Source organism: Neophocaena asiaeorientalis, unplaced genomic scaffold, assembly GCF_003031525.2.
Source record: "Neophocaena asiaeorientalis asiaeorientalis breed wild unplaced genomic scaffold, Neophocaena_asiaeorientalis_V1.1 scaffold65, whole genome shotgun sequence".
Taxonomy (NCBI): domain Eukaryota; kingdom Metazoa; phylum Chordata; class Mammalia; order Artiodactyla; family Phocoenidae; genus Neophocaena; species Neophocaena asiaeorientalis.
In genome coordinates this window covers 864,269-936,357 of record NW_020173215.1, presented here as the reverse complement: position 1 = coordinate 936,357, position 72,089 = coordinate 864,269, and the positions used below count along the sequence as shown (strand labels likewise).

The following is a 72,089-nucleotide window of genomic DNA, read 5'->3' as shown; positions in this document are numbered from 1 at the left end:
TTATGCTTTCCTTCTAGATTGTTCTCCTCTACTCTAGCCTCCTTTTGCCCTAAATAAGGCTCCCAAACAATGCAAGTCTTACAACTAAACTCCTCCCACTTGAACCCCAGCACTGGGCCTGGAGTACGCCAAGTTCCCTGAAACATCATGTCTTTGCTTATAGGATAACACTTTGCTTGTCTGAAATCATTGAGGAATGTAAGCGGTTCATCTATTATAAGGGTATCTAAATGTGAATTTTCATGGAATAGAAGCTGATATAAATATATTTTTTCTCTGCAAGCTCTTTAAGGATAAGAGCCTTCTGAGAAAATAGCAGCAACCTGACAGGTAGAGGTCCTCAGTAACCGCTCATTGAACTTTGCTGGTCTGATGACTGCGTTTTCTCTCCTGCCCCGTCCTGTGAAAACTGATACCCACATGTTGTTTCTTGGGTGGTATAACTGCCCTCTTTGTGGAATGTCTTCAGTATTTTCTCTCATAACAAGGATAAATCTCTAGCAGGAGAAAATGTACACTCTGGAAATAATAGTGCACTGGGGAAAGGTTCAGTTAGAGAGTTCACATAAAACAGTTGGCACAGTGCTGGGTACCCGGTAAGCGCTCAGTAATGTGGACTGTTGCCATTATTAAGTAAACAGAGTAAAGACAGAACAACACAGAAAAAAAAGATTGTTGGCTGTTGTGTCACTTCATAGGAAGAGCCAGGGCCTTTAGCACTTAGCTTGGTGGTTCTGTTTATTAAGTAACCATTAGTGAATTGATTTTTAAGTGATACCATGGATTCTCAGGACCCCTGACCCACCCACTTTTGTCCCTGACCCGCCTGCTTTTGTATGTCTTCTCTGTGCCCTTTTACCCAGATAATGCAGAGCAGGCTTTCCACCAGGTTGTAAAGCAAGAGGGGGCTCATGAGCTCTGGTGCTGATTCCTCTGAAATTGCAATCTCTGTGGTTTGGTTAAGGGGGGCTCTTGCCCTGGACTTGGCTGGTAGTCTGAGATAGAATCATGGCTTCCCAAGCAGTTAAGCAGGGATTCTCAACCTCAGCACAACTGACACTTGGGGCAGGATAATTCTTTGCTGTAGGGGTTAGCCTGTGCATTGCAGGATGTTCAGCAACATCTTTGGCCTCTGTTCACTAGATTCCAGTCGCATCTTCCTCCTCCACCAAGCTGTAACATCCAAAACTGTTTTCAGACATTACCAAATGGCCCCTGGGTTCAAAATGGCCCCAACCAAGAATCACTGAGCTAAATTAAGGACAAAAGGCAAGATAATAGTCTTAAAATACACCAGTCTTAAGTGACTTTAATTAGTTACATATATTTTAGGACTTACGGAGTAGACATGTTTAAAGGACACTTTTGCAAGGTGTATTAGTATTGTGTCATGAATAACATAATTTAAAATGTCTCACCTTTTAAAATGCAGCGTGAATCAAGAAATCACTCAACCTGATTCCCTCACACTCCACGCACAAGCCTTGCCTTCTGCTTACAACGTACTTCCCTTTCTGGGCAAACTCCTACTCACCCTCCAACACCCAGCTCAAATGTCACATCCTTTTAAAGAATTCCATGTGTTCCAGTGGTATTTTATGTATATCTTCTACCACCATATTTACATATTATTATAATTATTCATAGGTCTGTCTCCCCAACAAGGGTAGGAACTATGTCTTACTCACTTTTCCACCTCTAGCCCTTGGTACAGTGCCTGTCACAAAGCTTTTCCACAGTAACTGGCTAAGAGCTGGTTGTCAGAGTCAGTGTGGAAGCTGCAAATATGAGTTTCAATCCTACTCCACTCCTTATTAACTATAGGACTTTAGACAAGGCATTTAACTCTCAAAAATGCCGTTTTTCCACCCCTAAGATGAAGATAATAGTATTTACAACTTGATGGTTTGATGGTTTTAGTGATTTCAAAACAATGTTGTGATTTAAAAACACTCAGTTACATCAATGCCTCTTTGAGAAATGAGCTGTGGCTGACCATGGGTTAGAATATATGAAGTCCCTCCTTCGAGTTTTGTAGCTGGGCAGAGTGTAGTTCAGACACCTTGGGGAAATGTGCGTTATTACTTGATTATGACTGTGTAATAATTTAATAGCGATTTTCATTAAAATATTTTTTCAAAGAATTGTGTACTTCAACTCCCAGAAATATATCCAAGGGGCTTCATTCAGGGCTGGAAGGAGGCCTAAGAACCACCATTATTTGTATGTTACTGTTCATGGGACCTCATTAGCACCACAGGCTGAAGAGGCCTGGTGACCCTGGCTTACGTCCTCATAAATTGGGTGCTGCTCTAGGGAACATTAATCATACTCCTGTGATTCATCTGCTCTCTGCTTGTTCCATTGGGAAGCAACCGGGAACAGAAAGCTCATGGGCTCCGGGGCCAGATAATCCACCTGTTAATGTATAATCTTTAGTAAATTGTTTAACCTCTCCAAGCCTCATTTTTCTCATCTTTTAAAAATGGGATGAAGAATAATTGTTCTCATAGTTGTTTTGAAAATGAAAAGAGGTCACATACAATGGATTTTTGGCACAGTGAAACTACTGTGTATGATACTATAATGATGGAGACGTGTCATTATACATTTGTCCAGACCCACAGAATGTACAACACCAAGAGTGAACCCAAGTATAAGCTATAGTCTTGAGGTGGTTGTGATGTGTCAGTCAGGTTCATCAGTTGTAACAAATGTACCACTCTAGTTGGGGATGTTGATAACTGTGGAGGCTATGCATGTGTGGGAGCAGGGGGTAAATTGGAAATCTCTGTACCTTCCCCTCGGTTTTGTTGTGAACCTAAAACTTCTAAAAATTAAACTCTATTGAAAAAAAAAGAGGTCACATATATAAAACATCTAATACATGCCTAGCTCATAGGAAGTACTTGCCCAATATCAGCTACATTTTGTTCACAGATGACATAGTGCATTTCAAACATCACTCAGCTGTCTGTCCACCATGTGGAATATATCTGGCTTGCCTCCTTACTGTCAAAGGCTCTGGTATAAAGAACTTGAACCCATGTCAGGAATTATTCCAGTATTTGTAGCGGTATTATTATTGCCTAGTAATAATAATCATATTAATGACGATATCAACCACAGTGAACAGGTATTAAACATTAGTGTGCCTGCATTTTTCTACATGCTTCATACACACTACTCAACAAACCTATGCAGGAAGTTCTATTCGTAACCCCACTTAACAGATTAACTGAGGCACAGATGGGTTAATTGTGCCATGTCTCACAGTTGAAAAGTGGGGCAGCCAGACCTGAAAACCACAGACATCTGCCACCAGAGTGCATCTTTTTAACCACTGGGCCTAACTGATGGCCATTCATTGTTTTGTTCACTGGCTCAACAAACACACATGGAACAGTTATTTTGCTCTAGGCACTGAAACTCTGGAGTTAAATAAGACATAAGTCCTCAAAGAGTTCACAATCTAGTGTGCAGGACAGATATGTGAACAGATGATTTCCATGAAATGGGATAGGAACAACAACAGAGGTCGATGTTACATACAGGGGAAGCACCCTAGTGGCAGTGGTGGGTTCTCTGGGTTATACCCTCCTGAGAAGGGCCCCTGGAGTGGATTAAATAGAGGAAGAGCCTGCCACAGCAATGAGTACTTGGCAGCTGGGGTGGCTGGTCAGACACAGGTAACCCCTGATAAACTTAGTCTGAAAGCTACTTAGAGATAATGTAGCTTGTCATTAGTCACTGGGCCCATAATTTTACTACTTGGTATCTTTGTCTGGGAAAAGAACAACAATCAAATATCATGTGACTCAGAAGCTAGGCAGTTGCTGATATTGTTCTCACTATCAATGGAACTGATAAACTGTGAAGCAGGTACTCAACTCGTTCTATAGAAATAAAGAAGTGCTGTACTTTGACGTGGACGTTCTGTGATGAGACTGTTTTCCGTGGTAGGCTGCAAAATGGTGATCTCAAGGTTTGTTCTGAGCAGGAGGGAATTAGGAAGAAATGTTTCAGATTATGTCCTTCCTCTGCGAGTGCTTGTTTTCTGAGTTGTTAGGGAAAATGTGAAATGGCAGGACTCCTCAGGAAGGCTGCCCCACCGAGCATATGTTTGTGCTCTTCTCATTTTCAGTGATGTCCTGGAAGAGAACTGTGGCCTTGGAGAAAAAGCCATTGTTCCAGGAACGCCCGTCTATAATGCATTGTGGCTTTCAACCAATACATAACTTAAGGGATGGAAAATCCGTATGCGTCCTCAGTGCCTCGGAGTTTCCAAATGAGCAGAGAAATGAGCTTCTCTGGATTCCAGTGTTGCAGTTTGGCAATACAGGCCTTTCCCTGCAAAAAAAAAAGAAAGTTGTGAATTTAAGGGAGACTTCTTACATAGATCTCCTTGGTAGCTGGGTTAAAATGTGTAGGAATTTTAAGCATTTAAAAACACCAATAAGAGCTAATTCCAAGCATGGTGAAATTGCCTTCATTATGAAACAATGTCTTGTGTTGTGAAGGGAGATATTACACAGGGATGTGATGGTGACTTGGAAAGAAGAGGGGCTGCTGAGGGAACAGGAGGACTGCTGAGGGGGAAGCCACGCAGAGCTGATGCTTTCTGTTGTAGCTACAGACTCAGTATGACAAGGGGCTTTTTTTTTTTTTTTTTTGCGATACGCGGGCCTCTCACTGTTGTGGCCTCTCCCATTGCGGAGCACAGGCTCCGGACGCGCAGGCTCAGCGGCCATGGCTCACGGGTCCAGCCGCTCCGTGGCATGTGGGATCTTCCCGGACCGGGGCACGAACCCGTGTCCCCGGCCTCGGCAGGCGGACTCTCAACCCCTGCGCCACCAGGGAAGCCCGGCAAGGGGCTTTTAAATGATCTGGACCAGTGCCGCTCCTCTTTTTTCTCTGCACCAAACACTTGACAGACACAAAATATTTGTAGTAGAAACCATTGCAGGGCTGGGTTCTGATGAACCTGGGTGGAGGTGGGCGCATTGGGAGGAAAGGGATGAGGTGGGGAAGGGAAGCAAGGCGGTTCTAAAAACAACCCAGCCAGGTGAGCGGGAACTTGCCTCCTGAGCCTCCCAGGACTCATTACTGCTCCAGGGAGCTGCTCTCCTTTGGGACTGCCGTGACTGAGGCCACCACCCCTCAAGGGTTACACTGAGTCATATGTAGGCCAGTCCTCCATGTCTGCTGGCCCTAAGTTCTCTGGAATTCCGCCAAACACACCTGCTATCCCTTCCTACGTGACCATTCTTCAAATACCAGGAGTCAGATCCCTTCTAAGACTCCTTTACTAAATGAAACTTCTGCTATTTTTTTTTTTTTCTTACCCATCCTACACTCTCATCCCTCAGGACCCCACTATGTGCCAGGTGAGGCCAGGTAATCTGAAAAACAAATCCATGATACTGTGTCAGTCAGTGGTAATAAGTTACTCATGTCTACAATTGCAAAACAGGAAGAGGCCTTAGAGGTCAGCTCAACCCAACTCCAGATTGATACGTGGATAAAAAATGGAGGTTCAGTTGTTGGTGGGTAAATTAGGACCAAAATGCAAATTTCTGAACCCTCAGCATAGCAGGGCATGTGCCAGACCACATTCCCAGGAAACATTTTAACAGGCAGCAAATCAAAGTATAAGGCGGGATTAACTAACAGCGCAATAAAGAATCCAGCCTGCTGTAGTTTTTGCCTCTTTTGGCAAACTCCATATAATTTATTTTTACAAAATAAAATCATCCCGAAACCAGTGGGGCTCCTAAGGATGTTTTTTTCTTACTATTAACCTGATAGTTTGTGGTTGTTACTGTTTTGTGGGTAAAATACTCACACAAAGTGAGTTGTTCTTCCCCTTGTTTTCGGTTGGTGGTATTTTACCTTCAAAGACGTAGCTCTATGGATGAAACTTATTTCCAAAATTGAAAGATCCTCAAAGGACCAAATAATTGTAAAGTGTGGAATTGTATTATGTAGCAGGTGTATCATTCCCTATGAAGGAAGGAGAGAGGAAAAAAATTCAAAGCAATATTATTGGTGTGAACATTTTGCTGAAAATACACAAAAAGTTCATATAATTCTTTTAAATGAACTTTTAATTTACAATAGTTTAAGATTTACAAAAAATTGCAAGGATAGTACAGAGAGTTCCATGTACCCCACACCCAATTTCTCCTATTATTAACATTTTACATTAGTATGATACATGTAACGCAATTATGAACTAATATTGATGCATTATTATTATTAACCAAAGTCCTTTCTTTATTCAGATTTCCTTTGTTTTTATCTAATGTTCTTTTTCTGTTCCAGGGTTCCACCCAGCATATAACATTACATTTAGTCATCGTGTCTTGACTATGACAGTTTCTTAGACTTTCCTTGTTTTTGGTGACAATTGTGAGAAGTATTGGCCAGGTGTTTTTTTTTCCCAACTTTTGTGGTTTTTTTGGCCACGTGGTGTGGCTTGCAGGATCTCAGTTCCCCGACCAGGGATTGAACCTGAGCCATGGCAGTGAAAGCCAGGAAAAGCCAGGAATCCTAACCATGAGGCCACCAGGGAACTCCCACAGGCCAAGTATTTTCTGGGTCTCTCAATTGGGACTTGTCTGATTTTTCCTTATGATTAGAGTGGGATTATGGGTTTTATGGAAGATGATATAAGAGGCAAAGCACAGTTCTCAGCAATTGTATCAGGAGTATATGCTATCCACGTGACATAGCTGTTGTTAATCTGGATCACTTAGCTGAGGTAGTAAATACTACCAACCATAAAGTTATTCTTTTTTCCCCCTTTCCATACTGTACTATTTGGAAAGAAGTTGCTATTTGTAGCCCACACATAAGGAATAAGGAGTTATGCTATGATCCATTTGGAGTTAATTTTTGTGAAATGTATAAGGTCTTCGTCTAGTTTTATTTATTTTTGCATATGGATGTCCAATCGTTACAGCACTGTTTAAAAACTATCCTTTGAATTGCCTTTGTGCCTTTGTAAAAACCAGTTGACTGTATTTGTGTGGGCAATTCATTTGACATTGAAGGTACACTTGAGAGTGATTCTTGAGAAAATTAGTTGACTTTGATTTTATTTCCACTAGTCTGTGTAATTTCATTTTATTAAAATCTTTTATCTCCACACAGGTAGCTGTCATCTCAGCCTTTGCAAGTGGCTTCTCTTAATAAGAAACAAAAAATCTTCAATTTCAATTTTCTCTTCCGTAGGTAAGATTAATAGAAAGGGGTTTTAGAAAACCTCCACTCTCCCGGTATTGTTTATCTTTTGAGAAAAGGGAAGATGCCTGTGAATGACTTAAGATCAAACAGCTGGCAAGTGGTAGCACCACTAACCAGTGATCAATGATTCATCGAGGACTCCAGCCAGGACTGTCACCCCGCATGATCTCCTAATTTGAACAGAGGCTTCTGTCTCTTCAGATCATTTTCTCCAGTCATACTAATTCATAAATATACATACTTCTCAGGTGACTGAGTAAACAAATCCTCCACAAGGCTAACCAGAAAACTAGCCCAGGGAAAATCACCCTGAGAAGGTTGGTTAGAGCAAAGCACTAATGAGGCAGCTCCTGAGTTCTTGCATCCCGGGAGACAGCTTATTTTTGATCTGCATCCAAATGGCACCTATAAAATCTCTTAAGTTTCTGGTCACAAAAGGAACTCAATGAGAAAATGCTGGATTTTATATGTGTAATCCACTACTATTATTGGGAAATATAGCTCAATAGCTCAACGGGCAGATCCTGTGGATACTGTTAGGAAGATAATTTTCACATGAGAAAAACAATAGTGCACCTAACCTTGTGTGGGTGGGCATTATGTTAGGTGAGTATTTTGTTCACAAGCAAATAGACATATGGAGAGATGATGAACCACTCAATAAATGGAAGGAGAAACTTGACATTTTGATTCCACAGAATTTCTTAAATATATTAAATAGATTTGTGAAGCTATGAATAGTTAGGTCTGTATGCTAAACAGTTAGATCACAAGATGCTTCCTAGTCTTTCATACATCATCCAAAGCAGCAAAAATGATCTTGGATGGTGAATGGAGGGGTTAATTTTATTCTTTCATTAAACTTTATTCAGATCTACTGCCCTAACCATCTTGCCAATTCTTTTAAAATATATTTGACTTTAAAACATTTCTCCATTATCTCCAAAATCATTATAATTAATTATAAAAGTCACCATTTGTTAACCCCCTACTGTGTGCGTAATATTATCTTAAGCATATTTATGCTCATCAGTCGCATGCAGTCTTCACTTGTTCTATGAGGTGCATTACATCATTGTTTTCATTTTGAGTGAATAAGAAAACGACAACAACCCTGTAGTTTATGTTCAAAATTGTCATGACTTGTGCTTACTGCATCCCAGTCAAAACTCTTAACTTCTTTATGTCCCTGATCACAGCTAGCTGCCCACGAGATTGACTCATTTCATTAATTCATACTATTATGAAAATGATGATAGATGTTTATCTGTATAGAAGATTTGGAGAAATCAAATCTAATGGTAGATTTTTATGTCAGTGAAAAGACATTGTTGGGAGAGGGAGTGCAGGAGACAGGGAAGGATTTCATACCTTCCTTTCAAATACACTTCTTAAATGTTTACCTGGTAAGATGGAAAACCAGGTATGTGTGTCTATCAATAAGAACAGCGTGTATTAGAGAATGAAGACTTGGCTTCTTCAGGGAGTACTGCTGGAAAGAGTAGAGACCTATGTATGTGGTGGGATTTTCTGTCAAGGTTATCTACCCACAGGTGGGATAAGTGAATTAACTGTAGTTCTGCAGCTAAGAATTCACAGGTTGCAATTATAATAATTAGAGCATGTCCAGGCAAAGGTTTACAAAAATAACTTAGGTGGTGGTTAGTATTGGGTACTATTTTTGGTCAAATATACATACTTGTTTTTATTTTCTATTTTTCTTCCACTTAAAATTAGACACATTTCTTCTTGGCCTTTTGTACTTTAGACAGACGTTATTGGGCAGCGTGGATTCAAAAACACATCTCTATTCAGTTTAGGCTAAATTGGAACTCTCACATTCTTATGGTTTGGGGCTATGAGAAAACAGAAGAACATTTTGGTGACCTAAATAATTTGACCTGTCGGGATTCTACATCATTTTAACCAAAACATATACTATCTATGGCTACTGTAGTTGTACAAGACGCATAACTTATATAGTGTTGTGATTAAAAGTGAGGGCTCTGGAGTCGGACTGAGTTCAAATTCTAGCTCTGCCATTTACTAGTCATGTAACCATAAACATTTGTTTAACTACCTTGTACCTCAGTTTCCTCATTTGTAAAGTGAGAGCAATAATAGTACTTTTTTCACAGGATTGTTGTGAGAAATCAAAGAATCACTTAGAACAATGCTTGGTACAAAATAATCATTCACGTTTGTAGCCACGTAGTTTTGGAAAAGATGAGACAAATTATTAACAACAGGAAAAAGTGATCGTGATGAAAGTGACAATAGAGCTCATAGTTATGAAGGCAAGATGTGGAGTTATAAAAATCTTTCCCTTATAGAATGTTCTTGGTTTGGTCACATACACACACACATAAAAAGAGTTTGGTAAATTCCAGCTATAGTTTTTTCTTTAATTCAACAACTATTTATTGAGCATCTACTATGTTCAGGCATTTTATTAGGCACTGGGAATTCAGCAATGAGGAAAGCAAACTCCTGTCCTCATGGAGATTATATATATTAAGGAGAGATATAGAAAATACAGACATGAATAATGGGAATTCCCTGGCTGTCCAGTGGTTAGAACTTGGCACTTTCACTGCAGTAGCCTGGGGTTCAGTCCCTGGTTGGGGAACTAAAATCCAGCAAGATGCACAATGTTGCACTCCACAGTTCATATCTATAGTTTTAACTAATTATATACATTCTTTTCATCTATTTTTCTTGAACATGTTAATCATACTTAATTTAACTGTTTTTTGATAAGCAAAATATCTGGATCAATATCTCTTTCTATCTTTTGTTTGTTTTTTGATTTACAATGTTGTGTTAATTTCTGCTGTAAAGCAAAGTGATTCAGTTATACATATGTATACATTCTTTTTCATATTCTTTCCCACTGTGGTTTATCACAGGATATTGAATACTGTGCTATACAGTAAGACCTTGTTGTTTATCCATTCTATGTATAATAGTTAGCATCTACTAATCCCAAACTTCCAACCTATTCCCCTCCACCCCGCTTGGAAACCACAAGTTTGTTCTCTATGTCTGTTTCTGTTTCATAGATAAGTTCATTTGTGTCATATTTTGGATTCCACATGTAAGTAATATATGGTATTTATCTTTTTCGGACTTACTTCACTTAGTATGATAATCTCTAGGTCCACCCACGTTGCTGCAAATGGCATTATTTCATTCTTTTTTATGGCTGAGTAGTAAACCATTGTATATATGTCCCACATCTTCTTTATCCATTCATCTGTCAATGGACATTTAGGTTGTTTCCATGTCTTGGCTATTGTAAATAGTGCTTCTATGAACATAGGAGTGTATGGATCCTTTCAAATTATAGTTTTGTCTGAATATATGCCCAGGAGTGAGATTTCTGGATCATATGGCAACTCCATTTTCAGTTTTTTGAGGAACCTCCATACTGTTTTCCACAGTGGCTGCAGCAATTTTTAAAATTAATTTTTATTGGAGTATAGTTGCTTTACAATGTTTCTACTGTACAGCACAGTGAATCAGCTATATGTATAAATATATCCCCTCTTTTGTTGGATTTCCTTCCCAGTTAGGTCACCACAGGGCATTAAGTAGAGTTCTATTACTATCTTTCTCTTTATGGTTTTAGTACTTGTTTCTGTGTCCTGGAATGCCTGGGAAATTTTGATCCAATTTGATCCAGACATAGTATTTTAAAAATTAGAGGGCTTTGGGGTAAAATCTTCCTCCAGAGAGGCTTTACCTCTTCTACTAGGGAGGTGATCACTTTAATCCAATCAGAGGTAGAACCAACTGCAGGCTGCATTACAGATTTTTATTTTTAGACTTTATTTTTTAGAGCAGTTTTAAGTTCACAGAAAAACTGAGCAGAAAGTACTGAGTTCCCATTTGCCTCTTGCCCGCACCCTTGCATAGCCTCCTTCATTATCAACGTCCCTCACCAGAGTGATACATTTTTTTTTAAATTTATTTTATCGAAGTACAGTTGACTTACAATGTTGCATTACTTTCTACCGTACAGAAAAGTGATTCAGTTATATATATACAAACACGTATATTTATATATATATATATACACACACACATATATATATGTGTATATATATATACTTTTTCATATTCTTTTCCACTGTGGTTTATCACAGGGTATTGTATATAGTTTCCTATGCTACACAATAGGAGCTTGTTGTTACCCATTCTACATATAATAGTTTGCATCTGCTCATCCCAAACTTCCTGTCCACCCCTCCCCCACCTCCACCCCCTTGGCAACCACAAGTCTGTTCTCTATGTCTGTGAGTCTGTTTTGTAGATAAGTTCATTTGTGCCATATTTTAGATTCCACAGATAAGTGATATCATATGGTATTTGTCTTTCTCCTTCTGACTTACTTCATTTAGTATGATAAACTCTAGGTCCATCCATGCTGCTGTCAGTGGCATTATTTCATTCTTTTTTATGGCTGAGTAGCATTCCATTGTATATATATACCACATCCTTTTTGTCCTAGAATGGTACTTTTTTTTTTTTTTACTAGGGATGATTCTACATTGACACATTATTATCACCCAAAGTCCAGAGTTTATGTTAGGGTTAACTCTTGGTGTTGTACATTCTACAGGCCTTGACAAATGTATAATGACATGTATCCATCATTATAGTGTCATACAGAGTAGTTTCACTGCCCTAAAAAATCCCTTGTGTTCCACTTATTCATCCCTCCGTACCCCTAACTCCTGGCAACTACTGATCTTTCTATTGTCTGCATAGTTTTGCCTTTTCCAGAATGACATATAGTGCATTACAGTTTTTGTGAGACTCTTTTACATCTCTGATCTGTCCCTGTTCCTAGAGAGTAGCCCTCTGCTATAGACTGAATGTTTATGTTCCCCCCAAGTTCATATGTTGAAACCCTAACCCCCTAATGTGACGGCAATAGGAGGTGCAGCCTTGAGAGGTGATTTGGTCATGATGGTGGAGCCCTCATGAATGTGATTAGTGCCCTTATAAAAGAGACCCTGCAGAGCTCCCTCATCCCTTCTGACAAGGGAGGACACAGCAAAAAGATGGTCATCTATGAACAAGGAAGTTGGCTCTGGCCAGACACTGAATCTGCCGGAGTCTTTTATTTATTTACTTATATTTTGGGCCGTCTTGGGTCTTCGTTGCTGTGCACGGGTTTTCTCTAGTTGCGGTGAGCGGGGGCTACTCCTTTTCGTGGTGTGCGGGCTTCTCATTGTGGTGTCTGCCAGAGTCTTGATCTTGAACTTTCCAACCTCCAGAACTGTGAGAAATAAATGTTTGCTGTTTAAGTCACACAACCCGACCCAACTAAAACACCCTCCTGGAGTTCCACCTGAGGACTTGGGGTGCTCACTGTAGCCCTGTCCTCCTGTGAGTCTTTTAAGTTTGCAAAATCTCTGTTCTACTTTATAGAGACTTTCTATTTAGTTTCTTAACATCTTGATCCATGTAGTGTCAGAATCTGGGAAAACAGGTCAAGTGTCAGACTCGGTTTTCCAGACACCCTTCTCACTGGCATCCCAGCCTCACAAGATTCTGATTTTTCTCTCCAGCCCCCCAAACTGCCGACAATTCTGCTGCCTTCTCTGCCCCTTGGTGATCTCCTGCCCAAATCTCTGGCTTAGATTCCTGGCCCCTTGCCAGGTACTCAGAACTGGCAAGTGCCCCCAAAGAAAACTCAACTGCAGAATGCCAGCACTCCTGTCCAAGTTTCGTCTTTCTCCAGAATCTTATTGCTCAAGTCTGAGTTTCCCCAGCAGTTCTTCAATGCCTTCAAACAGGTACTGTTCTGGGTATTTTGTCCAGCTTTTCTAGTCATTCTCAGTGAAAGCATTGGCTTTCATCTCAGCTGAAAGCAAAAGTCTTGACATACATTCCTGACAGATGCTTCTGTATTTTCTCATTTATTCTGTTAATATCGACAAATAATAGAAACAGTTTAGCCAAGCAATCTACCTACATGCTTGATTTTATGGATGATTTGTCATTCACAAGTATAAATCTGTACTTTAATTTAGGATGTTGCTATATTAACATATTTGATCATCTGTTGTGTAAATACTTATGAATTTTTTCATGAATTTATAAATGAATATCTGGTGGTCAATAATCACCATATTTGTGTACTATACATGAATTTCAACTGACCAATAGAAATATTGGGGAAATATAATTTTTTTAAACTGAAGTATAGTAGATTTACAATTTTGTGTTAGTTTCTGATAATTTTATTTTATTTTTTTGTAACTCAAATTACTTTCAATCTGGAGCTTCATTTTACTTGGGTGGCAGAAACTAAGCTCAGTCAATGTGGGGATTTCCCTAGGACTGTGTTTAAATAATGAGGGACTTACATAGTGTCAAAGCATCAGGGATGGGAGGGATCTCAGTGTCATCTGTCCATGATGTATCTGCCACACGGGCATCATCTGTTCATGATGTATTCACTGACATGGCACCATCCTGTCTCCCCACTCAGTGGTCTACTCTGGCATTTCTTGACCTTCATTCTTATCTATGAGGCTCCTTTAGATCCACTGGCTCTCTCTGTTTACCTTGTTTTCATCCATGAATGCAAAGGAAACTTCCCGGGGCTCCTGAACCATTCCAGTGGGATGAAATGATCCCAACTGTCTAGACACACTATCTATTTTTTCTATAGGACTTTGATGCCTCCCTGGAGCTGAGCTCTGACTCTCTTTTGGATCAGTCTTCCAGATTTATGGGAGAGATTGAGGTATGCTTCACAATGCTTTGCTCCAATATTTTGTTTATGCCGTAAGCCCTTTGAATTTTCCTAACAACCGAAACATTTGAAACTCAAAATCCTGGCAGAGTTTGCTTTCTGTTGTCCCATGCATTCCCTGAAGCCATAATAACAGATTAGTCTAGCTGAAAAAGGGAAAATGAAATACTGGAGAGAAAAACAAAGCAAAACATTGGTTACTATTTCAAAAAAATTACCGTGCTCTGTGTGTTTTCATTCCATAAACCCTTACTTTCTTACTGAGCACCTCATCTACACCAGGCAATATGCAAGACACCAGACTATCATGATAAATGAGACACAGTCCTCAGCTCAGCTACCACCAGACAGAACACAGACAAGAAAGAGGCAATTTCAAGACTTCTGGTTAAAATATGGCAGAGTAAACATGTTTACTCACCCTCCCTCCCAAAATTACATAAAAGTAACAGTAAAGAGTTTTCTAAGAAACCATGAACATATAAAGACCAAAAATGAAATACTTGTAAGTAGAGTATATGACAGCAATGGAATGTTGGAAACTAGAAAGAGGTGGACTAGTGGTAAAACTGATTAATAATTGAAACCAAAGCTGGCAGTAAGGAAAGCTAAGAAGAAGGCTGATTTGAACTACAGGATCTCAGAAATATTTAGAGATATTAGAGTAGGGGTGCAGGTGTTGCTGGCAATGGGAGGATTCATTGCTGGTCTGTAAAAGAAATGAACTGGCAGCCAAGCTTCTTTTATACTTTCCTGGTGAGAGTGTGGTTGAGTCATCTGTGGGAAGCAAGCTAAAAACAAAAGCAAAGAAACAAACAAGAAACAATGTAAAACCTAGTCAGACCTGCTATATAAAAAATAAATTAAATTAAATTAAAAAATTAAAAAAACAAAAAACAAAAACCTAGTCAGATCACCTACAGGGATGTATACCAGTCTATTCCAGGCAGTTTTTAAAAACTGCTTTATTTTTAAATATGAGCAGACAACAGTGTTTTAAATTTTAATGTAGTCAAATGCATTAGTTTTTCTCTTATGATCTGTTATTCGTGGTCTTAATTGCTTTGTTAATGTAATGTCAAAACAAAGTAGAGTGAAACAATTGCTAAAAAGCACGTGTAGTATGTTACTAATTACATTGAAATGGAAACATATCAAGAAATACTACACATTGTTTTTCATTAGATACATGAATATGTAAGGGAGAATAACAATAGTAATACTATTCTGTGTCTACAACATTTTATTTCTTTATTTTAAAATCTGTTTAATTAAGGTATGAATTGTAACAAGGTTTAATTGGGAACAAAGTATCTCTTTTTACTTTTCTATAATTTGAGATATTTCATAGTTAAAAGAAGATAAATAGGCAGCCACAATACCCTGAGGCAAGGCTTACCATAGAGGAAGGTACTTGGTGTTGGGGAACCCACAGAAAGGCAGATTGCTGGGTGGCTAGGGAAGAGTTGGGAGGGAGTGATGGCATGCAGTCTACAACCCAAGGGAAACACTGGCAGTGCTGGAGCGGGGGAAGCGGGGGCGGGAGGTGGGGCACCAGGAGTGGTGGAGCTGTGTTTCCCTAAGAAAGTTAGGGGCATTTGTGGTATGTGTGTTGGGGGAAATAGTGAAGATCCTATAAAACCAAGTTCTGTGAGTCTGGATCTCATCCCCAGGAAAAGGTGAAGCATAAAGAGGGCTGAGCATCAGGGCCAGGGAAGGACCCTGGAGACCTAGTGAGGAACCTGGTGTCAGTATGTAATTGGCAGGAGCTCAAATTCTTTACAAAGGTGTTTTCCCCTAACAGGATGCCTTTCTGTCTCATCGAGCTATACTGTTTTTGCCTTTTCCCCTTTCCCGCGGCAGAGGGGAGGGAGGAGCCCTTGTTCCTAATAGCTTTCCCCTCGTGTCGCAGCCCCTGGCCTTCTAAAGTCTCCGCTAAGCGTGCCCAATGCTCCCTTCCTGTTCCATCAGCTGATCCCACCTGTCTCTCAGGCAGCCCCAGTTTGCAACTGTGAAGGCCTTGTCAATATGTTTTTTCCTTCTTAATCTCCTTTCTAAGCCCAAACCCCTCCTCCTCTGTCCTTGTGGGATTCCTGCACGATGAGTCGCCCGCGGAGCCCTCTAATTCCTGCCCACTGCCCTGACTCCTTTGCTCTGCCTGCCGGCCTTTCTGCTGCATGGCAGGTCCCCTTCCTACAACGTGTGCTTGAGCAGAGCAGTGTCCCAAGTGAGCAGAGGAAGACGTTGATTTTCCTATCCAAGCCAGATTGAGAGACAAGGCAGGGCTTGTGCTATGAATCAGAGGGTATTTATCATGGCTCAGGGGCTGGGGTTTACTTTTCTCAAAGGTAATTTTTGGAAAATATTTACTTTCTTTCACTTGTGTGATGTGAAAGCTCTTTCTATTTGGTGTTCTGAATTCCCTGTTTACACCTTCTAAAAGAGAGGTTATCCATCCAAAGGGGAAACATGATTTGGTTTTGGTGTTATACACTACTTTTTTTTTTTTATGTTGTCTTTTTTAGATTGAGGTACAATTTACATATAGTAAAATGAATATAAGTAACTTGTGAGTTTTGATAAATATCTACATCCATGTAGTTATAATCCAAATCAACATAGAGAAGCTTTCCATCCTTTCCAGGAAATCCTTTTGCTCCTCTTTTAGTTAACTTCACTCCTACAGCAAACTACTCTTGATTTCTCTCACCTTAGCTTAGTTTTCATGTTCCTGAACTTCATAAAAATGGGATCAGATAGAATCTATCCTTCTTGTGTCTTGCTTCTTTTTCTTTTGTTCAACACGTTTTTGAGATTATTCGTGTTGTGTTCTTTTTTTTACTGCTGAATACCATCCCATTATATGAATATACCGCAATTCATTTATCTATTCTCATTGTGAGAGACATTTCAGCTGTTTCTATACACTAGTGTAAACTAACTGTGTAGAAAGATGTAAAACTTTTCTTAATAGTGGAGAGTGTTCTTTATAAAATCAAAATTACTTGTAACTAGTAGTTACAAGTGAGGAAAGTGGGAGGAGCAAGAGGGTAGGGGATTAAGAGGTACAAACTATTAGGTATAAAATAAAATAACCGGGCTTCCCTGGTGGCACAGTGGTTGAGAGTCTGCCTGCCGATGCAGGGGACGCGGGTTCGTGCCCCGGTCCGGGAAGATCCCACATGCAGCGGAGCGGCTGGGCCCGTGAGCCATGGCCGCTGGGCCTGCGCGTCCAGAGCCTGTGCTCCGCAATGGGAGAGGCTGCAACAGTGAGAGGCCCGTGTACCGCAAAAAAAAATAATAATAAAATAAAATAACCTACAAGGATATATTGTACAACACGCAGAATATAGCCAATATTTTATAATAACTATAAATGGAGTATAACCTTTAAAAATTATGAATCACTATATTGTACACCTGTAACTTATATAATACTGTAGAGCACCTATACTTCAATTAAAAAAAATTACATCCCTAGCTGATTATCTAACATACTGGAATTAGAGTCTCTGTATCTTATAGACTTTTCTATTATTGGAAAAACAGAAGCTTGAATGTCAAGATCCTTGCGGCCCTACTCCCCAGTTTCCTGAGTCAGCTGGCTTCTGGGAGTTCCCTGGCGGTTCAGTGGTTAGGACTACACGCTCTCACTGCCAAGGGCCCGGGGTCCAATCCCTGGTTGGGAAACGAAGATCCTGCAAGCTGTGCGGCACGGCCAAAAAAAAAAGAAAAAAAGAAAAAGAAATGTCTTGATGTTTCCTCAACTCCCATCCTGAGTCTTTAAGGCCATATTAAATAATAATAACAGAATTTTGAACTGTTACTCTGCATATTACTGTATGAACATTGAGTAGTTAATCCACTAAAAATATAATTAGTTTTTACCGTGTTTCAAAAAGAAACTGGAGAAATAAAAGATAGTTCCTGGGTATTGTTTAAAGACCCCTGGAGGCTTGAGTTAGGAGGACTAAGCACCCCACACTTGAAACTTGGGTCTGGAATTTTGTTCATGCTGACCTCTGCAGGTAAACTGTTTGAACTGGTTTTCTATTGCTCTGTCACAAAGTACCCCAAAACTAACTTGGTGACTGAAAACAGTGAACACTTTTTATTTCATCATTTGTGTGGGTCTGAAGTTCAGGAGGAGCTTAGCCGGGTGGATGAGCTCAGGGTCTGTCGTGAGATTGCCGTCAAGGTGTTGGCACATGTGGCCAGAGAGGAGGCTTAAGAGAAAATTGAGAAGAAGATGCTTAGTGATGGGCCTTGAAGGAGGAACAGCAGCTCACCAGGGAAACTGAAAGAAAGAATGTGTTTGAGGCAGGCAGAGGAGGTAAATGCAAAATAGGAACTTTTTTTTTTTTTTTTGCAGTACGTGGGCCTCTCACTGTTGTGGCCTCTCCCGTTGCGGAGCACAGGCTCCGGACGCGCAGGCTCAGCGGCCACGGCTCACGGGCCCAGCCACTCCGCGGCATGTGGGATCTTCCCGGACCGGGGCACGAACCCGTGTCCCCTGTATCGGCAGGCGGACTCTCAACCACTGCGCCACCAGGGAAGCCCCAAATAGGAACTTTTATGTGATTCATTAGCAAGAAAGTAGAGAGTGCAGTAAAGTTGGAGTAAAAACTCAGGAAGGCCACAGTAACATCTTGCTAAAGAATTCTGAATATTTCCCGCAAGCAATTTGGATCTGCAAAAAATCTGTTGATTTTAAGCATGGAGTAACACAATCAGATTCGCATTTAGAAGACAAATTAGAGACGGGGAAAATTAAGAGGCCAGTAGAAAATGATTGCAAAGCAAATGGGTAGAAGGGAGCCAGAACAAGACAAGGAGGGGTGTTATTAGAATCTACCGCCTTAAATGTGGTGGTGTGAGCGGATGGCGAGGGAAAGTGAAGGATCCAGAAGTATTGCCGGGATTCTGCATCAGTGACTGCTTAACAGTGATGTCTTGAACCAGGACAGGGAATGTGGAAGAAGCTGGTCTTGAAGGAAAAATGGTAAATTCGGTTTGGGCATGTTGCTTGTGAGTTACCTGTGGCCCATCCTGGCTGAGACGTGGGAAGCAGGCAGGGAGCTATGTGAGCCTAGAGCACAGGAGAGAGGTCTGAGCTGAAGATGAGGATTTGGAAGTGTCCTTTGTTGTGGCCGGGCCTGCTGCAGGCTGGGTGACGCAGTAACGAATGAACATGGAGCTGTGGCTCAGCAAGGAACCCCTTATATAGGTTAGTGGTTCTCAACTGGGGACAATTTTGCCCTGCAGGGGACTTTTGCCAATGTTGGGAGACATTTTTATTTCTCACAACAGGGGCGGGGGGTGGGTGGGTACTACTGACAGTGGGTAGAGGGTGGAGAGGCTGTTACCAGAAAACTGGGTTTGCCTCTTGGTGGGTATTGAGCCAAAAGACACAATCAGCCAAAGAACAGGAGAAAGAAAGATTTATTATTACTTGCAGCAAGTAAGGAGAACACCGGGGATCTTTCCCAAAGGTCCTGGGATATCCTGGGATATCTCCCAGGATAGCAAAATTGGGGAAGTTTTAAGCTAAGGGTACATGCAAATTAATGAAGGGGCTTGAGCAGAGGAGAATTCAGTGTAGAATTGGGGCAAAGGTTGACAGAGTCCAAGCTTTACTCGACTGAAGTCAGAAAACGTCAACATCATCATTCCATCCTCCGCCCGGGTGGGTGCTTTATTTCCTGCAGAACTCAAAGATATATATCAGATTTTATATGTATCCCTGGAGGAGGACCTAGGACTCTATTTCATGCTGAACTATTATTTCTTGTAGCCATGTTTTTGCCACAAGAAGAAAGCTGGTCTCTGAGAGAGGAAAATGAGACAGAGAGAGCTAAGAGTGTGTGATCAGTCATACTTTCCCTTTATTGGCATTTCTGTTTCTGTTTTTCTTTTTAACTTCTATGAAATTAATGTGGGAAGGAAGCATCCTGCTTCCATAAAGTTGAAGTTAGCACTCACTTCCCAAGACCTTGAAGTATGACTGATGACATGCTCTTAGCTCTCTCTCTTTTTACCAAAACTAGCTTGAGCTGCGTTTCTGTCACTTGAAACTAAGAAAGTCCTGACTTAAACAGCTTTGTTAATGTAGCCTGAGAAGAAGCTAGTGAAAGGAAAAGATTTAAATACAGATGAGAATAAGATCATTATCCTGGAGGATGAACCTGAAACCTTGGGTAGGAAGAGGGTCCTTTCACCTTCTGAGTAAGAAAGAAGGAGGTAAGAATGGGCGTAGGTGAAGATGAGTTTGTAGGTGTAGGGTGAGAATTCAGGGCAAGGAGACTGGCTGAGTAGGAATTAACGTCATCTGCTGGGAGAAAGGATGAGGGCTAGAATCTTAAGGAGAGCAGTGAAGATTAAAATAAATATGATGAGGGATGGAAAAAGAGCTGAGCAGGGACATATTAAAGGGTCACTAAGAAACACCAAGGGCCCAGTTGAGACGGATGACTCCAAATCTGTTTCACGGCCACTCTATGGTATGATTTTGTTGTGTCCAACTGTCCTCAGCAGCCTGCATGGAGGGGCAGATGATGGTAGGGTAGCGGTTACTGGGACGTATGAAGAGAGTAGACTGGAGGAAAGTGACAAGACTGTGGGGAAATGACTTACTCTATAGGCCATAGGTAGGATAGACAGGAAACGAAGCAGGAGAAAGGATGGGTGGTAGTCTGGGTGGGAAGAGAGGCTAGGGGTGGGTGAAGTCTGAGAGTACTAGCAGATGTGGCTGGAATGCCAGGAGAACATGGAGGAAAGGAGGGAGCTTCTGGGGGTGGGAATTAGTAAGGTTTTAGAGGAGGAACCGTGTAGAGAATGTCAGTGTTCAGGGTGTGAGAGAGCGAACCCTCATTCCCTCTCATCCAAATAATAAGGTTGCGTAAAGGGGAAAAAAATAACACTACTTCCATCCATCACGTGCCTTGATATCCCCGTTAGGCTGACTTCTGGGAAGGACACCACCCTCCCGCCCTCCTTCTCCCAGCCCTCCACGCTGCACATACACACCCACCTGGCGGCAAAGGCTTTCCTTGTTTAAGCCTACTTCCTACCCTTACCTCCTACCCTAAGGTTAACAGAATTCTGCTGTGTCATCTCATTTAATCTGCTAGACCGAGCACTGTAATTAGACAGATTCTATCTTTTCTTTTTTTTTTAAATCACTGTATCCTGAGTGCCTATGACAGGGTGTGACACACAATAAAGTTGTTGAATGAATGAAGATAAACTTCAGATAAAGAAACCAATGCTGAGAGTACCATAAACTGGCCCCAGAAATGGGAGTGGGCTGGGGGTAGGGGACCAGTGCTGAGAAGCTGGTTGTGGATGGGTAAAGCCTGCTGCAGTGGAGCAGTGGATGCAGAGGGACTTAATTTGGGTTTTTAAGTGGGATGGGTGGGGACTGAATCATCAGCATGGAAGAGATGAGGGTGGGGTTTCGTGGTGAGAGTTTTTTGGAAGGAGAAAGAGGGATGAGAAATTGAAACCAGTCTTCCTGTTATTTTTAGGCATTAAACAAGTGAGCTCATCTAATCCTAGCCACCACCCCAAATTAGGAAAAATCAACTCATTGTCCAAGGTCACACACTACTAAGATCATAAAGCAAAACTTTACCCACCCGGGGATGAGTCCTCCCCAGAATTCAGAATCCCTGTCTGGGACTACATCTATTCCACTGGTAAAATTCTCTCTTACAAGGTTTCCTTTTAACTTTTTTTATATCTTCCTAGTCATTTTGAATATCAACTGTTTGCAGTTAACAACGCACACCACAATGGATTCATTCAGCCATTCACGCATCCATTCAAAACATTCACTGCGCTGCTATGAGCAGGTACTAAGTGTTCCTAAGGGCACTGTGCTAGGTGTTGGGGACTCAGCAATGAACAAGAGAGACAGGATGCTTGCCCTTTTATAAACAGGCTGAGTAGTTTGGGGTTTCTTTTTACTAATTGCTCTGAAGATCTTAATCAAGCTTAAAAATCCCTCCTGAAAGATTCCTATGAGAAACTTTCTTTTACCTAATTATTTACCCAAGACCTATATTCCAGTCTCCTGCTAGGGAAGCTGACTTACGTGTTACTGGATAAACACAAATATTGTTTTGAATAAAAACAGTAGAAGGCCTTCTAAAGATAAAAATCTCCTGAGGAGTCTCTGCTTTTAATTTCTGGTGAGCACCTGGATCTCAATAAGGGGAGATTATTCAAGAGTTTCCTCATAATTTCACACTGTTGGCTCAGGATACGTTTCTGAAAGTAAATCTGGACCTATTTCTCCAAAGGACATTACAACCACTTTAAGTCTAAAGGGCAAGGTTTGGGGGGGGGGGCACTAGAATGCTGGCTACGTTCCAGCATTACTTCTGGGAGGTAGAAGTGATGGTGGAAATGGACAGGGTAGAATCTGAAGAAGAATGAGGCCTCACCTCACCCTGGGAGGTTCAGGGATGGATGACATGAGGCCACATAGATGGCTTGAATTAAATTCCAAATGGTGCTTCTGGAGTCTTTGGCCACATCAGATGGGGGCCGTGGGAGCCTGCATATGGAGAGGAGTATAGAGGGTGGGAGTCTCATTTTGCTGTACTTGATAGGGGCCACTGATGGGAGACTCTAGTAGAGGAAGGATAGGAGGGAACCAGGAAGCATCAGCTTGGCCCTGGAGAGTTGGGGCCTGCCAGGCCTGAGGGATTCGCTGGTGATAGGACAGGTCCTGTTGCACGGGGCAGTGGGACCATCAGAGAGTAATTTGTTTTAAATGTGAGAGTAGGGGCTGAATCATCAGGTTAGGAGCCGAGAATGGTAGTGAGGGTTTTTCAAAGGAGGAAGAACTGTGGAGGAATGAAACCAATCCTCTTATAATTGCTAGGCATTTTTACAAATTAGCTCATTTAATCCTTAATTTCTTGCAATTCACTATCTTGTCTTCTTTTCTTCTTCTTCAAGTAATCATAATTTGTAACAACAATATTTATTCAATGAAATTAATTTAAAAAGAAGACTGAGAATTTTATATTCTAAAAAACAAGACTAACTCTTCTAGAATTAGGGAAAATTGTTTTACTTATACAAAGCCTAATACTCATTTTTTTTCTTTATGCATCAGTATAATTAAGGGAAGCAGTAGGTCAATGAATATATGATGAAAATATTAGATTTGAGACATGTAGAAATTACAACACAAGGAAGCTAGACCTGTTTAGAATAAATTGGCTAGTTCCTGAATGATCCAAATAATTGAGGTAAAGAGGGAAATCAGGAAAGTCTCCAGTTTACAAATGAATTGAGGTTCAAAAATGTGTTTGGGGACTTCCCCTGGTGGTTCAGGGGTTAGGACTCTGTGCTTGCACTGCAGGGTACGTGGGTTCTATTCCTGGTCGGGGAACTAAGATCCCACAAGCTGCGTGGCTTGGCCAAAAAAAAAAGCAAAAACAAAAATGGGTTTGTAAATTAGTTATCTGAGATTTGGTACATTTCCCCAATGAAAAGAAAATTTTAGGTATGGCTGTAACCTGATACCTGATTATCTCATCAGAAAATAGCTGAAATCCATTATTTGTACACAAGAACTGTACAGCAAACAAACCAAAATTATCACAAAATACTTAAAATTAATGCAACATAAAGACAACACACTAAGAAGACTTTAATTTTAAATTCAAGAAAGAGAAAGTTTAATTAGGAGGTTGAAAGAGTTAACTGAAGAATCCGGTGGAGAGTCTGAGGATGCCCTTTGGACACTGAGTAGGGACTTTTGGGATAGATGACAGATACTGTTTTTAAGACATAATAAGGGAGATTTTCTGAGTGCCCATCATTTATAACACCCAGTAGTTAAAAAACACCACTCATTCAAAATCCATCAATTAAATATACCATTCAAAGCAGAGTCTTTAGGTGGTAGTTTTTATGCACTTTGCACTCCAGCCATTTTAGAAATTCAATTCACACACACACAAAGGCACTTTCCTTCTTTTGGTTTTGCTGTTCACTTAACCAACCAGATCACCCTTTCTCCTCATTTCCTGACAAAATATCCTCCCTCGAAGCCTAATTCAAATGACACATCCATCAATTTTTTAAATCCCTTGACAAAATATTAGCTGTCTCTCTTCTGAAACCAGTTGCATTTTGATTACATTTTATGCATCTCGTTTATGATTTACAGTTTGTCTCCCATTGTATTATTTGTATTCATGCTCTATCTGTAATGTTAATGGGACTAGACTCTTGTGTAGGCCTTCTCCACAGCTTCAGACCACCTTTGCAAAACAGTGCTCCCCTCAGCCTGATTCCCCAGCTCCATTTAATTTTTTTTATAGAAGACTTCATACTGGACATAATAGGTATTTTTTTAATTGTCTGTCCCCTCCCCCAGAATGTATGACTTATGAGGGCAGGGACTTTGTTTCATTTACTGCATTACCCTATCCCCAGTGCCTAGAACTGCGCCCAGTCCACAGTAGGAACTGAATAAATCCATGTAACTGGAAGTGAAAGAAATACCAACTGGGGTATGTATAACAGAACACTGAGTCTAATAATTCATAAATTCTATCACTATTTAGCTGCAGGACACAGCAAGTCGTTAACCTGTGATGGGCATCATTTTCCTATAAAATCAACAACATCGTTATACATAGGATTGCTGAGCTCTGGTGTCATTCCATTACTCTGAGAGTAGAAACTGAGAGAGATGATGAAGTAAAGGACTTCAAGTAAGTGGATGTGTGAGGGGAAAAGAATGCTCCAGGCCACAAGAAGGAGCTACTCTTGGTGAAGGTCAGAGAGAAAATGATAAGCAGAAGAGAGGAGAAAAAGATGCAGAGGAAAGGGCTGCCTTCAGATTCCTTTGCCTGTCAACAGTGCTCTGGAAGAGGTGCTCAAAGTAGAGAGGAGAGGTGCTCAAAGTAGAGAGGAGATGTGCTCAAACTAGGGAGGCTGAGGCCACGTAGAGATGCCGGCTGCTTGGGAAGAGGCTTCCAGGGAAGAGGAAAGGCAAGCTGAAAGGGGAGTGTGTGCGTGTGTGTGTGTGTGTGTGTGTGCATGCGCGTGCGTGCGTGTGTGTGTGTGTGCGCGCGCGCGCGCGTGTGTGTGTGGCAAGCTCCACATGCTTTGCAACTTTGCCTCTCTCTGCAGCAAGCAATCACTCTGCTATGGCTTTGTCAAGGCCTGATTAAGCGTGTGGCTCATATGTGAAAGCAAATGAGAAGTTCTATCTATACAAAGAACACATTCGTTCTACATTTAATTTATGACAAAAGCTCTTCTTTATTCCCCAAAGCAGACTTGATTCTCATCTCTTACCTTGAATCTCCACAGCACTTTGCGCTTCTCATCCTAGAATATCTTACTGCGTCTAGGGTTGCCGGCTTCTGTCCTCTTGCCTCCCGGCGCCCGCCCGGTGCCGCCCCTCTCGCCACGCTAGTAAGTCTGAGGAGGGCACTGTCTTTCTGTCTTTGCGTTCTCTGCACTAGCCTAGTACAATCTCCTGTAGTGTCTGTCTCCGTCTGTCTTTCTCTCTCATACTCATGTATTTTACGTTTAACTAATAATAGGGAATGGCTCAAATTTAAGTTATTTGAAAGTTTTAGGCTGGTTCTGAAAATAGGAACCGACCCCAGGCGGAGGTTTTTAAATTTCCCAAGTAAGTCACCATCGAGATATATACATTTAAGAGAAGGCCATCTAGGAAGCAACGACTGACACTTTTTTTTTTAAACAAACTTAAAAATAAACTTGGGAATTCTAAACCGTGGTCAAAGACGCGCTGTCCTTGCCCGCAGAGACTGTCTGGTCTTCACGCCCCTACACCGTTAAGGCCGAGCACCGGGTGAGGCCCGCGTTCCTGCGGCCACAGAAGGGAGGGAGGCCCCAGCGATCCCAAACACGGAGTCCTGGACAACTCCCCACGCCCTCCCGCTGCGCGAAGGCCAGGCTGTCCCCCAGGCCCTCAGGGAGCCGCGCCCCTCCCAGGCTGCGAGGACTCAGACCGGCCGGGCTGCACGCAGGCGCACTGAAGCCCGGGCAGGGGCGTGTCGGAGGCGCGCAGGGATGGGCCGGCGGGGGCGGGGCGGGGCCGATGCCGTTTACGTTGCCTGGAACCCGCAGAAAGCAGCTGCCTGGAGCGTTCTCTGCCCGTGTCTCTGCCCGCCCTCTGCATCGCCACTCTCCCGGAGGTTCAGGTCTGGGTGAGTGAGAGCTCGCCTAGCCCGCCGAGGGCAGCGGGGGCGCCGGGGTGGCGCGGACGCTCGGCGGAGGGCTGTCCCGGGAGTTGCGGAGAGGGCGGGTCTGCGGCGGCGCCCGGGGGGCTGTCTGGACGCCGCGGCGGAGAAGTCCCGCTCGCTGAACCCGCCATCTCTCTCTTCTCTTGCAGTCCTGCATCAGTCACCTTCTCCTGACCTGGGCAGTCGCCATGGCACAGGTAACGCCGTGCGCCCCCGCGCAGCGTTCGGATTTACCAACTTTGTAAACTGTTCAGGAGTTCTAGAATTTGTTGGAAAGCCAGAAGAGTTTAGGAGTAAACTGAATCTGCCTTCGGGAATTTCTTACACTTTCTGTTTCCCCTTTGTTCCCCTTCCTAGGGAGCGCCCGCCCGAACCTGCTCCCACCTGGCGCTGCAGCGCAGCGGGCGCAGCCGCTGGTGACGTGGCCGGATTTGGGGGGCGCTTCCTCTTCGTGAGTGAATGTGTAAAAGGGAGCCTTCCTAAAAATCCAGAGAGTGGCTGAAATTAGAGCCAGAGCAAGTACAACTCCTTGTGGTCTTGTGAAGCGAACGCATGTCTTTTTTTCTTTTCTTGGCTTTATTTATTTATTTCGCCAAGTTTCCTGTATTTGAACACTATGAGTGGGCGTTGGCTTTTTCCAGTAGAGTTGTAGTGGAGCTTTCTCTAGTCGCTCAACCCAATTTAACTAAAAGGAACTTTTCGTCGTTGGCACAGAATTTTTTCCCCCCCCCAAGCAAAAAGATTAAACCGAAGAGCTGCTTTTCCTAAGTAACGAACTCGCGGAACGAGGTTATGAATTGAATCTGCCTTGGGACTGTTTCAGAATTTGATTACCTAATAACGGCTTTCTTTGCTGTTCTTAACATTTATCAAAAATGTAGGGAAGAGAAAATCATTTAATTTGTATAGCACTCTTTAAAAATTGACCGTGTTGTACAATCTTTTGTGAATAAAATATCGGTGCTTACGACAGCTCCACCCCGAAACTAATTTTACAAGATCTCATCGATCTAACTGGCTTGTCAGAGTCCAGAAACTTTTTTTAAACAAGTGGTTCAACTCAAACAATGCCCTCTTTCATGTATAGTTCACTTAAAAAAAAATCAGATTGACTTATCAAAATTGAATAAGGTTTCATGATCCTTTCCAAGACAAGATGGGAGGATTAAGAGGAGTTGGTAATTTTATTAAATTTATACAGTACTTCCATTCTTACTTCCTTTTTTGCACTTAAGAAGTGTTACAAAAAACCAAGTCTCATATTACTTCAAGTGGAAACTTCGGTTTAGATTCTTCAACATATAAAGGATACTTTTATATGGAATTAACTTTGCTGAGCATTATTTTTCCAATCTTGATATGCTGGTGTGGTGATGTAAATGATGATTTCGCAAGCATTAAAGAATAATTCTCTTTATCCTAGCTCTTTTGGCTGTTTCTCTTTTGTAAATTTACCCAGTGATTTCTGAAGTTTTTCAGTCAGTTCCTTTAATTATGTAGACTCTACCCAAGATAGCATAAGTGAACACATTTCCCCAAATGTGGACATTGATAATTTCAAAGGATGAAAATAGTGTAAAAGCCCTTATATATACAAAACCTGGGAGAATGGTGGCTTGTATTATAGAATTTTGTACATGACCTCTATTACAATATAACCAGGACTGTTTTCTATCCAAGGCACAGTTTTTAGTTATCATAAAAGTTACAAGTAATATTAAGAAAGATAGTGTTGAATTTTACACTAGCTTTGTTATTAGTTATCCTTGGAAACCATGGAAGTAAAACATTTTGTTAAATATTTAATATTAAGATGAAGTTTTGTTGGCTTTATACTTACATTTGATGGTGTGCAGAATGCCTACATTATGGAATTGCACTTTTACTGTCTAAAATTTCCTTTGGACCCCAGTGTAAGCTGAAGTAATTCAGTGTTGGGTTTCAAACAGTTTCCATGGTAGTACCTTTTGTTGACGTGCGGTATGGGCTTCCACTCTCTGGCCATCTGTAGAGTAATGGCATCATGGCTGAGTCTTAGAGGTGCACATTCTGGCAATTTAAAATATGTTGTTAAATATTAATGTCTTTTATTTAATGAAAAGTGAAAATATAGCCTCCCACAACAGTGATTCTTCATGTTTATGAGCTACATCTTCCATACCAGTGGTTTTCTCTTCTTACTTAACATTGGGACCACCCTGCAGATAACAGTTTGCAGATATCCAGGAATCAATTATCGCATATGTAGATCACGGGCACGACTGTCTTATTACAAATTTGATGGATCTTTGACAGATACATTGGCGTTTCTTTTTTTATGTAAACAAATATTATTAGGTATATTTTACACTCTTAAGAATATTTATATTAATATATTTATAAGTAAATTATACATTATATTGTAATGAATGTACTTCATGTCAATGCTGCTCTTTTTAAAAATTTTTTTAAATTTATTTTTTGGCTGCGTTGGGTCTTCGTTGCTGCGCACCGCACTTTCTTTAGTTGCGGCAAGCGGGGGCTACTCTTCATTGCGGTGCGTGGGCTCTAGGCACGCGGGCTTCAGTAGTTGTGGCATGTGGGCTCAGTAGTTGTGGCTCGCGGGCTCTAGAGCACAGGCTCAGTAGTTGTGGCGCACAGACTTAGTTGCTCTGCGGCATGTGGGATCTTCCCGGACCAGGGATTGAACTGTGTCCTCTGCATTGGCAGGCAGATTCTTAACCTGCCTGGCAATACTGGGCAAATATTGGGAACAACATAAAAAGTGACTTATCATGTTAGGTAAATACATTCAGAGTTGGAGGCATTTGTTGGGTACCACTACTTGAGCTCTGCCCTTCTTCTGGTCCTAATTCTTATCCGTTAGTATTGAAATATGTGGGATTCAACCAGTTAACGGTTATTTGGAGAGAAATAGTCTAACTTGAGGCTTCCCAGTTTTTCTCAAAGAGAGCACACTGGTTAACTCTATCTTCTCCATGACATACAAGAATATAAATTACAGATATAGCTGCATGTAAACAGTCCCTGGACAGTACTTTTTTTTATAGGTTTGAAACTATTCATTTGAATGGTTTTATATTTATCTGGTTTGAAACCACAGCATCCATGTTATTTTAGCATAAAAGGCTAAATGAGTAATAAATTATTATGATTATTGGATCAGTAACAAAATCTATGTTAAATTTGGGTACAAGCTAGTTGAATATATTTACTAAGGAATAGCCAAAGAGCTGTTAAAATTGCCTGAGTTATCTATATATAGTAAATATTTTTGAATCCCTTCATCTTTTTTCTCTCAACAATCAACTTCTGTTTATGTAAGTGTGAATTTTTCATTAGGTTTTAGGGTCATTTCTTTAATCTGACTTACAGTATTTTGGGTTGGATTTTTTAAATAGGCTTCTGACCTATTTCTCTCCTATAGCTTTACTTGCTTACACAGGTTTGTTTTTTTTTAAAATCTAAGTATTTAGCTACAGCCAAATTATTTCATAGATATTCTAATTTATTTAAGTATTTGAAAGTACATTGTGTAGTTCTGTGTTCTTTGGTTTGGAAAAATCAAGAGTTGGCTATATTTCGTAGACAAATGATCCATTTAATACATTTTAATTCAATTTAAGGCTTTTATGTCTTTAATTTTCTTTAGGATAATGAAACTTTTTTTATGGACCCATCTTTCAGTTTATTGGTTTGTATAATATGTACATCTGTAAGCAACTGATTAATTGAAAGGAATACATATTCTGGTTGGTATCATTTTCTTTGGACTCCAGTTCCTAACTGTTCTCTTTACTTTGTCATTCATGCATACATTCATGAATGTTTGAAGCTTTTGAGGTATTATTAGACATGGGAAATAAAAAGGGAAATGGAGCTAAGATTTATTGATACAACAGGTGCATTGCCAAGTCCTTTTTATGCATTATTTAGTGCTCATAATACAGTTTTGGAAATAAATATTACTAGTTCAGTTTCACAGAAGAGGAAATTGAGGTAACTTAGCCGATGTTAGTCATATGGGACAAAGGAGGAAAGGCATGATATGTAGAGGCAACAGGAGCAAAACTACACGCTTGGGGGTGTAAAGGAGTTTGGCAGGGCCAGGAGCTGCAGGCAGTCTGGTCTTGCTGGTGTGAAACTGCAGGCAGTTGGGGAGATGGAGCCCTGCCTCGGAAAGGGGAGCCGGAGCTAAAGAAATATGAGCCATTTCGTAGGTAATGGAGAGCTACCAGAGAGTCATTAGTTGGGGTATGCCATGGTCAGATTTGTATGTAACAAAGATAGCCCCGGGGCCAATGTGATACTGTGCTTCTGGGGGCTGCAGAGGCGGGATGGTGGTGTGGGAGTTGAGGAGGGGAGAGGGGAGCGGGACATTGGAAGACTACTTGGGCATCTGTTGCTGGAATCCCGGTGAATCTTAAGGGCTTAGACTAGGCAGTAGCTGGGACTTTAGATAGGAGGGGACTGTAGGAGAGAGTGGGCAAATTGGATGCATGAGTGAGTGGGAGTTGGTGAAGGGCCAGGTTAAGGTAAAGATGAGCGGCTTCCTTGATGGAGTGGTTGATTTTTTTCTTTGAGAAAGGAATGCAGGTTGGAGGTGGGAGAAAAGCAGAGTTAGTAGATTTGTTGAATTTGAGTTCTTTATAAAACATTTAGGTGGTGCTGTCTAGTACACAGCAGGGTGTATGTGGTCTTTAAATCTATTTTCGTCTCTATAGGTCATCCATTTGATTATGTATTATTTATCTCTTCCTACAACTAAAGATTTGAAGCTAACTTATTTCCTCCCTTTGTCTAGGACCAGCCAAGTTCATTAGATTTCTGTCTCTCGTTTAGATGCAAAAGGAAGTAAAGTTGTGAATCGATGCACACTCTTCTCTAATATGAGAAATCTGTAAACTTGATTGTTTTCTGAAGCATCGATGTGAATGAATTGGTTAGTGAAATAGCTTTTCACGTGCTGTGTGCAAAATGGCCAATTCAACAACTAGGTAAAATAGCCCCTTCTTCGGAGGTTAATACATTTGCCTGCTTTACCGACTCAAAGGTATCACCATTATTCACGGACAGTTAAACTTTCCACTTTATTAGTATTTGCCAAGGGAAGGCATTCTTATACTAGCAGGGAGGTAGCCGTAGGAGCATTAAAGAAACACGACAAAAATCTAAATAATGTTGACAAAACCTTTATTAAGTTACTAAAAACTTTTCTACCACTGTGCACATAATGTAAACTATTTTATAGTGATGCTTTTTTCCCTTACATCTGACTTTGAGAGGTCAAAGGTAGTTGGATGATTAGACAAAATGGAAAGAAGCAAAAATAAGGAGGATGAAAGGGAAAGGAAGTTATGTGAAAGTTAGCAAAAGTTATAGACCAGTTTGAATTTCAGGCTTTGAACTATAATTTTCACCTCTTTTGATGGGATTGAGCAGCAGTGATGATTAGGACTTGAGATCTTATTTCTGACGCCTCATGGTATGTGTTTGTGCCCCTCGGTCCTATTGGAGGTTCTAGTTTTTTCTGATATTTAATTTACTTTGCATCTCAAATCACAATCGTGTTTCCCTGGCTTTTTCCTCCTTTCTTGCTCATCTCATTTCTTTCCTAGCACAGTGATTTTCAATTTTTTTTTTCTTTGCTGATCAGTGGGACCCATCATCAAAGGAAATATTAATGGGCCTGTTCTGTATTGTGTCCATCAGATAAGACCTGAAGTGCTCTGACTGGAGAAGGAAGGCAGAACTCTGCCCTTGGCCTCCCCACCCAGCCCTTTCTTGGGGGAGGGGGGGAAAGGCTTTTTTCGAAACCTGAGCCTCAGAAGAACCATAGGTAAAAACCATTGTACAATGGCCATCATCAAAAAATCTAGAAACAATAAATGCTGGAGAGGGTGTGGAGAAAAGGGAACGCTCTTGCACTGCTGGTGGGAATGTGAATTGGTACAGCCACTATGGAGTTAAACGCTTTACATGTTAATATTAAAAAAAAAAAAAACCATTGTACAGCTGCTCAGCTGTAGTGTTTTGCTTAATTATTTCTGGCTCTTAGTAGTATGTGGAATGGTGGGTAGCTGTTTAGGTGTTGATTTTATTGAACTGGATGACAAATTTAAAGAGGGTTTAGTTCTCCTCTTAAAATGTTCCAGACCAGGTAATGTTTTCTCATCTTTAAATTTGAAGTGTTATTTCTGTATTATTTTCCTGTGCATTTAAATTCTGTGTCTAGAAAAGCAGCTCTTCACTTGTGTTTTGGTTTAATTTTATTTGTTTTATTTTGGCATAACTAGTCTTTGCAGGCAAAGAACTTTTTCATTTAAAGCAAACAAGTGAAAAAAGCCAACAAAATTATAGAGCTAAAAGAATGGATAATTTTGAAGTTGAGAGTTAACAGACCGAATTATATGTTTTGGCCACGTACTGTCTGAGCATATATAATAATTCCCTTGGTACGGCTCTGGTGGCAGAGGATTGAGGTAAATGAGGATGAACTGAGGATGGGTGAAGGGAACAGTAGCTACTTACGGTTGGAATTCATCTGAGGAAGGTGTACTTGTTGAACACCTTGAGGCCGGTGGCAAAGATGGGAAGCAGGGGAAGCCCTCTCTGTGAGTCATGTAGAGTCCCATTTGCCCAGTGTAGATGGTTTTGTGTGGGTGGGGATGGAGCTTGGACAGGATGTCCAAACAAGGGTTCTCTCTGTGTGAGTCATGTCCTGTGGTTCACATCTGCTCCCTTACTACCGCTACATGGCTTTGCCAGCTTTCACAATGACTGATCAAATGGAAATGTAGCAAGAGTGTTTCCCAATCTTTAGAAAGCTCTCAAATACACAACCAGCAGTTATGTCTTCTTCACAGTAACTGAGACTCAAGGATACTTCTCTTTTTTCCATTGTTCACCTCATTTCCTTCAGGCTCAGGGGTCAGATGTCTCTTCTCTTTAAGGCAAATTCCTCCTGTCTCCTCTGTTCTTAACCTTTTCGCTGTTTTTCTATCTACTAGAAACTTCTTCAGAGCCTATAAGCTGGAAAAAGTATTTTTAAAGTATGTGTTTTTTTTACGTGTTAAAAAAAAAAAAGCCTGTTTGTAAAATGGGAGTTCACAGAGATGCTCTGCCTCTCACTCTTTAGTGTCCTCCAATCAGGCTTTTACCGCCACCGAAGACCTCCTAGTTGCCAAATCCAGTGGACCCTTTTCCATCTTCCCGCTTGATTGCCCTATGGTTCGGGCACTGCCTGTTCTTCCTTTCCTTGGAACATTTTTCTCCTTTGTCTTCCATTCCATCACCTTCTTTGGATTTTCTTTTTGCCTTTGGGGGGCTGTGTAGAGCCCACAGTTAAGAGCCCACAGTCCCATGGCCTGTGTTCAAGTGTCGGCTCTGCTCCTTGCTTGCTTGCTGGTCACCTGGGTGATTCGCCAAACCTTTCTAAGCCTGTGTGTTTCTTTATCTGGAAAATGGGGTTTCACCGAGATGGTCCATGTGAAGCTCTGAGCTCATTGCCGCCCATAGCTGATATTAGCTGCCATTCCGATTGTAGGTGACCTTCCCTCCTCCAGCTCTTCTTTCCATTCCATTAATATTGCCTTTCGTGAAGCCTCCTCCCACAGCTCTAGTTACCACTTATGTGCCCCAGTAACTGACAAGCCTGCTTCTCTTTCAGTATGTGGAGAAGTGCAAAACCAGCCACCCTGTTCCTTATCCAGAAAATGAATCATCCTCAGTGGTTTCCTTCTGCCTTGGCCCTGTTCCTGTCTGCCTTTTCCTTTCCATTTCCACTGCTCCTGACTTAGATCAGGTCCTTTTTATCCTTCTTACGTTTAGTAGTTTCTAAAACAGTCTTTCTGTCTCCACACGTGCACAGTTCTGTCCTTTTGTCTCCACTGCTGCCCTAGTGATGTTACTGTACAGAGTTGACCTTGTTCCTTGTCTGCTTGCTTAAACGCCCTCCAAGGGCTTCCTTTGCCAGCGGGGTGAAGGCTGCTCTTCTCAGCCTGGCTTCCAGCCGTCCTCGCTCCCCACTGTGACCTTTCCCTTGTTTTTCGATCCAATCTTACTGCTTGTTCCGGTCTGTTGAAATACTTAACCCTTTGTCCAAAGCACCACATTGTTTCCTTCTTCCATGCTTTTAATACGTACTGAAATAGCTGCCTGCCCTTTTCTGCTTTGCTGAGCCAGCCTGGCAAAATTACAGGCACCTTTCAAGACGTTTGGGGGAAGTTTTTCTGATTTCTTTTCTTTCCACTCCTCCTGTCTCAGTCCCTCCTTTATGTGCTCATATTACCCTGAGGAAACCTCTGTGTGTATATACTCTACTGCGCTTGATTACTTACATGCCTATCATTTTCTCTTGACTTAAGAGATCTTAACTTTTTCCTACTGATTAGTACAATACTTGGCAGTGGAAGGCATGCAGAAAATGGCTGTTGAGTGAATAGATAAGCAGACAGGTGAGCTAAGTCATTCAAGTTCTCACAGTGAGAGAACCCATGGTATTTGTTCATGTTTATGATGATATTGATGGTGTCTTCCTCATCAATTTGAAGTGGTCTTACTAAACAGAGAGGAACTGCAGTTTGCCTTGAGAGAAATCACCTTCCTAACCCAGACCAATTTTGAAGGGCTGTCTCCTCAAATCTTACCAGTTTCTCTCCCAACCTATGGCTCCTTTTAATGGTGTTGAACCATTTGAAGCTGCCGGTATTCAACCGTTCACTTTCATATGGTCAAGCTATAGAACAAATGGCAGGGAGTTTATTGGCCCTTATTGCATCTGTGCTTTTTAGGTAGGGTGGAAATGGAGACTAGCCTGGCTTTGGGTGGATTTCTCAAAGGGTTCTGAACCCACTTCTAATGTGGGGTGTAGTTTCCACACACCAACAGGCAGTTCTCCTGTACCAGATGGGTGTCTTGCTATTCAACTCAGTTCTGCCATTGTCTGCTGGAGATAGCATCAGCTCCCACAGGTTGAGGGCTCAGTTCTGCAAGACCACCCCTCTTCATACTCCCACCCCCATTTCAGACACCAGTTGCAAGGCCAGATTGATTCTGACTGACTGACTATAGATTGGAGTTTCCAATGACCCCATCATTGGCTCACAGATCTCAGAGAAACATTTTACTTACTAGATCACTGGTTTATTATAAAAGGACACAACTCAGGATTAGCCAGATGGAAGAGATGCGTAGGGCAAGGTGTGTGGGAAGGGGCAGGGAGCTTCAGGGCCCACTCCGAGTGAGCCACTGTCCCTACAACTCCATGTGTTCACCAGCCTGGAAGCTCTCCAAACCGTGTCCTTTTGGATTTTATGGAGGCTTCATTACTTAGGCATGATTGACTAAATCATTGGCCATTGGTGATAGAACTTGATCTCCAGCCCCTCTCTCTTCCCTGAGGTGGGGTTGTGGGTGTGGGACTGAAAGTTCCAACCCTCTAATCGCATGGTTGCTTCTCCGGGCAAGCAGCCCCGAAACCCCCATCCTTAGATGCTTCCCAAAAGTCACCTCATTAACAAAGTCAGGTGTGATTGAAGGGGGTTTGCTACGAATATCAAGCTCTTATCATTATGAAATTTATCACTCTTATCATCCGGGAATTCCAAGGGTTTTAGGAGATCTGTGCAGGAAATGGAGACAAAGACCAAATATATATGTCTCTTATTATAAATCACAGTATCGCATTTTCCCACTTAGTAGAATGAAGAGCTCTGGCTTAGTTTCATGACCTCCCCATGAGATAAGTGAGGCTTCCCTGCCCCTCCTTTTCCTACTTGGCCACAATCTTTTGTTTGGCTGTGGGTGTGGGGGGACGTGGCTTGGGGGGATGAAAGCTGCTATCAGTCAACACTCTGGGGCTGGGAGATGAAACTGGGAAAAAACACCTCTTCTCTTGCATTGTATGCTTTTGGACACATAATTACAACACTAAGGTTTTCCTGTAGGTTCTCTCAAGGCTGACTCTGTTCAGAGGAAAGAAGAGTCTTTCTTCTTTCCTTGAACAAGAGGAGACTATTGTTAAAGAAAAAATTATTCTCGTACTTGTTAAATGGTAAAGAAGACTTTCAAAACTACTGCAGTAAAGGTCATGCGTATTGCAATGGAAGAGAAGAGATTGGGTTCAAGTCCAAGTATAGCAAAGGCAGCTGGGAACTTACAACCAGTGAGCAGGATGAAGGGGGTCAGTGGATGGAAAGTTACTAAGAGGAGACATTAAGGGTAGAGGGATTCTTGCTGAACTGGCCTAATAGGATTCTTGCTTAAGGCAGCCCGTGGATTTATACGTCAAAGATGGAGGATGAGGAACTTGAACAGATATTAAGGTTTGCGGGATTCTCTGTAAACTGACTTCAGCAGGATTCGTGCTACAACTGGGCTTGGCAGGCTAGAGACCAGTCCTAGTCAAAAAGTGTGCTCTGAGGAGCCTGTCTGAAGTTTGATCAAGAGAGAGTCTGTCTTCTGGAGCCCTGAGTGCTACTTTTTCAGGAGACAGAATGCAGTGCCACTGAAGAGAGGTCTCAGAGCTGACCTCTGGTGCATTGTCCCATGCAAGTTCTTCCCCATGGATATGTCTCTCTGTTGTCTTTTTTTTTTTTTTTTAATGTGATTAGTGTTAAGGTACTGTAGGCAAATGCAGCAGTTGGATGTTAAGGTGGAAGAGAAATTTTTTTCCTTGTAGGTGATCGTGCTTCCATGCATTCATAGTAAAACAGAAGTGATCGTAAACCAGACAAGTCTTCTCAGTCCCCAACCCTTATAGCTGTTTATTTCTCAGTTTTGGATGGAACCTTGACAGGAGTTGTGAGGTACTTCAGGAACATTTATTGGTAAAAATAAATCCTGGGAGCCTCCCTTTATCATAAGATAAAAATTTATGGCTCAGTATTAATAAAGCTTTCTGATTCTAAAGATCTATTGATATTACAAACAGTTTTGGGAGGTATTAAAATATTTGGATGATTAAAAGTACTATATAAAATATGGGATATATCAAAAAAAAAAAAGAGATTTGAACATCTAAAAAAAAAGTACTATATATGATAACATAAAGTAGGAACTCTTACAAACAGTGTCTTCTAATAGATCTTTAAAAGTTCTAAATTCAGAAATTTGTATTCTTCTGGCACATGAACTACTGAAAATCTTTTCAGGTTTTGCCAGGTTATCTTAAAATCCCTAAATAAGTATAAGGAAACAGGACTAGATCGGCTGCTTCCCACTAGATAGCATTTTTACATTTGGTAGTGTATATATGTCCATGCCACTCTCTCACTTCGTCCCAGCTTACCCTTCCCCCTCTCTGTATCCTGAAGTCCATTCTCTAGTAGGTCTGCGACTTTATTCCCGTCTTGCCCCTTGGTTCTTCATGACCACTTCTTTTTTTTTTTTTTTTAGATTCCATATATATGTGTTAGCATACAGTATTTGTTTTTCTCTTTCTGACTTACTTCACTCTGTATGACAGACTCTAGGTCCATCCACCTCACTACAGATAACTCAGTTTTGTTTCTTTTTATGGCTGAGTAATGTTCCATTGTGTATATGTGCCACAGAAGGCCTCAAGTTTTAATGCAGGCTCAGCATGCTCCCAGATCAAAGTGGCGAGAGGCTTAACGGGAATGAAGCCTGCAAGGAAGTGCCCTCCTTGAACCAGGAGGTGCTGGTGGAGCTTGATCACTGGGGGGCGATGCCTGAAGGAAGAGGGCCTTGGAAGCCAGCCTTCCTGCTAATGGTATCGCAGGTAGGCCAGGAGAGCTCGTGCACTGAATTGGTGCACTGCTAATCCACATTGTAATGGTCTGTTTCCCATTTCAGATGGGGTTATATTGATATATCTTATCAAATGATAAGTTTATGTAAAGTCTGAACATGAAGCAGAGCAAGCAGCTTACTGTTTATGTTTATTGTATTAGTCATGCTGTGAATAATATTGCTGTTTTTCCTGTGTCAGGCGCTCAGAGGCACTGTGACTGACTTCCCTGGATTTGATGAGCGGGCCGATGCAGAAACTCTTCGGAAGGCCATGAAAGGCCTGGGTAAATTCAGCCTTCTTTTTGTTCTAAAAAAAAAAGTGACATTTGTTTTTCTGAACAAAAAAGTCATTGTTTTACAGTAAGATTAACTTTAGAATATTTTGAGCTGAACATATATAGAGAGAAACATTAAAGGAACAAAAAAAATGACTGACCACCTGTAGTATTTAGCCTCTAGAACCAAACAGCAGTTAAATTCAGCCTCTTTGTTTTTTTAGCTTTTCAGCTTTACCCATATGGTAGCTGACTGAGTAAACAGACATTCCTGAGGGTGATCAGCTGTGCAGCCTTTTGCTCTCAGTGTCTAATCAGATATCCAGTTCCATAAGTTTCTTACATCCCACCGTCTTCACTTTCTCAGCTTTCCTTTTTTGCAGTTTAAAAACCTCTCTTCTTGAGGACTTCCACATATAATTAATCCTCCTGTCCTCAGGCTCCTTCTGTACCAGTGTCCATGTGAAGGGATTCATCTTCCTCAAACTTGGCTCTGGCCCCATCACTCTCCATTCTGAACGTCTTGTGAGATTGCCTGTTGTAGCAGGATCAGGTGCAGGCTTTCTGGCCTTGTAAGGCCTTCCCTGGTATTCCAGCCCACCTTGTCGGTCTCAGCGCACATTACTGCCTGATGTGTCCGCTGATCCATCCATGCCAGGTGATCTGCTACTCAGGAAAGCTCTGTATTTTCCTACTGTTGAGCTTTTCCTGGATTCTAAAAGCCTGTCTTTCTTCCTTACATCACTGCCTGTCAAAATCTTTTCATCCTTCAAGACTGTTTTGGGTGGGTGTCACCTTCTCCATGAAGCTTTCCCCAAAACTGTCTTCCGCTGCCTTTCAGCTACGAGAACCTCCTCTGAACCCCATTTAGCACCTGGACCTCTCCTGAGGCCCTTGTCACATTCTGCCTTACCTCACAACAAAAATATTTGTATTTTTTACCCTAAATTGTTCATAACTTGAAACCAGCGTCTATATCTTTTCTCCTTTCTCAACCCCGTGGAACACGCAACACATCATGCCTTGTGAAGAGCTGTTATTTGAGTAATTACTTGTTGCAAGAAAAGCTAGGTGCACTCAGTTTTTAAAAAGTCAGGAGAATTTTTGCGTCTCCTTCACAATGTGTAGGGGTAGTACGTATTGTTGGAAACAATAACATTTTGATATTGTAAATTTTATAGTTTAATAAATTACTTAATAAAATATATTTTATGAGGCAAGGAATTAAAGTGACTAGGGAGCTGGTTACAAAGGTTATCGAGAGAGTGGGCCTGTGGGAGCCGGTATGTAATGGTTGGAACGTAATTGCAGGCACCGATGAGGAGAGCATCCTGACTCTGCTGACATCCCGCAGTAATGCTCAGCGCCAGGAGATCGCTATGGCTTTTAAAACTCTGTTTGGCAGGGTAAGACTGTACTTCATCCCAAGGTGGCATGTGAGAGCAGCTTTCTCTTTTAAGACTAGTTTGAAATCTACTAATATTCTTTTGTAAATATCATGAATCTTATGATTCTGACTTTCCTATTCCTCCTTTTTTCTTTTCTAGTTTGTTTCTTAGTTATCAGCTGTTGGTTAAAACGCTCACTCAACTTATCCTCATATGACTGTTTTTCCTCACTTGACACTGTATAGGTGCCGAAAGATCCCAATGGGGATAACTGCCCTTCTTTCCTTCTGTATTTCCCACTCAGGATTGTTGTATTAGTTTCCAGGTGTAAACCTGTATTGAAATATGTTTTGCTCTGACACAGTCACACTTGGTTCCTTTTGGAGTGATACTTTAATAAATGAGTTTTTAATTCATTGGTTTAAATGTTCTTATTTGATTAACAATTCAAAGTAAAAATTAAATTTGTCACTAAATGAATTAGTACAGACATGAAAAACTTAAATGTAGCTTTAGTCTGAAAATTTTTGTTCATTATTTCGAGAAACAAATGCAAAGAAAAAAAAAAAGCATGTATTTTAAACACAAATTCTAGTTGCCTGTGTGCTGAAACTGAAATGGATGAGAAATACTGCTTTTCTCTTTATAATTATGCAAGTTCCCCAAAATAGCAGCTGTCCTGCAGTAGTCAGGGGCATAGTAATGAACATAGTCTATTATGTATGTATTAGAATATCACTAGATATGGAGAGAAAAGAAAACATTGTTTTGTTCAGGTATGATAGGCCAAATTTTGTCCTTTGTAAAAATGCATTATGATATTTTGGGGAAATTATTTTTTTGAGATAGACATGTTTCTCAGAAGAGTATTTTTAAAATATTTTAAGCTTATTTTAAAATATTTTAAAATAAATAGTTTTTATAAAAAGCATTCATTTTTTAAAATCTCTGAGATTAAGAAAAACATCTTAAAAACAAGTACCTTGACACATGAGGGGCTTTGCTTTAGGTTAAGGTCAGATGTCAAAAGTACATTATTAAAAGCCACAGGGTGTTGTTTAGCTCATGTGTCTTCTACTTGGAGATAGCAATGGAAAGAATTCATTAGAGCAAAGGGCTATTGTTCATATTTAAGAAGAACCTCCTTAAAATTTCTGCATGGTTAACCAATTTATATTTTCTGTGAGTTAGGACCTTCTGGATGACCTGAAATCAGAACTGACTGGAAAATTTGAAAAATTAATTGTGGCTCTGATGAAACCCTCTCGGCTTTACGATGCCTATGAACTGAAGCATGCTCTTAAGGTGAAAGGATGAGTGCGAGGAATATTCCTGTCATGTGTATAATATTATTTTGTGTTGGTAATTACTTTATGGTATTTTTATTTATTTATTTTATTTATTTTATTTTTTATTTTTTTTGGAACATATAAATCATCACATCAGTCTATTAGTCATTATACATGACAATTAGCTGTTCTAACAGCTATTTCTTTTTTTAAATTTTATTTAATTTTTTTTATACAGCAGGTTATGGTATTTTTATATTAAAACAAATTGAATTATTTCACTGAGGGTTTCTTGAAGGACAAAACTGCATAGGAGGCAATAAGAAAAGGAAAGAGAAAATGACAAGTGTGTCATTTAGTCTTTTTGTATAGTTAACTCAGTAGTAGTGGGTCTTTAAAATTTTAGTGTATTTTACAGCCTTTTGTACTTTATTTTCATGCTTGTTTTCTAATTTTGAGATATGGTTTTTTTGTTTGTGTTTTTTTTTTGTTTGTTTTTTTTTTGGCGGTACGCGGGCCTCTCACTGTTGTGGCCTCTCCCGTTGCGGAGCACAGGCTCCGGACGCGCACGCTCAGCGGCCATGGCTCACGGGCCCAGCCGCTCTGTGGCATGTGGGATCTTCCTGGACCGGGGCACGAACCCGAGTCCCCTGCATCGGCAGGTGGACCCTCAACCACTGCGCCACCAGGGAAGCCCTGAGATATGTTTTTAAAATGTTACAGATTAGGTATTTTATCTTTTAGTTTAGAAAGTTGCCTGATTAGGGAACAATAATATTGTTAATCGTTTTAGCATAGAAGATGAAGCTTTGGAGAGAATTTTGAGATAAGAAAGATTTTCTAATACCCTTTCCTTCTTTCCTGTACTTCTAAATACTGAAATGAAGCAGCTGGTAAACTTGATATAATTTCATCGTAGCAAGTAACTAAATGTATATTCCCTTGCCTGGTGTTTGCAATGTTGTATAAATGTGATTACATTGAATCATTTGTTTAGACTTATGGGACAGGGAATAACTCAGTCACTAGTAGTTAGGTTTTGAATGGACAAACTGAAATTAACAACAAGGAGATGATGTAGCTCAGGTGGAGGGAGGAGAGGGTTTATCAAGTTAGGAACCTTTCTGTGCTTCTTCATTTTCCTACAATGATTCTTTGGAATAAATAAAATCTTAAGTTATTGGAAACGGGCATTTTTGCAGCCTTCTGAAATATTAGCAGTAGCTAAAATTCTGCCCGAGCATAAACCTAGTTCTTTCAGTGTTTGATTTTTTGGTAAAGCAACAGAAATATAAGGAAATTAAGGCTTAAATATGCTATCTTTTAAAATTAAGTTCAGCTATGTCATTGCTTGTATCTTCTAATTTAGTAGTGTAGATATGACTTATAATGAGAAAAAGGAAAACCAACTACAATTATTCTTTAAAAATCCAGAAAGCAAGTCCCAATTCCTTTATGCTGATCCAATAACTGATTCCTAATAACCAAGCCATGCTATATTTATTTTTACCTGTGTTGCAGAATTTCCCTGTGATCCATAGAGAACTTAATTTGAGGGCAGGGTTGTTTATGTTTTGAGGTACATATTGTTTAAGTGTCAGTGTTCTTCCATGTAAATTTATGTGAAGTTTTCATTTTTACTATTTCAGCCTTTTTATTATTTCCTGTTTCATTAAAATGTTTCCCTTTAAAACTATTTAGAATTAAACTGATAAAATTACAAATTTATGTAATCTATGTCATATATGTAGACACATTCATACAATAAACATTTTTTTCATTAGGCAAAAAAGGATAAAATTGTCTTTGGAAAGAAAACTAATTTGAAATTTCGTATTTCTATAACTAATAGAACTCATATAGAAAGTGAACGTTATGTTGGATAATATATACATATTTATGCGGTTGGGGTAACATCTGTTCCAGGAAAATCACTTTCTTTTTAATCTTATTAACATGTTTTTTTCTATTAAAAATAAATCTCCAAACAGGGAGCTGGGACAAATGAAAAAGTCCTGACAGAAATTATTGCTTCAAGGACACCTGAAGAACTGAGAGCCATAAAGCAGGTTTATGAAGAAGGTAACTGTTTCGAATTACATCTCCCTTCACTTCCGCTGTCACTTTGTCATTTCTCTAAAGTGAATGGAGTTCTTTGGAGTTATAGGAGGGCAGGCCATACGTGATTTCTGGATGAGTGAAGGAATGAGTAAACAAATAAGCAACAATTCAAGCTAGTTTCTCTTTCAGTAGGGAAGAGACTGCCTTTTTCTATACCTATAACTACTTTAGTATTTGTAAGAAACTTCTGTTGAGGATAGGACTTATTTTCATATAGGATTTACAGTCAGTGTTAGGATATACAGGTTGTCTCTTTCACATTAAGTTTAAAATGTAAGTGGTTTTTCTTCCTTAAAAATTTCAGTTTTATGTTGGTAGAAGTTACGAATTACTAAAAAGGAAAAGAAACCTTGTCCAAATCAGAGTCGATAATGTCTGAGTAAATGTATGACATTCTAGCTAAGGGGAGTGCTTGACTACTCTGCATTTTGACTTTCTTTTTGGTGTCTTTTCTTTTGGATTTTTAAAATTTCTTTGCGTGAAAAAAAACCTATATTTCAATCTGAAGCATATCCTGTTAATGGAACCAAGAAAATGTAATAAAAAGTAAAAGTAGGGAATTCTTTTCTCATCAGATTTTCTGTAAAAGACTGCTCTCTGCGTGACTTAGGAGGATCAGACTGTCCAGATTGTCAGCTCAGTCAACAGACCTCCAAGCCTAGTGCCTGCAGCTAGGAAAATGGGTCCCTATCTTGGCATTAGTTGGTTAATCTTAGAAATGACCGTGTAACCCAGCAAGTTAGAATGGTGTGAAATTTATGGCCACTAAACAATTACCTTTTTTTTTTTTTTTTTTTTTTTTTTTTGCGGTACCCGGGCCTCTCACTGTTGTGGCCTCTCCCGTTGCGGAGCACAGGCTCCGGACACGCAGGCCCAGCGGCCATGGCTCACAGGCCCAGCCTGCTCCATGGCATGTGGGATCTTTCTGGACCGAGGCACGAACCCGTGTCCCCCGCATCAGCAGGCGGACTCTCAACCACTGCGCCACCAGGGGAGCCCAACAATTACCTTTTGAAGAGCTGGAATCTTTCTTTCCTGCTCCTCTTTTTGTAGTTGGATAGGACCCAACCACTAAGGCAGAGGTGATACATGTATCTCAGCTGCAGGTGATCACGCTTGAGTCTTTACCTGATACAATATTCACATATCTCCTTCTGGGGTTGTTGACATTGATGAATGAGGCTTTGTGCTGCCGGGTGACAGATGGGGTGCCCCAAGAGGTATAGTAACTGTGTGTGGTCCATCCAGTCAGCCGTGCTATTGTACACTTGCTATGTGTCCAGCAGCGTACTGGCTGTCATGAATGATGCAGAAGATGCACATGACAAAGCTCCTGTCCTCAAGGAGTTTGCAGTCTATTTAGGGATGACATGACTTAGAAAAAGCTGCAAGAGTTACAGGATAGTAAAATTCAAACATCGAACATGTTTAATGAAAGAATTCATTCAGAGAAGAGAGGTCATTTTGGCTTTGGATGTAAGGAGAGGCTTCTTCACAGTGCAGTCAGACACTGAGCCAGGGTTTCAAGACTAGGTAGGTTTCGAGTGGGTGAAGAAGGCATTTTTGGTCAAGGTCCACCCACTGTCTGCCATGGCATGGAGACCAGTTTGACAAAAGTATACTGAGGGAACAAAGAGAATGTGACTGTAGTGGAGGGAATGTGCATGTCCATTGTGGAGATAAACTGAATAAGTGCAGTTAGGCTCTGTTACAGATGGTTTTGTATGACTGGATTAGAAGTTTGGACTTGGTTCAAAAGCATTGTAAGCTCCTGAATGGATAGTAGAGTATTAAAGGGACAATTGAGGTCGGGAAGAAGGTTTGAATTAAGAGGCTGATTAGGTAGCTGTGTTGGGAGAGGTAAGCTGGGCAGTTATGGCTCAGCCTAGGCTGGTGGGAGGTATGAGGCGAATCAGAGGAGAAATATAAATGGATTTGATGGTTGATTATATATAGGTGTTGGAGTAGAGGAAGGAATAAAAAATTCCTTCAGGGTTTTGTATTTGAGCAACTGATTGAAATAGATATGTATCTCTTTTGTATCTTTAGAAGTGTCAAACTTTTAAACTTTGTCTCCTTTCAAATAATGATGAAATGTTTAAATGCCTTAGAGTAATACCTCCTTTCCTTCAATGGCAGCTGGTTGTGAGATGGTGAAAAGTGCCTGTAGACTCTTGTAGATCCTGGTTTTCCCCTTTGCTGTGGCTTTATGTCTGTCGAATAGCTGGGAATGGAGGGGAGAAGGGCATATTTTAAAATATCACTGCTGTCTCTCAGAGTTAACTTTACTTGTTGCAGAGGAAAAATATCTTATTAGGAGAAGGAATGGCCATGCCCCAAAGGAAAAAAAAAACTCAGAATATTTGAGAGTGGAAGACCTTTCGAGATGAATCATGTAAAACATTTGAAAGAAAGGGAAACAAAGTTTAAAATTAAGATTGATTGTATTTTAGAGACTTTCCAGTACCATCATGTATCTGATTAATAACAGATTAATAACTGCGTTGGTTGATAGCATTTCTAAATGGCCGAGTCGTTATTTAGGTTTGAACTGTGTGCTTTTGGGAGACTTTAATTTCTTTTCTTCCAGCCACTCACCACTTAAAACATTTGCCTTCAGTCTTCAGAGAAGCATGAACTATTATGCTAATCAAATATTTCTTCCTTTATGTCTCTTCCATTTGATTAATGGGGCAAGATATCCTTTTCTAGTTGAAAGAAGCTGTAAATAAGTGTGAAATTATTCTGTTGCAGAATATGGCTCGAGCCTGGAAGATGATGTGGTGGGGGACACTTCAGGGTACTACCAGAGGATGTTGGTGGTCCTCCTTCAGGTATTGGGTGGAGGCTCTTTGTGGTTTAAAAAACCTGAAGCCGGACTGGTCTGAATCTAGTTAAGTCAAGTCACTTAAAATTCTTTTATTTATTTCTGGTACTTGCTTGATTCTGGCTGTGAGGTGCCAGTGTGTGTTTGTGTTTCAGAATATCTGACCTGAACTCGTAATAGCTAACTCATGGTTTTTTGTTTTTTATTTTGGATATCACTGTCCTCTTTTATTCATAGATTTTAAAATCAAGAGGGTCAGGTTGGTTTTGGACAGTGTTTGTGTGATAATGTAAAAATATTGTAGGGTTGATAAGATCTTAATTAATGCTTATAATTCCTAAGAGAAAAAGCTTTATGTGCATAACCATTAGGTGGAACCGTTTTTTCTTTAGAACAAAAATACTCATGTAATGCAATAACATAACATATTATCTCTTCTAGGCTAATAGAGACCCTGATGCTGGAATTGATGAAGCACAGGTTGAACAAGATGCTCAGGTGAGTGAGACTTAATCTGTGATGACTTTATTATGACATAAATGAAAAAAGAATCCATGCTAATGGCAAATCATAATATGTGTAATAGCATCTAAAAATAGTCTAACGGGTCGTTTACAAATCATAGGAGCCATGTAAGTAGATGGCCAACAAAATGTTTTATCCCAAGGCTGAAATGAAATAAAATAAATTACATGTAAATAATGAGTTCCACCTGGATATGTTATTTTCCTTTAGATTATGGGACATTCTCAAAATAGAGAATTTTACAAGAAAACCCGGTGTTACGGATTCCACTGCCAATGTGGCAGTCTCTTCGTAGAAAAGGATAAAGAAGAAAAAATACTTTAGTGGTAAATGGTGTTTTATTACATAATAGATGACACGTTATTGTAGAATTTGAAAATTCCTCCACCTTTCCTTTGATAGACTCCTAAACAGGATTGTTCTTTTGTCAGTTGCTCTTTAGTCACTCCCTAATGAAATTTTGTACTTAAGTGGCTTTTAAATTCCATTATCGTCTCAGTATGGTTTATAAAGTAGTCAAATGTAGGAAATAAGTGTTAGGAAATTTGAAACATGAGACCTGAAAACTGGAAAATGGTAATAAAGGAATTACTTGGGTTCCTAGAATCACGTATCGTAGTCCTGTCTCTCATAGGCATACCTTGGAGATGTTGTGGGTTTGGTTCTAGACCACTACACTAAAGTGACTGTCACAGTAAAGCAAGTTACGTGAATTACTTTGGTTTCCCAGTGCATATAGAAGTTATGTTTACACTATACTTCAGTAACTGTGCAATAGCATTATATCTAAAAAACAGTGTACGTCCCTTAAATAATTCCTCTTCCGGGGTCAGTCCTCAAATTAGCTGCTTTTCAGGTCTCCCGGCCTGACCCCCAGGTGTGTGTCAGGTGCTCCTTACAGGGGAGACTATAGCATCTCAAGCTTCCTGCCACAGTTCTTGCCACCTAATATGGAAGCTGCCTATTTACTTGACTGACCACCCAGGGCACTCTGAGCTGTCAGTTCAATCTGTATCCTTTGCCCCTAGCATATGGTTAGCACTTAGTAACTATGAGTTGCTGACGAGTGACCCAGTGCATAACTCTGACATAGAGGGGATCATTTCTGTTTTCTAGATAAGGAAACTGAAGCTCAGGGGTTCGAGAAACAAGCCCATGGCCCCCACTGAGTGGGAATGGAGCTGGAATTTCCACCTGGGCCCATCTGACCCCAAAGCCCTTCCTCTTTCACTAGACAACAGTCTTGGCGTTCTTACCCGTTAGCTCCTTTCTCTCCTTTCCGCTACTGTAAAACAGGCTTAGTAAGTATAGATTGGAAGGAAAGATCTCGCTTAATCCGGCCTACTTACAAACCCGTCCTCCCAAGCTGTTAGGGGCTTTGCTCATTGCTGAGACGAGCCTGTTGCTTTCCAGGCTTGCACTGTCTGTGGGTCTGTAGGAGATGTGCTGGCTCTCACACTCCTGCTCTCAGGACTGGGACTTCTGCATGCTTTTCAGGGGTCGCGGTCACGGTGAAAGGAGCAGCTTAATAGTCTCAGACGACTGCAGTGAGGCCTGCATTAGCGGGCGGTGGGTGGGCAGGTTTCCCAGCACAGCTGGTGGTGTGATGAGAGCACTGCTGCAGCGTGAGGCTACTGAACGGGAACAGTACATTTGTACCTCGTTTTCATTGATTTCTCTGCTTGGAGCACTCACTGTAGAGCAGTGCTTCTCAGACTTTAATGTGCCTATAAATCCTTTGGGGATCTCCTTAAACTGCAGATTCTGACTCAGTAGGTCTGGGTGGGGCCTGGGATCTGCATTTCTCACAAGCCCTCAGGTGACGCCCGTGCCGGTCCTGGGGCCGCACTTTGAGTACTGAGGCTGTATAGGCATCACTTAACCTCTGCTGCAGGGGATATGACCATTCAGAACCCTGAAGGGGAAACTTGGTACATCTGAAAACTGACTTACAAAGTTACTTTAACATACCCCTGAAACAGTATCCAGGCTTTCTTTACCTTTTCAGTGACCAGGGACAACACAGAATACAGACTGGCTGTTGATCTTTGATTCATAAAAATCTTATTAATTAATTCAGCCTGTTGAAAACAATTACCCTTTCAGCATTATAAAAAAGGAACACACCCATTTATACCTTGTAGCAAGGGTACCTGGGCTGTTATCACTGATGGGAATTTCAGATTTCTTAATTGAGAGTCATCCAACTAAGGGGCCCTTTTATAAGCATTTGAATTTTTTTCCCTACTGATACCTGGCACTAAGAGGATTCCTGTTATTTCAGGGATTTGATAAGCCTCAATGAGTCATTCACCTGGGAATTGAACATTTTGTAGTTAATTCACTTAACTTTTTAACATTTTTAATGCGTTGAACTGATTTTACTTTCTCCCCTACCAAATCCTTGTTTTATGCTTTCTCTGGAGAGAAAGTTGAACTCTTAAAGGAAGGAGGGAGAAGGGAATCAATGCTTATTGAGTACCTGCTATTGATTGCCTGACACTGTTCAGTGCATTCATTATGTGAGTTATATAATCTCCATTAATAACTCTATAGAAATATTATTCCTACTGTGTAGGTGAAGACACTGAGGCTCAAGAAGAGATTAAGTAACTCATCTAAGACTCACAGATAGGACAGGACCAGTTCTGTTTTGATTCCAAAACCTCTGTACTTTGCACTGAACCAGAGGTTATCAAACTGCTTGGGCTAAACTGTAAAGCCCCCTCTGAGGGAAGGGGGAGGGTGAGGAGGTGTGAGGGTCCCTCATCCAGAAGAGCTCCATGGATATTGGGCAGCCTCATTTAACCCTTAACGTTAAGACAAGGCAAAACAAAAGACTTTTAAATATTGCTTTATATGATGATACCGTCATTATCATTGCATATGATTCAGTTAGTAGTAGTTTGAGACTAGGTAATGATCCCAAACGTAATTCTTCCAAGAAAATTAAGAGATTATAGTTAAAAGTAGCCACCTCACCAGGTTTTTCCATACAACTGCTACAGCTACTAGAGAACATCCCTAGAAATATAGAACAATTGGTAAGAAAGGAGCCTTCAGCAGCGCTTGCAGTATTGTACAGGATGAGCCCTTCACCACTTTTAGGCATTAATGTATACGTATATCTCATCTGCGTGTGGAAAACATACTAGAGGTAGTAGCCAGTATCTTTGGGATGTTGATATTCTTGGTAATTTAAATTTCCTTATTTATGTTTTTTCTCTGTTTTATAAAATTTATCAATGAACATGTGTAATTTTTGTAATTAGATTAAGAAAGTTATCTTAAGAGAGGTGCACAGCACCCTGATATAGTTCTAAGGTTTAGATACTTGCATGACTTTCGTAGTAACACTCTTTTTAGTTTTGAAGAGCACGCTCGCATGACCAGGATTGATGTTGTGTATTTTTATCATTAAAATAAATTAATTTCAATATTGAGCGTAGAGATGATTCTCTGGAAGTGTAATACAAAATAGATCTGTAGTAGCGTAGTCTATATTCTTAAACATACTGTGATCAAAATTCCTACATCCAAACACGTGCTTTGATCACCTCGTATCATTTGTTTCGCCACTTGTGGCCGTAAAGGCAGCTCGGAGTAGTAGTCTCAGCAAATTGCATTTGGCTTGCTTTAATAGGTATACTTACCTTGAAATGATTAAAAGGGTAGTATAGACATTTTAAAGGTTGATGCTTTGGGTTTTAATAAATAATCTACAACCCAATAAGTGGACTCAGATTCAATGATGATGTTTGTATATAATTTTTTCAGCAATGATATGGACATTGGAAAGCATATATTCTTTTCCATGTAAAAAGGTAAATGTAGACACTCAAACCATTCAACAAGTATATGTTAAGTGCCTGCTGTATGTCAGGCACTGTGCTGTATTAACAATGTTTTAAAAATTCGTTGTGATCTTTTACAAATGGGAAAACTTTTTGTAGCTAGCATTGGTTAAATTTCAGTTGTAAAGAGAGAATATGGAGTTTTATCATGTATTACTGAACAGCTACAAGAGCAAGCAAAACAGAAAACGCAGACCCCTTAGCTCCTAGTTAAACTTTCCCAGTCTGTAAATGGATGTATCAGCAGTGAGGTAATCAGAACTTTCCACCAACCACATCATTGCTCCTGAATGATTGGAAGTCATGGTAGACATTTTGGGGACATTTAACCTGGCACCATTGCTCTGCTTTATTGCTTTGCCACAGTTTAGTGGCAAGCTCCCAAGTAGCCCCAGACTGAGTGAGCTGCGTTTCAGAGTAGGAAACATCAGAACTGAAAAACATAAGATGATGAATCAGGCAAATTCATATTCAGGGAGTAAAACCCAAGTGTGATTAAGAACCTGGACATGAGATGGGAGAACGATTTCTTAACTGAGGTTGAAATTTTCACAGGCTTTGTTTCAGGCTGGAGAACTTAAATGGGGAACAGATGAAGAAAAGTTTATTACTATCTTTGGAACACGAAGCGTGTCTCATTTGAGAAGGGGTGAGTGATAAAAAATGTGTATGGTACGTATGGTACTTTGATTAATTTTGAAAGTACAAGAGTCAGTGTGCCAAAATACCTGCTGCATAACAGGCTCTTGCTGAATGGATCAGTTTTTAAATTTCTTCCTTTTGGTGACCTTGAGAAATCTCATAGTTCTCTGCTTCTCTTGTAGCTATTACAAAACTTAGAGATCCTTAGTCCACTCTTTGCTATCAGGGTGATGAGGGAGATAGGCCTCTAGATTGTTACTCATAGTGACAAATCACTGAGCTGTAGCTCACTGCAAGTATTTCCTCTTAGATAGTGGTACCTAAGAGCTCACTTCTGGGCATTCATCAGTACTTGTGGTATCAAGTGGGAATAAGTTCACGGGCAAGTGACAGAAAACCCTACTAATAGTGGCTTTAATATTGGGCTTTCTGTAGGTAAGATTCCTTGGCTGATTTGGCAGGACGTAGGCTCTTTTCTGTTTTCCTTCTCCGCTGTCCTTAGTGCTTTGGTTCTCTTTCTCATCTTCGGTACCTCGTTGTCACACGATGACTGCTGTTGCTCCAAACATACCAACCATTTTCACAGCGAGAAGAAAAGAAAGGGGTAAACTCACCATATCTGTCTATTACTTTTAATTGGGAAAGAGAAAGGTTTTTCAGAATCCTCTCCCACAGATTCCCCTTTAGATCTCATTGGTTATAACCAGTAAGGAGGGGCTGGGAAATGAGTGAACAAAGAACACTTAGAATCCATTGTTTCGGGCTTGGCACGTTGAGGCTCTGAACAAAATCAAGGTCTGTCAGCAAGGAGAAAGGGGAGATTTGTGTTTGGTAGGACAGTGCCTGGTTAGAGGAAGTATCTTTCTGGAAAGAGTGATTCTTATGTGATTCATAAATTGTTGTCCTGTTTTCTAGTGTTTGACAAATACATGACTATATCAGGATTTCAAATTGAAGAAACCATTGACCGAGAGACTTCTGGTAATTTGGAACAACTGCTCCTTGCTGTCGGTAGGTAATTTTATAATGTATATAATATTCATGGTGTTAAGAGTTAAAGTATTTTATTCAGTTGAAGCTGTATCTGAAAATAACCATCTATTTCTTTATTATAAAAGAGCTTATCATGATATTTGGGTGAAGCAAACTCCTAAATTTCCAATTCAAAATCTATCTTGTTGTTGGAAATACGTGAAATATCTGGTTATTTCATTTAATCTTATGGAAACATTAAGAGAATTGTTTAAAAATCATTTTGAAGCTGCATTAAAAGTATTACTGTTTCATTGTGAACCTGAAATGTGGGCATTGTAATCTCAGAGGCTTGTAAATGTTACTTCTGATATCTGTGAAATTTAACTTTCTTTAGAATACCATCCTCACAGTTTTGAAGCAGACTGAGAAATTGGAATCTGATTTAGAATAAGTATCTTTGATATAATGGAAGATGTGTGATAGTGGTTATTTTTCTGAGTAAATAGTTTAGAATTTTATTTTAGCTAAATATTCAGAATAACCTGGAAAAATTGGAGAAACGAGTTTGTGCCGTTTATTGTCGTATTACGTACTCACCAAATTCCAGGGAGAATGTAGTTTGTGAGTTCCCTGTGGTCCCAGCTTTCATATGGGTTTGGAGTGAACCTCTGTCTGCTGTTTGTTCTGAGTATTTGGTGTTGAGCTGAAGCTTCTGTGCTCTCTGTCTTCTGGAGAATAAGCTAAATGTGTGCGTGTACCAGCACTAACAGTAACCTTTCATTTGAGTCCACAGTTAATGAATTTTTAACAGAAATCTTTTAGATGACCCCTTCATAATAGAATACACATAAAAGTTATGACAGATTTAGTTCCTGGTGGCTGTTTTCTTAAGCATTGGAGAAGAACACACCGCCCCCAATCAAGGATTTGTTATTTTTATATATTAGGGAATTTTTATGATAGTTTCTGAAGCTAAGCAGACTGAGTTCTGAGGAGCCCTAACATACAATAGATATGTGCGTGTTCGGGGAAGATACTCTTTTCTGTTACCAGTTTATCTGGATGTTTCTACCGGAATGGGTGAGTCTCGTGCTGCTCTGTGTGAATCATGGACGTTATATCAACAGAATACGGAGGGAATACCTATATTAAGATTTCAGACAGATAGTCTAAGGTTTGTCAGATTAGATGGGGTAGTAATCTTACATTATTTGCTTGAATATATTGGAATGAAAACTCCCAGGAGGTTTGTATAATTTACTGGGGATGAAGAAGGTTGTGGCGTAACAGCCCGGGCTGCCAAAACTGTTACAGCGAAAAGGTGCTCATAGAAGAAAGGGGCACTGAAAAACTTGCAGCCCCCGTCCTACGTGCCTTTCTGTGTAGAACTCAGAACTCTACGGAAAACTCAAGCCAGTATCTATGGAGATTCTCTGTAGTCAGGAGATCAGAGCAGCTTGCCAATGAGCAGCTCTTGAGCCTGTGTTACTTTCATACTGTATTTAAGTAGAGCTATAAGCGTCAGGCAGCTTTGATTTTAATTACTTTATCCTTTTCACATCAGAATAGCATGTGACCATAATATTACTTATTTTTGTAGTGAAATCCATTCGCAGTATACCCGCCTACCTTGCAGAAACCCTCTACTATGCTATGAAGGTAAGTGCATGCCTTGAATCTTCTATCTAATTAATTTATCTCTCTAGTATGCTTTAGATGATAGACTTTGAGGCTTTTTTCCTCCTTAAAACAGGTAGTTCAATTCTACTAAATTGTTTTACTTTATTGACTCACCCCAACTCAGGGGAGTTTGATGCTATAATTGACATTTTTAAACACGTGCCTCTCTTTTGTTCTTTTTTAAAGGGAGCTGGGACAGATGATCATACCCTCATCAGAGTTGTGGTTTCCAGAAGTGAGATCGATCTGTTTAACATTAGGAAGGAGTTTAGGAAGAATTTTGCCACCTCTCTTTATTCCATGATTAAGGTAGTAGAACCTTTCTTTAAATGTTTAGAAATCCACAGCAGACCAGTGCATAGCTTGCAAGACATGGGTGGGAGAACCTAATTCCTGTGTTAAGTTTAGAGTTTTAGAGACGCGATTAGAGCTGTGAGTTACAAAGTTTGGCGTAATGTCCCCTGAAGTACGGGTGATGGCTCCTGAGTGAAAGACTGGCTCTCGGTGAAGGCCGAGGCTCCTGGTGAGCTTGGAAGCATTATTTAGTAGTGGTGACAGATGACTCACTAAACCCAGTCTTGTCCACGGTAATAATATGTTGGTTCTTTCTGCCTTTTATCAGTTCCAGCTGTCTTTATTAGTTTCTCCTTTCTTTCATATCAGTGTTTTCTTTCTTTATTGTCTGTTATCACCTTATCTCTGGTATTGGTTCATAGTTCAGGAAAGAACCAACCAGGTCATATCAGGAGTAAGTAAAGAGCTTAAGTATTACTGTCATTTTCATCCTTTTAAAAGCAAGGGACACTGTGGCCTATAATTAAATTTGGCTTAAGGCCTTTTGACTTCCTCATTCTTTCTTTTCCTCTCTCCCTCCCTCCCTCCCTCCCTCTGTCTGCCTTTCTGTCTTTTTTTGTCTCTCTGTCTTGGTCTTTCTCTTTGATAAAGGGGAATGTGGGCTGTGTGCAAAGCAGCATCTCAGTTGAGAAAGCGTTGAACTTTGTGTGTGCGTGGTGTGCTGGGCTGAAGGGTACTAGAGAGTTCTCCCAGTGACTCATAGCTTGAAACGTTAACTTATCCCACACATCTGTGCGTGACACAAGCAGAGGCAAAATGTACCTAACCCTTCTGTCTTTGAGGCAAAGCCGTAACAGCCAGGCGGTCCCAGCATTGCCCCCCATAGCCAGCCATATGCTATGTGACAAGACAGGGGTCCCCAACTCCCGGGATGTAATGCCTGATGGTCTGAGTTGGAGCTGCTGTAATAATAATAGACATAAAGTGCACAGTAAAGTAATGCCCGCGAATCATCCCGAAACCATCCCCTGCCCCCCGGTCCTTGGAAGAATTGTCTTCCGTGAAAACAGTCCCTGGTGCCAAAAAGGTTAGGGGCTGCTGTGATGAGAGACTCAGAGTTCGTTTAGAAACCTTGACTTGAGCATGGCTGTAAAAGCTTCCCTGTTCTCTGTGTTACTAGAGGGAAGAACATACTTCACTGTCTTAGGTAGAACTATGCTTTTAAGGGGTAAAATTAGAAAGTTAAGCATCAGTTGCATCAGTAGGAAATTCTCTGTAAAGCATTCCTGTTGTGAAAGGCACTCACAGAGAGATTACCCACATGGGGGAAACGTCATGTGAATAAAACCTGTTGCCAGATATGTCTTAGTTTTTTATTTTCTGTGAGTCATGGGGGTTAACGGAGTACATTTGGGTTTCAGGGGGACACATCTGGGGACTATAAGAAAGCCCTCCTGCTGCTCTGTGGAGAAGATGACTGACGTGCGCCTGGGGAGAGACCCTGCACCGTGCCTGCCACCGTCACCACTGCCTTCCTGCAGTGCATCTCACTGCACTTCCTGCACGCCAGCACGTGGCACGTTGCCTTATTCATGCCAGCATGCTATGACCAAAATATATATGTTGTAGAAGAAAATAGTAGTGCTCCTTTCTGATCTTCACTTAAAATCCTTCTCTTTGACTGTCGTAGTCCTGAAGTGTACTTATGTTACTAAGACTAAAGTCTGGATCATTTATATTTTCCTTTAAGAGGTCAGACTGCTTTCAGCCTTTTTTAAAAACTTCATTTATATTAAATTGATAACCGCATTACCTTAACCAGAACCTTAGCCTTGAAATTGTGAACTCCTGGAAATGTTATTAATCAAGTTTGCTACTAAATTGAACCTGAAACATTATGGAGGTTGCATTCAAAGGGTTAATGAATAATAAACGTTTCCTTCCTCCTGAGTTACGTGTGGGTGTATGTCTAAAGAAAACTTATTTAATTTACCTACTTAACAATGATATGTTTTTTCAAGCTAGTCGGTTGACAGTGTTGTCAGTTGACAACTGAATTTATAGTTGGCTTTTGGGTGAAAAGCTTGAAATACAACATGCAAAATGAATGTCTGTGCAGTGTGGAATGAGGGAAGAGTTGAAGGGGGTCTCTGATTTATTGGTGGCGTGTTTATGTGGGCATCAATTAAAGCAATGCTTATGTTAGTTGCTTAGTAGAAAAGCTGATTTTAAAACTTAACCTAAAATTTCAGAGTGTTACTTTTCACTTTCCTGTTACAACTTGTTTTTCCTGTTTTTATCTACTACCTTCCTTGAGATAAAAAAGCAGGCAATATAGAGGCAAAAAGAGAGAAGCGGCTTCTCTCTTCTAATATTTACCTTTCAGTTTTCTGCTTTCAAACTGCTTCTTGAATTGGTGTCAATTTCCTTTTTTCACTTACTCCCTTATAAATGTATGTTTTTAAAAGCAAGTGATTGCTATTAATAAGACATTTTAATAAATGGACTACTCTCCTACTGAAAACTCTTAATTAGTGATACTGTTCTTTTCACAAGCTTGGCTGGTCATCAGAATAACCGTGAGAGCTTTGAAAATTATGTGTGTGTATATATGACATGCTATTTTTTTTTTCAAAAGCTCTCCGTAGGCAATTCTAATGCAGAGCCAAGTTGAGAATCAACTGCCTCTACTGCCCCCAGCCCCACATGCTGAGATATAATTGACATACAGCACTGACAGGTTTAAGGCGCACAGCATAACGGTGTGACTTATGTATGTTGAAAAATGATTGTCGCAGTAAGTTTAGCAAGTATCTATCATCTCATGTAGATTAAAAAAAAGAAAGAAGAAAACGTTTCTCCTGGTGGTGAGAGCTCTTAGGGTTCTCTCCTAACAAGTTCCAAAAGGCCAGACAGCAGTGTTAAGTATAGTTATGTTGAACGTTACATCCCCAGGACTTACTTATCTCATAACTGGAAGTTTGTACCTTTTGTCCACTTTCTTCCAATTCCCCACTCCCCACCCCTGCTTCTGAGAGCCACAAATCTGACCTCTTTTTCTATTAGTGTTTGTTTGTTTGCTTTTTAGATTGTACATATAAATGAGATCGTGCAGTATTTGTCTCTCTCTGACTTATTTCACTGAGCATAATTCCCTCAAGATCCATCCACGTCGTCCCAAATGGCAAGAGGTTCATTTTTACAGATGAATAATATTCTGCTCTGTGTGCGTGCGTGCATGTGTGTGTGTGTGTGTGTGTGAGTGTGTGTGTGTAGCTATCACTTTTTCTTTGTCCATTCATTGATGGATACTTAGGTTGCCTCTATGTCTTGACTACTGTAAATAATGAACATGGGGGTGCATATATCTTTCTGAGTTAGTGTTCTCATTTTCTTTGGATAAGTACCTAGAAGTGGAACTGCTGGATCATATGGTCGTTTAATTTTTTAAGGACCCTCCATGCTCTTTTCCATGGGGGCTGTATAAATTTACATTCCCACCAACAGTACACAAGGGTTCCCTTTTCTCCACATTCTCGTCAACGTTTGTTATTTCTTGTCTTTTTCATAATAGCCGTTCTAACGGGCAAGATGATATCTCATTGTGGTTTTGATTTACGTTTTCCTGATTAGTGACGTTGAGCACCTTATCATGTACCTGTTTTGGCCATCCGTATGTCTTTTATAGAGAAATGTCTGTTCAGATCCTCTGCCCATTTTTTCATTGGATTATTTTTTGTTGTTATTATTATTTGAATTCTTTATATATTTCGGATATTAACCCCTTATCAGACATATGACTTCCAAATATTTTCTCCCATTCTGTAAGTTGCCTTTTAATTTTGTTGATGGTTTCCTTTGCTTTGCAGAAGCTTTTAGATTGATGTAATCCCACAAGTTTATATTTGCTATTGTTGCTTTTGCTTTTGGTATCCAAAAAATCATCACCAAGACTGATGTCAAGGAGCTGACCACCTATGTTTTCTTCTAGGAGTTTTTGTGGTTTCAGGTCTTACATTCAAATCTTTAATCCGTTCTGAGTTAATTTTTGTGTATGGTGTAGTTTAGTGGTCCAGTTTCATTTTTTTACATGTGGCTGTGAATTTCCCAGCACTATTTATTGGAGAGACTGTTCTTTTCTCATTGTATATTCTTGGCTCCTTTGTCAAACATTAATTGACCATATATCCCTAGGTTTATTTCTGGTCTCGATTCTGTTGTGTTGATCTGTGTGTCTGTTTTTATGCCAATACCAGACTGTTTTGGTTACTGTAACTGTGTAATATAGTTTGAAATCAGAAAGCATGTTGCCTCCAACTTTGTTTTTCTTTCTCCAGAAAAACATTGCTTGGGCCATTCGGCGTCTTTTGTGGTTACATACAAATTTTAGGATTGTTTGTTGTATTTGTTGTATTTCTGTGAAAAATACCATTGAAATTTTGATAGGGATTGCATTGAATCTGTGGATTGCTTTGGGTAATATGGACATTTTAACAATATCAATTATTCTAATCTATGAACATGGAATATCTTTCCATTTATTGTGTCCTGAATTTCTTTCATCAATGTCTTGTAGCTTTCAGTGTTTTTCACCTCCTTGGTTAAATTTATTCCTAAGTATTTTATTTTTCTTGATGCAATAGTAAATTGAATTGTTTTCTTAATTTCTGTTCCTGATAGTTTGTTATAGGTGTATAGAAATGTAACAAGTTTATGTATATTTTTTTTATCCTGTAACTTTACTGAATTCATTTATTCTAGCAGTTTTTTAGTGGAGTCTTTAGGGTTTTCTCTTTATTATCATGTCATCTGCAAAAAATGACAGTTTTACTTCTTCCTTTCAGTCTGCTGTCTGTGTGCTGGGCCCTGAGTAGGAGTAACCAGTCAAGGATTATTTGTTTGTAAGAGTCCTGTGGGACATATGAGTGCAAGCCCCGCTGGCCACCAGAGCCAGGTAACCACGAGATGTCTCCTGATCAGTAGCTGCAAAAATTGTTGCATCATACAAGTGCACAAGCTCCTTCCTGGGAGAGACTGGCAGTCTGGAGTGAGGCAGAGTGAGTGTGCAAAGATGTCACCCACGGGCATCCTTCCCCAGAGAGCACCTCTACAGGTCTCTATAATTGTGCCAAACCAGAAGCCTGCCCTCTTATCAAAGCTCCAAGATAAGCAAATAGGCCTCTTACACAGAAAGACTGGGGGTGTGTTTTTGTCTGCTCTCTGTGAAGTGCCCTGAGAGTGGCAGTCTGCCAAGAACTATCCCCACATTTGTTACAGCCTCAAGAAGGCAAGCAGCGCTGACCACCAGAGCCAAGGGATCAAGGGGTGTCCCCTGGGCGGCATCCACAAAAACCAGGGCACCAGACTAAAAACTGGGGCACCAGATATGTGCCCAAGCTCCCCTATGGGAGATACCGGTAACCTGGACCGTTGCAGAGGGAGAGCACGAAGATAGTGCCTGCCCTCCAGGGTCTCTGGAGAGAATTACAGTTAGCCCTAAGCTGTTGTGTTCAGTTAGAAACCTGCCCCTCAGGATGCAGCCAGGAAGATATAACAGGCCTCTTTCACAGACAGACTGGGTGCCTCAGTCTTTTGCATCTCTGCTGTGCGCTGGGGGTAGCCAGTTAGGAGCTCTTTCACCATTTGTTACAGTTCCACGGGACCTGTGCATGTGAGCTGCGCTGGCCGCCAGAGCAGGCGATTTAGATTTGGACACATCTGGGCAGCAGCCGCAACACCTGGAGCACCAGATGAGCGTGTAAGCTCTTTTCTGGAGATACCAGTGGCCTGGAGTGAGGCACAGGGAGAGTGAGATACGGTGCCTGCTGGCCTCTATCTTTGGAGAATATTTCAGGAGGCCTTTAGAGGTGTGTTCAGTTAGATGCCTGCCCGTCAGGCTGACACCTTAAGATATTCACACAAGTCTCTTTCACAGAAAGTGTGGGCACTTTTCAGTTAGCTGCCTCTGTGCTGGGCCCTGGGTGGGTGATCTGTGCCAGCCTTTGAAGAACTGTTTCTCACTTTGCTGTAGTCTTGTAGGTCTCATGGGTATGAGCCCTATTGGTTTTCAAAAGCCAGATATTTTGAGGGTTTGTCAGGGGTAGGTGTTAAAAATCGGGGTGCCTGGTGTATGGTTCAAACCCTTAGCTCCTCAGGGAGAAGCTTGGGGTTTTGAGTTCTGTCCCCATTGTGGGGTGTCGCTCTGGGGTGGGGTTTATGGTGAGACTGTGTCTCAGCCTCTCCCACCTGCTTCGCTGTGGGGTTTTTCCTCATTTGTTTGATGTGTAGGAGTCACTCAGCTAGGTGTTTTTTTTTAACCCTACAGAGGAAATTGTTCCCTATGTAGCTGTAGATTTGATGTGTCTGTTAGGGTGAATTCAAGATCCTCCTATGTTGCCATCTTGAACCAGACTCTTGGTTTTTCTTCTTTTTCTATTGATAAGGTGAATTACATCAACTGATTTTCAAATCTTGAACAGTCTTGCATTCCCAGGATGAACTGCACTTTGTCATAATGCTTTATCACTTTTCTATGTTGCTGGATTTGTTTTGCTAATATATTTTTGAGAATTTTTGTTTCTATGTTCATGAGAGATACTGGTCTGCAGTTTTCTTTTATTGAAATATTTTTTTGTCTAGTTTTGGTATCAGAGTAACGCTACTGTCATAAAATGAGTGGGGAAGTATTTCTATTCTATCTTGTGCAAGTTTGTTTAGAACTGGTGTGAAAATTTTCCTTTTATGTTTGGTACATTTTCCAGTGAAGCCTGTCATGAGCTTTTTTAAAAAATTTTTTTGAAAACTTTTAAACTACAAATTCAAATACCTATCTATCTAATTTTTATTTTTTTATTTTTTAGCCATGCCGTGTGGCATGCGGGATCTTAGTTCCCCAACCAGGGAGATTGAACCTGTGTCCCCTGCATTGGAATCGTAGAGTCTTAACCACTGGACCGCCAGGGAAGTGCCACTATCTGATTTTTAATATATAGACATCACATATTTATCACAAACTCAGTGGCTTAAAATAACACAAATTATTATCTAACAGTTCTAGAGGTTGGAAATTCAAAAGCATTCTCACTGGGCTACAATAAAGGCATTGGCAGGACTGTGCTCCATTCTGGAGGCTCTAGAGGAGAATCCATCTCCTTGTCTATTCCAGCTTCTAGAGGATGCCTGGATTCCTTAGCTCTTGGGCCCTTCCTGCATCTTCAAAGCCAACAATGAATTCACTGCAATTTCTACTTTCTGACCTCACATCTTCTCTGTCTCTGACTTTTTCCCTTTTTTAAGGGCCTTTGTTGTTTACACTGGTCTTGCCTGGGTAGTCCAGATGCTCTTTCCATTTCAAAGTCACATCTGCAAATACCTTTTTGCCATATGAAGTCATGTACTCACAGACTCCCGGGATTAAGACATGGATTTTTTTTTTTTTTTGAGTGGGAGTAGGGACATTTTTCTGCCAACCACAGATGGTTTCCAAAAAATGTTTTTGTGGTATACACAGCATTTTTCCTTTATTAGGGTAAGAATGATGCTCTACATCCTAGGTATAAGTGAAACTTCCAAATAATATATACCCTTAGTTAATTTAGCTGACATAAATGGGGAAACACATTTTATTACTGGGTTTTGAATGTATACTTAATTTTAATGATCAAAAACCTCTGAGGATGTTTTTCCCGCCTTGAACATATGTATGTACACATGCGCTTTGAAGAATCTCCCACCAAGTCTGTGGTAGTCTATCTTGTGACAGTGGGTGGTGCTGTTGGCATAAATTTACTTGCATCACATGAAACTGCACTTCTACTTAACTGAAGTTGTTGATTTTTCAGCAGCAGAGGGTATTCCTACACAATCTTCCTCACCCCAACACTCAGACAAAAAGTGAATTTAAAATTTAATTCCCTACTTGGTTACTCATCTGTCACTTGGTGGCTTAGAATCATCTTGTTTTCCCTGGTTTAGGATGTTCAGTGTTTTCTGAAGCACTGCTTTGTCTTTTGCCCCTGAGATGTTTGGTAGTTAAGTCCCACCTTCTCTCCTGCTCCCAGCCCTGCAGTGGAGCACGGAGCACGTCGCCTTCCCCTGTAAAGTCTTTGGATATTTTCTGTGGATGATGTGTATTTCTCTTCATTTTTCAACCTGACAGCATTTAAAGATACAGCCAGAGGTGCACATAGAGAAAAAAAATCCCCTTCTGCAGAATGAATTTGTCTTCTGGGTTTTGATACTTGAAATGAAGGAATATTTTAAAATTTTAAATTCACTTTTTTAGACCGTTGTCTTTTCATACACAAATGTCTAAAGCTGTATTCATCACACATCCCACAGACAAGTTTGCCCTCCCCAATTCCCTGTTTTTGGTAGTAGCTCTAAAATTCTTCTAATTATTCAAGTCTCAAAACTTTGGGACTAATTTTATATCCTCCCTTTCTATGTCTTTTATGTTAAACTAATTATCAATCAAGTCCAAATAATTCTTCCTTCATTATGTCTATCACATCTGCCCCCTCCTTTCCATTCCTGCTACTCCCCTATTTCTAGAACTAACTTATTACTACACAAATGACTTCCTTTTATTAAAGAAACATTTCTTTATTTTTTATCAAAGCAATAAATGCACCAGGTAAAAAAGTCCAAAAATGTGGAAGTATAAGGAAAAGAGGAAGTCCTTATCCTCTCACTTCCCAGCCTATTCCATTCCCCACTGGGGTGGGTGTCAAAAGCCTTAAGTAGCCTTAAAGCCTTAAACGTTTTTATCATTTTCCGTTTAAATTTTTCCAGGAAGTTTCATCCATCAAATATATATTTGTATGTAATACTTGTAATACTACTATGTATATATACTACTCTTTCCTCATTTATTTAGTTCAAGGTTTTCTGTTGGTTCTGTGCCATAGTAGGTGGTGATCAAGCTCATCTACCCCACTTTCCTTTCATCTTCTCTTCTCCCTCCTCTCAGTGCTCTTACGTTGCTCTTTTTTGTTCCTCCCAGGTTACCTATGTACCTTTAAACAATATATTTACATTTTCATTTTTTGTTCCCACAACTGTCAAAGAATCTCTAGAACCCTCATTTGGAAGGTAAGGGTACTAGAGACACTTCACCTCTCCTCTCCCCTTTTTATCTTCCAACTCTTGTCAACTGTAATTTTGCTTTGTAAATGGTCAGGATTAATCCTATAAACACTCTGGTCTATGATCCCAGTTAAGTCTTTTGTCAGTATATTGATTCTACAATTTGAAATGCAAAAGTTCAGATTATTGACTAATCTCTAACCTAGCTGTGTTCTATGATTTTATTTCCCTCCTGGTATACCTTTTTTTTCACACACACACACACACACACACACACACACACTGTATTTTATTTTTACAAGAGATAAATAAACTGACACCTCCTGGTATACTTTTATCTTCCAACCTCATGACATCTGCCTTTATTGTTTCTTAAGTGTCTATAATATCCAAGCATTGTGGGAACTCTACGGCACCTTCCCCACATTTTTCCTCCTGGCATTTCTTTCCTGGAGCCCCCATCCTTTGGTTGGACTGATTTCTCTCTAGACCTGCTGCATGCCGGGCACCTCCAAATCTCAGCATGTGCGTGGCTTGGCTCTGAGGGTGGCCGTACTCACTATCTGACCTGGTTCTCCTTAGACATGCCCTGCAATCTTTTTAAAAGATCTTCCCTCCCCTCCCCTCCCTGTCTCCCTTCCCTTCCCCCCTCCTCTCCCCTCTCCTCTCCTCTCTGTTTCCTTCCTCCCTCCCTCCATCCTTTCCTTCCTTTCTTGTTTTGTGGCTGGGGGTAGGGGTAAGTAGTTGGTGAGAGGGGTTCTGAGCTCCAGGGTATTGTGTGTGTATGTGCCTTGTTTCATGTACAGATTTTCAATTAATTCTTCTGTTTTAGGCCCTGCATGCCTTTCTCACCTCCATGCTACTTGATATTTGTGAGTCACAATCTTTTCTGGGGTGCCGTGGGGCAGTCTGTCTTTCTCATTGTGTGCAGCCTCTTTTCTGTGTATTTTTGGTTAGGGCTTCATCAGACAACACTTGTCCTTCCCTTCTTTCATTTCCCAGAAATTTGATGACATTTCTCTTGCGCTGATGGCTTCCCCCCACCACTTCTTTCTTTTGTGAGATTTTTAACGCCTTGATTCTCATTCTTAGAGTCCAAGGTTCATAACCACTCAGACTGCTACCTAGAACTGCATGTCCTGAAATGACTTTGTAAGTGCCCGTGCTGGTTAGAGCCTCTTCTGCCATTCCTGCCAATTTCCCGTGCCCTTGCTCTCCTACTTCCCTTTGCACCACGAGTGCGTCTCCTTTCCAGAAGCCTTGACCCCGTTCCTAATGCGCCAATCAGGTTGATGTAAAGAAGACGGTATCTAAACTACTTCCCTACCTCTCTCACAGAGGATGGTCGCCAGTTGCCCTGCTGGGCGGGATTCCTACTGCTGATCTCTGGGTCCCAGATTTGTCTGAAGACACCACTTCTTCTGCCCCTTCTGCCCCAGGCTCCCAGGACTTCACTTCTGCTTCATTCCTCTTTCTAGCAACCTTGTCTTGTGTCAGCCTCTTCTCTCGCCTGTTGGCAGTCTTGTGAGTTGGCCACGGTATAGCACATCTCCAGGGCGATCGTGGCTGGCAGGCCCCAGTCACCATTTCGGGTGCCCTGGTACTATGTTCCGTCTGCCTCGTTGGGCCTCTTGCCTTCTGGAAATCCAGCCGCAAGCTGCTGCCCCATCTCCCCTGAAGTGTCACCTCTTTGAACCTTTCCTTGTCCTCCTGGTTGCCCTTCCTGCTGTTAGCTCTGTCTGCCGCCAGATAGCGCTCGGACCTAACACGTTTTCTCTCATTAGGTGCCAGCTTCTCCCTTTCCTTGCTTGCTTAGGTGGTTACAAGGAATACAAAAATACCCATCTGTTGATATATCACCCTCCAGTCCTACACATCTTACAGTCTATATATTCTCAATGGGGGAAATATCACCCCCTAAGAGGGTGAAAGTTGCTTCTTGGGGGCTGAAAAAAATTTACTCTTTTTGTGTGTAAAGCATAGATATATACATACAGTACATAAACAGATAAGCAATATATCTGTGGTATTAAAAATTCATGAGGGCTTCCCTGGTGGCGCGGTGGTTAAGAATCTGCCTGCCAATGCAAGGGACATGGGTTTGAGCCCTGGCCAGGGAAGATCCCACATGCTGCAGAGCAACTAAGCCCATGTGCCACAACTACTGAGCCTGAGCTCTAGAGCCCGTGTGCCACAACTACTGAGCCCACATGCCACAACTACTGAAGCCTGTACGCCTAGAGCCCATGCTCCGCAACAAGAGAAGCCACCGCAATAACCCTGCCCACCACAACAAAGAGTAGCCCCCGCTCACCACAACTAGAAAAAGCCCGTGCACAGCAGCGAAGACCCAACACAGCCAAAAAAAAAAGAAAAATCACAGGGAGTGGTGATTAGGGGAAAAAAATGCCTGTGAAAGCTGCTTGTCTGTGTGTTAGGGGACAATAATAAAACAAAAGTTAAGGAACGCTGCTATAATCTTTGCTAGTTTACTTTTTAGGTCTCATTTTCATCATGTTTCCACTTGCCCAGAAGCCTTCAGTAGTTTCCCGTGGCCAACTCTATAAAGCTGAATCATGTTCTGTAGTTCAAAGCTCTTCCTATTTGGCCCCCAACCATCCTTCCAGTCCTGGATCCCATGTTCTCCTTACATAGATCATCCACTCCAGTTAGATTGCTGTTCAAAGCCTGCTAATCACAGCCTCTGCTCTCCTTCTTTGCTCTTATCAGCTTGTGTCGTTGGCCTTTGGCTGGCATCTGGGAGCTTGGGTTCTGAGAAGGTTCTCATCATGGCTACAACTGAAAAGAGCAGCTCACTGGATTTGGCTTGTGCTGAACCCCTGCTTTCCTTCTGGGAGTCTGGAATTTGGGTATGTGCTAGGCAGAGAATGCCTACGTGACCAGCCCCCAAGGAAAACTTCGGGCAGTGAGTCTCTGATGAGCTTCCCTGGCACACAACTTTTCACATGTGTTGTTACAACTTACCGCTGGGATAATTAATGCATCCTGTGGGACTCCACTGGGAGTGGGCTCTTGGAAGCTTGTGCCTGGTTTTTTCCAGACTTCTCTGCATACAGCTTTTCCTGTGCTGATTTTGCTTTGTATCTTTTCATTGTAATACATCTTAGCTGTGAGTATGACTATATGCTGAGACCTGTGAGTTCTCCTAGAGAAAGATTGAACCTGGGGGTGGTCTTGGGAACCCCTGCAATAACATGTTTCCATTGTCCCTTTGGTTCTCAGCCAATCCTTCATGAAATGAGAGTGATAGGAGTCTTGTTGCCCAAAGATGTACAATGAGGCTTAATAGCTTTGGGAGGAAAGTAATGGGCAGGACATACATCCATGGCCTGGGGTGGATTGTGTTAGGTTAATTTAGCTAAGCTGAAATTGTGTTTTCCAGAATTCCCTTTCTGGTATGGTTCTGGGTTAGCATAGGTCATGAGAGAGATTTTGCACAGGATTCAGAAGGCAGAAGTGGAACAGAAGTCAGCTTGCTTTTTATTCTCTAAAGCTTAGTGAGGCGCTGTTACAGATCGTGAGTGCTGTCGTTTATCCACTGGCTCGTCTGGTTGGCATGGGACAGCAGCTGGGCTTGTATCAACTGCAGCTCCTGCCTCATCCTCCTTCAGGCGCCCCCTACCCCCAACTCCTGGGCTTAGGTGTGTGTTTAGCTTTAAGGTGAAGGGCACTGGGTCTCTTGCAGGACACACCCATCATCAAAGTTGGAGACTTGGAGGTGGTGAGAGACAGAGGCAGGTTCCAGCCCATCCATATGGGTTCAAGCTCAGCCTCCCAGGAGCGAGGGAGGCAATCCACCATGGGCTAGGAGTGTCCACTGACGTTCTTGTTGGGAGAGTCAAGAGAGCAAGTCTCCTCCTACTTGGACATTTCTCAGGGCTGTGTTTACAGCAAGCCCACCTTGAGGGTGAGATAATATCTTACTTACAGATAAGAACATGTTTGCTTACTGCTTACTACACTTACTTATTTTGGTGAATTTTCCAAACTCAGAGTGTCTCAGCTGGGATGCAAATTCACCATATGTGCAGCATTCATCTGGGACCCTCTGCGTTGCCCCCATGGGACTTGGGGGACAAGGGGAACCCAGACAAACCTCATGGTCATGCTGCTTGTGGTACTGTGAGTAAATAGTAAAAGGCTAACTTAGGAGCTTGTTAGTAGGTTAAACTCCTAGACTCTGACAGCAGGTTCTAGTTTGTCCTTGCCTCTTCCATTCTGTTTCCATCTTCCCTTCCTAACTGTCGGCTCTGTGGACTTCGGGCACCAGACACAGACTCACATAGACTATTTAATCAGATCCCACAATTGTGTAGGAATAAATCCCCCAAATGAATACCTATTACATGTGTTCCTCAGTGGGTATGTTAGACATCATTTATAGACCTGAATTTTTGACACAAAAAATATTTGAGCAGTCTAATTATTCTAAAAAGAAGAGGGATTTGTGAAATTGAATTAGATTTTTGAAAATAACCTTTGTCTTTCTGCATTATTAATTTTGTGTAAGTATTGGAATGCTCTGTTGTTACTATTCTGGTATTTGTTTTTCATTTGTTTAGATCTGTACCACCTGCAATGTAACCTTGGGAGAGAAAAAGAACACTGAATTAAAATACTCCAGGCTTTGGGACTAAGTTCTTGTTTGATAGGGGGAAAGGTTGCTAAAGGAGAGGGTAATGAAACCCAGGTCAGTTAAGGCCCTCTATAAACTCCATGGACATTTTCATGTACTTACTTCCTATAAGAGTTAACTTTAAGGTATAGTCAACACAAAAACCAGCCTGACTCTTGGATGTAAGGCAATATGAAAATGTGTTTTGTGACAAACAATATCTGCATATTTTTCCAGTTAAAAAGTTCAAATGACTCTGTTCATTAAATATGATCCTTAAAGAGGGAGAAATCATTATTTGCGTTTCCTGGCAATGAAAATGACTGTTAGTTTGCTCTGTGCAGTTCTGCTTCTGCGGAGGGGAAACCAAAGATCTTTCGTAGAATAATTCTTCTGGCAGTGTCCCAAGTATAAAATAAAATAACTTAACTATCCTAACATTGCTGGAACATGATAACACCTACTTTTATTTTAAGTGGACAGCAGATATGAGAAGAGATTCTTGCTTAATGTAGTAGGAAGAATGTGACCCAAGAATGATCTTTTCTACTGAGAATGGAACAGAAGTGAAACACTAGACTGCAGGTTTCTTTAAGGAAGTGATTACAACTATCTGATTTACCGCTGTATTCTTAGAGCCCAGCACAGTGTCTGGCACAAAGGATGTGCTTACAGATTATTTGTTTAATAAATGAATGAACTCAGAGAGAAACTCATCAAGCTCTACCCCTAGAGGGCAGAACCCTTCTGAGTACAGATAATCCAACTAAATTCCTGAATTTGGAATTTAATTCCAGAGAGGATTTATCAATCTTACTATATATGATTTCTTGATATTAGTGTTTATTATTTTGACTTATTCTTGGCCAGTATATATTCTATGAGTTTTTTGAGCAAGGATGTTTGTGAAATATTTTTAATATCTGTGCATATCTGTGAATGTCATTTTGTTGTCTTCTGCGTGAAAAGCAACTTGGTTGGTTGTAAAATTTGTTCTTGTTCAAAAGCTATCGATGTTTCTTTTTTTCATTTAGCACTGTACAAGAAATTTTTAAAAATGAGACCAATCTGTGTTACTTTTCCTTCTCCCTTTACCTCCATCAGACCGGAAGTTTATAAGATTTTTTTTTCTTTCTTGTTTTAATTTAAAAATTTTACCAGGCTGTGTCTAATGATGAATTTCTTTTAGTTGGCTTTCCCTGGAATGAGGTGAACTGTTTTAATCTGAGACCCCAAGACTCTTTTTAAAATTTAGAGGATTGCTTAATTATAGGTTTGATTTTTTCCAATTGTTTTAGTTGCTTCCTGAGAGAAAAATATAATTCTTCGGTCAGATCTCTCTTCTCTCCTTTCCTTGGTTTTCATTTCTTTATCATTTTTCTCTATGCTTTGAGACCATGTCTCAAATTTGTCCTTTCCCTCATGGTCTCAAGTTTTTATAATGTGAATTCTGATCTTTTCTTCTCCCGAAGTTAATTATAAGTGTTACTGAATATTTACTTTCTCTGCAACCCTCTTACCTGGTTTCTTTCCTGTCTTGCCATTTTATTTCAGGATCTTATTTCTTTATGCCAGCTGTACCTTTCTCATGGAGGTCCTGCAGTCTGACTTCTTATAGAAGATGCCAAAATGTTCATCGCTTTATAAAAAAAAAATATGAGTATTATTTTCAGAATACTGCTAAGTCTTATTCCTATTGACATAGGCAGTTGCCTCAAGAAGAAATTAAGAAATCAAATGGCAGCTTCACAAAAATTATTCCTTGCTGGCATTAATCCTGCTACCACTAAAACGTGCTGAATAAGTATTTGTGAAATATAGTTTTATAGGGGTGCCATGTTATTAGTCTCTCTAGAAGATGCGTATGTTTTATAATAGCCTGATCCTAAAATTATGTGTGGTAGGAAGCAGAACAGGACATCACGGTACTTATGCAATTATTTATATCTATAGGTTGTTGAGGTTACATTCTGGAACTTGAGAAGAGGTTTATCGTTTGGAAAAGCTTGAGGAGTCCCTGTGAGTGAGACAGGCCCCTCCAATCATCTGTTGGAGATAGAGGGCTGAGCCTTCTCTGATAGTCAGTCTTGGGCGGAATAGAGAAGCTTTGGATATACGAGACATTGGCAGAGTGGAGGTAGGGGTAGGAACTGGGCAACTTACAGGGGACTGGATGCCTGTCCTAGTTAACTGAGGTGGGTTGAAGACTAGGGGGGAAAGAATGAATACATAAGTGATTTTTGATAAGGGTGGGTCCAGGTGAATGTCAATCTCCTGAAACTTCTGAGTAAGGCCATTGAGGTCTTTATTATTTCTTTCAACAAAAATACTGTGCCCTTACTCTATGCAGAGCCCTCAGTGGTCCCCAATTGTCTAAGATGTGGTCCCCACAGCCACCAAGTGGTTTACAGTTGAGTTGCCTTTACTATCAAGTCTTTCACTGTGAGTCAGTTAATGGCGTGTAACTGAGAACCCTGCAGGAAAAGGGCAGGCTGGGAAGCTCCTTGTCCCAGGCTACTCTGTTTATGCTAGCAATTTTAGAATTCCATGAAATAATGGCACATTATAATACCAATAACATTTCATTTGTCTTCTGCTTTTAAAAACCTTTTAAGGGTAGCATATTTTGAAAAATAAGGAAAGAAAGGAAGCAAAGAAAAAAGTCCCTCAAAATAATAACAACCAGAACAAACCACTCTTAACATTTTAGTGTACAACACTCTCCTTCTGAAATAGCCATTTACCATATTTTCCAATGTGAATAGTTTTACAAAATATGGTATATATTTAACCAGTCTCTTTTTTCCCTAAATATGTAAGTCCTTAATTTTGAAGTCAGTGCAACTAAATTATAAGTAAGGATGGGACTAGAATTAAAAATACAAACTATTACAGTCCACAGATGATGTGAAAACACTATCATTTGATGGTTCACCAGTTCAGAGAAGAGTTAAAAATATTGTTACATGATTAAACATGTTCATAGTAGAGATATTAGAAAATATGGATATGACAGAAGATAGAAAAGTCATTAGTAATCTCAGTGGTAACTGCAATTAATATTTTGTGTTGTGTTCAAAGAGAATGTCTTTCTTGAATTTTTTATGAGTGCAGAAGCATTTTTTTACCAAAATGGGAATCGTAGTTTTACCAAAATGTTTCATAACTATTTTTTTTCACCTTTCAAGTTCCTTGCAGTCAATACATATACTTTGACTATATGTTTTCTTCAACGACTGCATGGTAATTCCATCATATGACTATATCATAATTTAACTATATAAGACAATTAAATTGTTTCCAATATTTCATTAAGAATGCTGAAAGACATATTCTCTACATACATTTGCCTCTCATTTTTATTTCCTTGATAATAAAATAGGCTTTTAAGGTGATAGAATATATTTGTCAGAATACAGAAAAAATCTGATTGATGATTTTATGTCAGGATGTCATCACTCACTATGTACTGAAGATTGAAAGCTATTTATCAAGTGGTGTAAGAAAAAATGACAGAATAATCATCTATACACAAGGCTGATACATAACTTGGGAAGTGAGACAATGTGGAAGGACTTCTCCCAGACAACTATATAATCTTTTCTTACATAACATCAGTTAACTGAATCTCCGACCTTGGTTTTGAGTCTGGTTACTCCTTAGTTGTTAGAGTTTGTTTGGTCAAAGGTTATAGGGTTTGCAATATTTAGACCAGCTACCAGATTTCAGCATATAAGTCACATAAGAAAGAAAGAAAAGGAAGCACAGAAACTGAATAGAGGGCTGTACTGACTGACTAAGTGTATGGATATAAATCTTGTTCAAGACGGGAAGAAACAGCTACAGTTGGGGATACATATCTGATGAACATAATAGAACATGATGTTTTTGAGGCAGTAAGTTAAGACTATAAAAACAGTAGTGAACAGTATTACATCTTAGAATTTTACCAGACAAGATCCAGTAAATGATGCAGAAGTGAGCTGACTCAAGGACCCAGAACCTGGATCCAGACCTCCAATGCTGGAGGTGGGCTACGGTGTGCAGCTGTGCAGTACACGGACTCTGACATAGGAGCTGGGACTAAGTTCACCCCAGGAGGATGAGCATGTTTACAAAGCGTTTGGTAAGAGACAAACAGGTAGTACAACAGAGAGACTGTATTATTTTTCCCCCAAGTTTTATTGAGATATAATGGACATACAGCACTGTGTAAGTTTAAGGTGTATAGCATAATGATTTGACTTAGGTATATTGTGAAATGACTACCACGATAAGTTTAGTTAACATCCACTATCTCATATAGATACAAAAAAAGAGAAAATGAAAAAAATGTTTTTTTCCTTGTGATGAGAACTCTTAGGATTTACTTTCTTAACAGCTTTCATATATACCGTACAGCAGGGTTAGCTGTGGCCATGATGTTGTACATTACATCCCTAGTAGTCATTTTCCTTTAACTAACAGTTTGTAC

General features: G+C 40.5%; 1 protein-coding gene across 3 annotated transcripts; it reads left to right on the top strand.

The window, feature by feature from the left end:
• Window positions 1-26,120: 26,120 nt before the first annotated feature.
• ANXA5 (annexin A5) lies at window positions 26,121-55,842 on the top strand. 3 transcript variants are annotated; one of them, XM_024745032.1, is made up of 13 exons: window positions 26,121-26,232; window positions 26,418-26,465; window positions 38,222-38,306; window positions 39,609-39,703; window positions 40,877-40,990; window positions 42,966-43,056; window positions 45,850-45,929; window positions 46,364-46,420; window positions 50,857-50,950; window positions 51,859-51,954; window positions 53,519-53,577; window positions 53,785-53,907; window positions 55,314-55,842. In XM_024745032.1, the coding sequence occupies exons 2-13, from the start codon at window positions 26,457-26,459 to the stop codon at window positions 55,371-55,373; spliced, it is 963 nt and encodes a 320-aa protein (XP_024600800.1). In that variant the 5' UTR covers window positions 26,121-26,232; window positions 26,418-26,456; the 3' UTR covers window positions 55,374-55,842. The 3 variants fall into 3 exon arrangements, with proteins under 3 accessions (XP_024600800.1, XP_024600801.1, XP_024600802.1); XM_024745033.1 differs by lacking the exons at window positions 26,121-26,232; window positions 26,418-26,465 and adding an exon at window positions 31,144-32,107; XM_024745034.1 differs by lacking the exons at window positions 26,121-26,232; window positions 26,418-26,465 and adding an exon at window positions 37,758-38,011.
• The last annotated feature ends 16,247 nt before the right edge of the window (window positions 55,843-72,089 follow it).

What these genes read in the sequence shown, in the direction of transcription:
- ANXA5 (XM_024745034.1), top strand. Translation starts at nt 37,853, where the DNA reads ATGCTCCCAGATCAAAGTGGCGAGAGGCTTAACGGGAATGAAGCCTGC. An exon ending in TCCTGCTAATGGTATCGCAG is followed by an intron (nt 38,012 to 38,221) that starts GTAGGCCAGGAG and finishes TTCCTGTGTCAG; the next exon opens with GCGCTCAGAGGCACTGTGAC. An exon ending in AACTGAAGCATGCTCTTAAG is followed by an intron (nt 40,991 to 42,965) that starts GTGAAAGGATGA and finishes ATCTCCAAACAG; the next exon opens with GGAGCTGGGACAAATGAAAA.